The following is a 72,089-nucleotide window of genomic DNA, read 5'->3' on the forward strand; positions in this document are numbered from 1 at the left end:
CAAAATTTATCTAGACGTTCAAAAAGTATTTTACATAAAGTAATAACGTGTCATTTTGCCCCTATTCAAGTTGAAAAAGATTTTTTAAAATTATGATAGTCAATACTGGTGAGAAAAATAAGCATCCTGAGAGGGTAAATGAGTACATTTCTGGAGGGTAATTAGGCAATATATATCTTAAGTCTCAAATGAGTTTGATTCAGCATTTTTACTGCTAGGAATTTATTCTATGGAAATAGTCATGGACATATGCTTTGATTTATCATTACAGTCTAATTTGTGACTGAAAGAAAAAAAAAAACCCACCTACATTTCCATCAAAGGTGACTTGGTTAACTATAGTAAGATATAGCTATGCAATGGTATAGTAGGCAGTCATAAAAATGATGTGTAGGGATAATGGATGTATGGAGCAATGTCTATAATTTATTGATAAGTAAAAAAGCAAGTTATAAAGTAGTTTGCTCCCATTAAACAGTTTTACATAGAAAAGTAAGTCACCAAAATGTTTGTGGAGTCAGATTAGGTGATTTTCTTTTTTCTATGTGCTTGTCTCTATTTTTCAAATTTTCTAGAATAAGTTTATTTTGTAAATAGGTGAACACAAAGAAATATTATAACACTTGCCTTGAATTCCATTTTAAAAACTCAGAAACTGATTTTTTGGAAACTGTTATGGGAGAGAGGACATGTTTTGTCTTGGTAGTGAACTTCATTAGAAACTTAAAGCACCCAGAGTATTTTGTAACACTGTACTAGGAAACAAAGGGCATATGCAAAAGTGACTATTGTGGATAGAAGTTTAAAACTTTGTTAAATGTATTTTCACGTAAATTTATAGAAAATTTGTAAAACTAGATATGTCAATCTCATTATTCTCAGAGACCACTGTTACTGGTAACTTCTTGAAATGTCTTCCAGTCTTTTTTTTTTTTTAACAGTACGAAAGTTATAATGCAACTTTGTATCATGTCTCTTCACTTAATACTATATTGTGAGCCTTACCCCGTTGTCACTGGGTAATGGCTGCATAGTATTCCACCATGGGGACAGTTGCAGAGTATTAATTTGGTGTTGGGATTCTTTTATGGATCAGTGAGAAGATGATGAGACAACTTAACACATTCCTCAGCGATCTGGAAGAGGCCCTCACCTCTGGTCTCCACCAATGTGTAGGCTGTACAAAGAATAAACTAGAGATGACCCACTGAAGAGATGTCTGGCCGACTGGTGCTGTGTGCTTGGGTGGGAGCGGGATGAATGATCATCAGCATGGATGCGACACTGCTCATGACATGGGCTCTATGACTCAAGGGACTTTGTCATGATGGACATTCCAGGATGGACGCTGCTCATTTATTCACTCTGCTTGGATTTCCCTTTCTCCCAATTTCTGCCATGAATTCATCCTTTAACACCCAGATGCCTGTCCTAACATCCATCCCCTGTGCATCTAGGAATACAATTTCTTGTTACTCATTGTTAGGGCTGATCTGAGTCCCTTCCCCTCACTTTGTACGTTGAAGCCCTAAGCCCCAGAGCCTCAGAACGTGACTGTGTTTGGAGATGGGGCTTTTAAAGCAGTAATTAAGTTAAAATGGGGTCGTTAGGATGGGTCTTAATTCAATATGACTGATGTCTTTATAAGAAGGAGAGATTAGAATGCAGACCACACAGACAGAAGGCTGGCCATGAGGACACAGAGAGAAGGTAACCATCTGCAAGCCAGAAAGAGAGGCATTAGGAGAAGCAAATCTGTCAACCCCTTGATCCTGGACTTCTAGCCTCCAGAATTGTGAGAAAATAAATTTCTGTTGTTTAAGCCACCCCGTGTGTGGTGTTTTGTTATGGCATGCCTAGCAGACTAACACACTCATGGAAGAGAGGACTAATAAATGGGTCAGGCGAGGCAGTGCCACCCCTACTTCATCTCTAAAACAGCATTTGGACAAGATGATCCATTGGCAAAATCCTTTTCAGTGTTGGTCTTCTAAGACACAGTGCATCATTCAATAATTCTGTTGGTTATTTCTCACCTAGATGAAAGCAGCAGCCTCTCAATAGATTTAGCTCCTCTCTGATCCATCCTCCTTATGCAGCCAGAGTGTTTCCACAAATCCGATCATATTATACTAACTTCTCAGTGGTTACCCATCCCCTTCAGTATGAAGCCTCATCACCTCGGCACAGCACACAAGGCTCTGCCTTACCTGGCCCAGGCCCATCATCTCCCAGCGCCGTCCCATCCCACCCTGCCCTCTAGTCACACCAGACTTCGTAGAGTTCCCCAAAGTGCCATAAACTCTCACACTCTGTGCCTTTGCATGTGCCACGCCCTCTGCCTAGAACATCCTTCCCTCTCTGCCTTCTTGGCTGTTCATTTTTTTATGACTTTATATTGAAAACTGCTCTGAACGCTAAATGTCCACCTTTACAATAAACAAACACAGTAATGGTAACTCACACTAAAATAAAACATATTTCAGATATTGACTACTCATTTTTAAAGACTGGCCCAGCCACTGTTTCTTTCTTGGAAGCCTTCCCTGACCCATCTCACTTCTCCTCCACCCTCACTCCCTTTTGGGTTAAGCACCTGTGGGTCCCCTTTGCTCTGTCAAAGCCTTGATCATGGGACTTCCCTGGTGGCGCAGTGGATAAGAATCCGCCTGCCAATGCAGGGAACATGGGTTCGCTCCCTGGTCGGGGAAGATCCCACGTGCTGCGGAGCAGCTGAGCCCGTGCGCCACAACTGCTGGAGCCTGTGCTCTGCAGCAGGAGAGACCACCACAATGAGAAGTCCATGCACAACGAAGAGTAGCCCCAGCTCACTGCAACCAGAGAAAGCCCGTGCGCAGCAACGAATACCCAGCGCAACCAAAAATAAATAAATAAACTTATTAAAAAAAAAAAAAGCCTTGATCATATGCTTGAATAAAAGGGGCCTCTAGTATTTTGTGCACACACTAAGTACTCTTTGGAAAAAATGCTGACAGTCATAAGAAATAGGTCATATCAGGGTCTCTAAATTGAAAGGGCTGGAATTATTTGTTGGAAATTTCTAAAATCAAGTTTAAAGAGCATATGAGCCAGAAGGCAAAATAAGGGAGTGAGCTAGGAAACAAGCAAACAGCAGAATTCCTATCCATTTGCCAAACATTTTTTGAGCATTGTTGTGGGCACGGCTTAGTGTCAGGCAGAAACGTGGACTTGTGCTGAGATGTCACTATTCATAGCATCAGCAGCATTAGAAATGGTCTTGACCTCTTCTCCCCTCTTCTCTTGGGAAGCTGGAGACCAGAAGAGGCATGGGGAGGGTCAGTCTCTCAGCTGTGGTAATCACTTCCTCCGATGGAGGAAGCGATTCTCATCTGGAACTTCACGGGCTCCGAATGCAAGGTTTGCACCAAAATAAGGAGGCGATCTGAGGCAGATACTAGAAGCTGGAGTAAGTGGCCTTGGGGTTAAACAATGGGAATGGATGGGGCAGGACAGCTCTGGAGACTCAAGTTCAATTTCTGCCTCTGCCACTGATAGTTTGATGATGTGGGGCGATTAATTTAAACTTGTTGAACCTTTGTTTTCTTTTCTATAACATGCAGATGCTAGTGTCTACCTTGCCTACCTCTCAAGATTGTTATATCAAATGAGAAAATATCTGTGAAAGAGCCTTGCAAACGAAGGCACCTGAGCACGAGAGCGGCGTTATAGATGAGGGTTCCTTCCTGCAGGGCAGGCGCTGGCCATGCCTTCTTGGGCCTGCAGAGGCAAGCAAGGCAGGGACTGCTCCTGGCCGGGGGAGTATGTGGGCAGTTCTGGCAAAGGGTACTGGCAACAAAACTGAGGTTTCTATCATTTCTGACCACCCTTCTCAAGAATGACCTAATGGGGCTAGAAAAAATCCAGGGGAGGAGAACTAAGTGATGAAGGGAAGGGAGCAACTTTTGGGGGAAGATACATTGAGGAGATAAGGATTCTCCCACAGAGAGAGATAAAGCCTGAGAGACTAGAAGCGCTATTTAACCCCGCAGTGGTAGAATAGAATCAAGCAGTACATAGGTAAAGTTCAAGAAGGGATTTAGGTATTCATGGATGATAAAATTAACCTCAATGATTGAGCAACTTTGGGGATGTTTAGGGTAAATCACCACCATGAAGTCACTATCGTGAAGGCTCCCCTTAAAATTATCTTTAAAAAAAAAAAATCTCTCATGAGACTAGGGTTGGATAGCTTCTATATCTAACATCTATTTTTTTAAATTAAAAATTGTTTTTAAAATTTTTTAACCATTTAAAAAAATTGAAGTATAGTTAATTTACAATGTTGTGTTAGTTTCAGGTATACAGCAAAGCGATTCAGTTGCTTTTATCAGATTCTTTTCCACTATAGGTTATTATAAGATATTGAATATAGTTCCCTGTGCTATACAGTAGGTCCTTGTTGTTTATCTATTTTATATATAATAGTGTGTACATGTTAATCCCAAACTCCTAATTTGTCTCCATCCCCTGTGCTATCCCCTTGGGTAACCATAAGTTTGCTTTCTATCTGATATCTATTTTCAATTCTCTTCATTAAAGAACTGAGTACAGAAGTGATGAAAAACGTTTTCTCTTGCTAAGTGGACTTCTGTGCAATGCTCAGTGCATCTGTAACCACTAGTGCACTGTCTCCAATTCCTGCTATGTCCTCTGTGAGGACAGGAATAGGTCATCTCATTCCTGCTGTACCCCAGGGCCTGGCGCAGGTCCCAGCATGCACTGGTGATTCATCAGTGTTGTAAATTGAATGCCGTTTTCCCAAGAGTGACAGATGGGGTCCTTCTTCTCCAGAGGAGCTTCTCTTTTAGGACCTTGGTCTGAGCCAATGGAAGTGTTCTAGAATTTCACAGAGAGCTGTCAGAGCTGGAATCTGGGCTCTGTAAGGTTTGCCTTGAACCAGCCACACTACCCACTTGGGCCAGCCTGCCTCTGTCTGCTCCATGTCTGTCTCGAATTGTCAGGCTTCTGCTTTCTTCTGCCCTGTTTGTGGTTATGGAACCTCTGCTTTCTGCTTGTGAGCACAGGTAAATCTCTAAGTTGATGGCCTGTCTCCTTGGATTCCTTTCTTAGTCATCTTATTTCTCAGGCCTGGCCATTTGCAAATTTTCTCCTTGGGCAGCCCTACTGGTTTCAGCCCCACGCCCAGGTTTTGAGGTGCTGCCTTCTCTCTGGCCTTGAGGTGATTGGTCCCAGGGGTTCCAAAGTGTCCAGGAGAGGAGAATGAGCAGAACCCAAGTCAGTCCCTCCTCTTTGCCTGAAGAAGGAGTTGTCTTGAGGACAGATGATACTTGATAGGGCAGTGGGGGGCTTCGAGGAGAACTGATCCTTGTCCTGTATCATGCGCTGCCCTTCCCACAGCATAGCCACAGCCAAGAGCACAGCCTTCACCACCCATACACTCCCCAGCCCAGTGTGTCTAGATCCCAGCAAGAGCTAGAAATGTTGAAGGCCTTTGGGTCACCATTGTCCTGGGGAGACTGGAAGCAAACCTTCTTAGTGCTCTCATCAACAGAGCCAAGAGGCTGGCAATTGTTCAGTCCTACAGGGAGCCGCACATGGGAAAGCTGTGATGGGCTCCTGGCCCACATGCCCCCCTGAAAGCCTGCCCTTGGCAAGGAGTGTAGGAGGAGGTACAGACTGGGGCAGGGCCTCTCCCTGATCCGACTGCTTCACGGAAGCTGGGCCTGGCCCATGGCCTATGACTTGGCCTAGGGCAAGGCTGCTCCTTGCTTGGTTCCATGAAGGTCTGGCAGAGCCTCTCTGGGATGAGCTGGCCTGGGTCCCGGGGCTTTGGTTGGGAAAGGAGGTTGGCCACTGTCTGCACTTACTCACTGGTTCTCACACCAATGCTGCTCCCACTAGAGCCCTGAGCAGCCCTGTCTTAGTCAGTTTGGGCCGCTATCCCACTGATTGGCACTGACTGCTAAACAACAGACATTTATTTCTCACAGCTATGGAGGCCGGGAGGTCCAAGATCAAGGTGCTGGCAAGGTGAGGGCCCTCTTCCTGGTTTGCAGATGGCCACCTTCTTGTCGTGGCCTCACGTGGTGAAGAGCAGGGGGAGGAGCAGCCTCTCCTGTCTCTTCTTCTCAGGGCACTAATCCCATTCACAGGGGACTCCACCTTCATGACATAATTACCTCCCAAAGGCCCCACTTCCTAATACCATCACATTGGGGGTGGGTCAGGATTTCAACACAGGAATTTTGGGAGGGGGGGATACAAACATTCACTCCCTAATAAGCTCTCAGGCGAAGGTGGGGGCCCAGGTTGCTCACCAGGATTCCTGCAGCACTAGGAAAACGTCATGGCCCTGGGGCTCAAGAAACTGCATCTCTGAGGGGCTTGAAGGCAAGGAAATCACCTTGGAAACAACGTTGGTGGCAGCCCAGCAGTGCTCTCTGCCTCTGCGTCATGGCCGCACGTTTCATTGCCTGATGAGGAAGGGTCTTCCCAACCTCCAGAACCAGAAAGAGAACAATGATAATAAGCAGGTGAACATTTATCAAGCATTTCCTCTGTGCTGTAGCAGGGTTTCCTGGATTTAATACTTTGAGTAAGGTAGGCACTATTATCCTCCATTTTACAGCTGACAAAACTGAGGCACAGGTATCGTGGCCCAGGACAATTCCTGCCAACAAAGAGGAGATAGTATGAAGCCCGGGAGAGTGGGGTCTGGGTGGGGCCCCGGCTAGGATGTGTAGCCCAGTAGAGAAGAGCATGGGCTGACTCTGTTCAAATTCCAGCCGTGCCTCCTACTAGCGGTGTGACATCATCTCAGACCCCTAGTTCTCTGAAAGTTCCCGTCTTTCCTAATCCCAATGCAGAATACTCTCTTGACTTTGTTTTCAGTTCTCAGATCTGGCTGCGCATTCATGAATTAACTTGGGTCATGCTCTTCTAGACTTAGCCAGGCCCCTGGACCCATCCCATTTATATGCTTCCCCCTGGAAGTCCGTCGCTGGGTCCTGAACCTATGGGTAGTACAAGAATAGGGTCATCCAAAAGGGACAAAAAGGGAGTTATGCCCTTACCTGTTGGAGTAGACTTCTCTATCAATACCTGTATGTCCTCGCATCTCCAAGTAGTTGCAGATGTAGCCATAGTTTATCACTTAGCTCAGTGTGAAATTAAAACTCCTGACATAGGCCTGTGATGTATATGGATTAAGTCCTAGGCACCCGGACGTACACTGAGTCAGAAAACTCTCCCTATGTCATGCTCTAGTTCATTAACTAACTTTCCAGCTCCCTACTGACATTAGAGTCCAAAAGGAATGACAGAATGTTATCTATCTTTAGTAACATGTATCAAGCTCCAAATGTATAACAGGTGTCTCATGTCACAAGCGAGGCAATGATAGTGACTACTCTGTGAGATACAAAGACGATGAAGAGATTGTCCCTGCATACAAATAATTTACTGTTGATACAGAAGACAAGAAATTTCATAAATAACCATAAGGCAGAAAGAGAAAAGTCCTTTAAGAGAAATGAGTCCCATGGGGGTTTAGATTACTTCCGGTTGTGGTGATCTAGGACAGTTTCATGAGGGAGGCTGCAGGTGAGTTGAGCCTTAAGGGATGAGTATTCAGGAGGCAAGGATTCCGGAAAACACAAAGCTTGTAGGAGGAACAAGGCAAAGTTGGTTCTGATTAGCGTGAAGGAAAATGGGAAATAAGCCTGGAAAGATGGCAGGTTGACCACATAGGGCAAAGATCTAAACAAAAACATCAGGAGTCAGCTTAATTTTTGCCATGAATATCTGATATTACATGGATGTATTTGCTCTGGCCAGAAGTTCTCTGGAGGCCAGCACAGGGGATCAAATCTGTATCTTTCCAGAGGAGATGTCTCAGAGAGACTGGGATCTCCATCCTGTGTCAGAAGCAACCATAAAGAGCAAGGATGAGATCTATCATTTTAGCTATTGGAAAGCAAATAAGTAGAAAGCAGATTAAAAACTCCAGTCAACGTCACCAAATAAGAGATAAGTGTGTGTGCTGGGGGGCAGGGATTTAAACTGCAGTTTTCTGTAATTTGCCCATTAGCTTTGGGCTGGCCCAATTTGATGCAATTGAAGGGCTATGGAGTGGGGTGAGGATGGAGACCAGGGCCACTGGCCAACCATCAGCAACATCTTAATTAAATGTTATATTGAAAAACAGTGGCTAACGACAGTCAGTTACAGTGGCTTTGCCCGGATGGTTTCTGCTAACACAAACAACTCCAGTCTGTAGGGCAATTTAAATTATTTTTACACTTTTAGGTTTCAATTTGATTTTAAGTTCTCTGGGGTTGATAGACTGGGCAGAGACAATGCAAAAACTCATTAAAAATGTGTGATGAAAGTGGAGACTAGCCTAGACTTGCTTAGTAGGCTAGACTGCATACCTAAATGTTAATTAAAATGATTTATCAGATCAGGCGAGAGATGCTAGAAAGATAAGAAAGTGCCAGAAAGAGAAGAAAGACTTCCCAGTTTCTGTGCTCATGACAATTATTCAGGGCGCTTTAAAAACACAAATATATAAAATGATAAATTGTCCTCTATGATGCTAAACGCAATGTTACAAGAAGGAGCGGCTGATGAACAGGGGATTTTCACTTAGTCATCCATCTCCCCATGTCTTCCCTGGGAACTCCAGAAGGGAGCTAATGCTTCTTTATACAATTATTTGTTTTTGTTTTTGCTTTGACTAGCTGAAAAGTCAGAGAATATTAAAATTAGATCATTTGATATCATTCATTCATTAAATGAATATTTCTTCAGACTAAGGGCAAGTAAAAAGATAGAATAATTATAAGTTATGTTATGAAAGAGTCCAACAGTGGGTTGAAATAGAGAAGAACGAGGTAAACTTACATGGAGAAGGAGATCAGAAAGGGAACTGAGGGGCAGCAAGATGAAGGGACCTGTCCAGGGTCACCATCTAGTCAGATGGGGCCAGAGCCCCCGTCTCCTAACTCCTGGATCTTTGGACTATGCTACGCGTGCTGCCCGCTTTGACACAGAATCTGCCTCCTGCTCTTCAGCCTCTGTGTGGATATCGGATGATTTCTTGGCTAGTTGCTAAAAGTAGGTGGGAGGGGGCTTCCCTGGTGGCGCAGTGGTTGAGAGTCTGCCTGCCAATGCAGGGCACACGGGTTCGAGCCCTGGTCTGGGAAGATCCCACATGCCGCGAAGCAACTAGGCCCGTGAGCCACAACTACTGAGCCTGCGCGTCTGGAGCCTGTGCTCCGCAACAGGAGAGGCCGCGATAGTGAGAGGCCCGCGCACCGCGATGAAGAGTGGCCCCCGCTCGCCGCAACTAGAGAAAGCCCTCGCACAGAAACGAAGACCCAACACAGCCAAAAATAAATAAATAAATAAATTAAAAAAAAAAAAAAAAGTAGGTGGGAGGCTGAGTAGTGAGGAGAGGAGGGGGTCACGAACTAGAGGTGTGCTACGTGCTGCTACACGTTTCCAAAAAGCTCACAGAGGGGACACAGCAAACTTTTAGAGGTCATTGCCCTGTCCTGGAGAAGACCTATAGTGTGATGTAATTCTTAGCAACGGAACACGAGTGTGGGTGTGTAGAGGGTGGGGTAGGGGCTTGCTGCCTTTTCTCCCATCTCCATGGGAACTGCCTTATGGCCTCCTTCCACTGGTTTCCTTCTGCTGGTTTAGGCAGGGCTGCTTGTCAGCCTTTGTATTAAGTATTAGGTAAAATCATAGTGAATGAGGCCTCAGCTCAAGGAAAGTACCATTATGAAAAGATGAATTAGATCAAAAAAGAGAAATTTTAAACCCATAACATTTTGCAAAAGAAGAATGGAAATTGTGCTTTCAACACAAGCAGGCCAGTGCGGTATTTCTCTAACAATGGCAGTTTCCACTAATGACTATAATGACTTTGCATATGGTAACTAAAAAAAATGCAGTGGCTCAGTCTAGCCCTTCTGGGGTTTCCGGACCAGGCCTATGGTTGACAGAAGTTCAAGGCTGAAGCAGTGAGGCAAGAATAAGTTGACTGGCTCCAGTTACCACCCTGGGAAGTCAGTAGGTCTGTCCTGACCTACCAGCAGAGAGCAGGTCACAATGACCTCTGTCTCAAATCTCCAGAGCTCTATAAAAAAATATTCTTATTTTCAGAGCACAAGCACTATATATAGTACAGTAACAGGAGAGTTTCTTCCCACCTGGCTCTGGGAAGAACACTCGTTTGTCTGAAGCCTTTGATCTCTTAGTTCTCTGCCATCTTAAAGGACCCTTCCAGCTGGGCTTGCCTACACAACAGTTTGTAAACCACCAGACCACCCAGAGCATAGTCCTTAAACCACAACATGGCACATTTTTGAGGATAGTCTATTATTTTAGATGACTTTCTAAGTATCAATACTTGAACAACTGCAAGCACGGCCGAAGTTCAAGTGAGATTTTGAAGTAACTAGCTACATCTTAAATATGATGTAGTATAGACACAAATCAAAAAAAAAGAAGAAAAAGAAAAACTAGTGTAACCAGTGGCAATGCTTTTCTTAAGAGAGGGAATAGAAATATGGAAATATCTGAGGGGCAACTTTTCTATTTCTTATCAAAAGGCTGACTACCACCAAGGTTTTCTGGGCCTTTGCTTGGCTCTGTCCATTTTATGGATGCAGCAATTGAAGTCCAGAGATAGCCCAGCTAATGTCCAGGGTTGGCAATGGAGATTCACTGGGTGTCTGGGTTTCTATTGTGTCATCTGAACAGAAAAAACAAAGATGATTGAGGCCCCTAAGATGGGAAAATATATTTGATAGGTTGGATTGTTATTCTTCCAATACTTCCTTCCCAATTCCCAATTGGCTTCTTATAGAATTATACCTCCATACACTTTGCCATGTGGTTTTTTTGGCACCATGGCAGACAGAGTGGCACCATGGCACTCTGTTAATGTTGGTTTTGGCCCTATGACTTGTTTTGGCCAACAGAATATTAGCAGATGTGATGTGAGCAGAGTCTGTAAACATGCTTGCATGTTTTGGCTAGACCTCTTGTGCTTATGTGATCCACCATGAGAAGAACATGTCTTGCAGAGCTCTGGGTCCCAGAATGAGAAAATGTGTACAGCAAGCCTGAACCCAACTTGCAGCCTGTGGCCCAGCTCAGCCAAATCTCTGCCTGAAGCAGAGCTGCCCTAGCTGAGTGAGAAAAACAGTTGTTGTTGGAGACTGTGTGTATGTGTATGTGTCTGTTATGCAGCATTATTACACCAATAGCTGATTAATACAGTAAACATCTGTGGAGCAGGCTAGGTATCAGCTAGGGCAATTGTAGCCTGGAACTCACTTATTTATCACATAGGCACTAAACTGCTCCTTTTGGCAAGCGTGCTGGGCTTTGAGCATCAAATAGGAATAACACGTGGTCATGGCTGGAGGGGCAGACAGTCAAGTAACATAACAGGCACCTAAAAGACAACGTGCAAGGGCGATAGTAGGGCCACGTACAGTGTGCTGAGGCCACACCGTATATCCACAGGAGCTCACAGAAAGTGACACAGAGGCTGACAATTGAATCAGGTCTTCAAGGATGAGCAGGAGTTTGTTAGCATAACTGAGAAAGGCATTCCAGGCAGAGGGAACCGTGCAAAGGCAGCGCCATGGAATGTTCACAAAATACAGAGTAGCTCAGTGAGGCTAGAGAATGAGGGGTGTGGCAGGAAACAAGGCCAGAATGTTGGACTGGAGCTAAGCTGGAGGGGCCCAAGACTGAGGAGTGTGGACCTTATTTAGTAGCTTTAGTTTGTGGACTTTTAAAGGGAACTCTCCGAGATTTTTTCAAGCAGTGGGTGATGCAGTCAAATCCAGGGTTTAGAATAATGTTTCCTAAGGTGAGGTCCCAGGAGCAGCAGCCTCAGCGTCACTTAGAAGTTGTTAGAAATGCAAATTTCAACCTAGAAACCACTAAATTATTACACATGCACATTTCTAACCAGACCTACCGAAGCAGAAATTCTGGGGGTGGGCCCAGCAATCTGTATTTTAAAAAGCACTCCAAGTGATTCTGATACATGCTACAACTCGATATGCAACTGCTTAGGACAATCGCCTTTCAGTCATCAGAGGCTGGAGTGAGGGACTCATGCTGGGAAGAGTTTCTGAAGAGCCCCAGTAGATTCAAGGTAAGGAGAGATGAGAGATCCTTACCACTCAACTGGCCCCAGAGCAACCAGATCACGGTGGCCAGAGCATAGGCAGAGTAGGCATGCATGCATTCATTCATGCATTCCTTCACTCATTTGCTCAACAAGCCTTTCTTGGCAATGACTATGAACAGGGACTGAACTGGGTGGGTCCTAGAGGCAGAAATCTGGAAACAAGGGTGTTGCTGTCCTGTAAGGGACGCACCCCTAGTGGCATCAGCCTTGTTCTGGCTGGAGCAAGATTCCAAATGTTTACTAACCTCTTTCTCTTTAGAAGTTAATGAGCAGAACTTTGATTAATCTCAAGGTCTCTGATGAGTAAGTTGATGACATTGGCCCTCATTGACTGAACATTTGCTATGTACCAGATCCTGTTCTAAGCTCTATGCGGCTGTTGAGAGAATAAACATCCTGTCTAATTTTTTTTCTTAATTAATTTATTTTTGGTTGTGTGTGTCCTCGTTGCTGTGCGTGGGCTTTCTCTAGTTGCAGAGAGTGGGGGCTACTCCTCGTTGTGGTGCACGGGCCTCTCATTGCAGTGTATTCTCTTGTTGCGGAGCACGGGCTCTAGGCGCACGGGCTTCAGTAGCTGTGGCACCCGGGCTTAGTTGCTTCACTGCATGTGGGATCTTCCCGAACCAGGGCTTGAACCAGTGTCCCTTGCACTGGCAGGCGGATTCTTAACCACTGTGCCACCAGGGAAGCCCGATCCTGCCTAATTTTATGCAAACCTGTAAGTGTAGAAATGGGATTTGAACCCAGCCAGCCACTGTGTTGATGACATTTTTCAACCTGCTGGGCTAGCAGAATATTGAGAATTCCTGGTGAAAGTAGGTAAACATCACATTTTAAGAACAGAACTTTGGAGAGTACAAAGAGAAACCGACTTAATTCTTTCCCACCACCTGCTTGAACCTGTTCTGTGGAGCTAGTTCCCTTCTGCTCTTGGGTATGTGTACGGCAGGTCCCCTGACTTTTCTGGTCATCTGTAGATAATGAAAGGTTTTCCAGTTACTTGTTGTCACAAATGTGATAACACTTCAAGAATAAAAGTATTCATAAAAATAGAGTTGCCATATGATCCAGCAATCCCACTCCTGGGATTATGTCCAGACAAAACTATAATTCAAAAAGATACATGTACCCCTATGTTCATAGCAGCACTATTCGCAGCAGCCAAGACACGGAAACTTAAATGTCCATCGACAGAGGAATGGATAAAGAAGACGTGGTACATATATACAATGGACTACTACTCAGCCATAAAAAAGAATGAAATAATGCCATTCGCAGCAACATGGATGGACCTAGAGATTATCATATTAAGTGAAGGGAGTCAGAAAGACAAATACCACATGATATCACTTACATGTGGAATCTAAAATATGACACAAGTGAACTTACCTATGAAACAGAAACAGACTCACAGACATAGAGAAGAGACTTGTGGTTGCCAAGGCGGAGGGATGGATTGGGAGTTTGGGATGAGCAGATGCAAACTATTATATATAGAATGGATAAACAACAAGGTCCTACTGTATAGCACAGGGAACCATATTCAATATCCTGTGATAAACCATAATGGAAAAGAATATGGAAAAGAATGTATATATACACATAACTGAATCACTTTGCTGTACAGCTGAAATTAACACAATATTATAAATCAACTATACTTCAATAAAAGAAATTTTAAAAAAGGATAAAAGTATCCAGCCATAGGTGTTAGTTAAAACTCTAAATTTCATTCAAAGTTCTTTCTGGCAGCTCTAGCCTGTGCCAGGCCTGGAAGCTTAGTGTGGGGTAGGGCACGGTTGGCTTCTTCTTGGAAGCAGATTTTTTTCTACAGTATTTGAGGGCAATAAAGGGATAGAGAACTAAGCGTCAGCTTGGCCCCAGAAATCCCTAAAGAAGGCATGACAGCCTCACTGTGCTTGTTCATGCAGGCCTCTGTCTCTGATGATAGCCACCCTGATGGGGGACAGGCTTGTCTCAAGGCCCTGCTGGGAGTGTGATCTGTTGCTAACAGTCCCCGAAAAAGGATGTCAACCCATCAGATATAATCTAAGAAGTCAGAGTAAGAAGGGAATCAAGCGTGAAGGTGAAAATGCTCTAAACCCCTCGACAGTCTCCATCCTCACAAGAAGGTGTGGGTGGGGTGTGTGTGTGTGCGTGTGTGCGTGTGTGTGTGCACATGCACTTGTGCAATTCTGCGTTTGTCCTATGGCTCCTGCTGACTTTAGTTTCTGAAGATAAACATGCATCAGAGTTAGTTCAGAAACACCTAGTTCTTTTTCAAACATTGATTAAGAATTCCAGGTGGTGCCCCCAAATTTTCAAGCATTATGAGTCCCACTGCAGGTGCTCAGTAAATATTCATTAAGTCGACTAATTAACAGGAAGTTTGCTCAAAGGCAGGAAGATGATAAGAGGTTGGATGGCACTTAGGGGCCCTGCCTTTACTCCTGTGTCCCCGCTGCCTCCCTTTGTCCTTCACTTAGCTTTCTCGGCTTGGCTAAGTCAACACCTGGTCATCCTTAGAGGCTGCCTGAGAATGTCAGCTCCTGTAATGGAGACTTCCACAGATTCCCTCTGCAGAATGAAAACTGCCCTCTTCTGGGTTCGCCCAGCATGCGTACACGCCGTGGTCTGCTTCATGAACCACACTGTAATAGTGATTTTTTGTGTGTTCATGGTTCCAGGCTCTCATGTCTCATTCATCTCCATTCCTACATTGCCCAGCACAGGGCCCTCCCAGGGAGGGCTAGTAATGGGTTTGAGTGAATAAATCCTAATGTCCATTCATCAAATAATAATTGTACACAGTGGTCCCCTCCAGCAGACTCGGGACTCTGTTGCTGAGAGATTTCCCAATTCAACTGCCACCTTTTCATTTTGTAGGTCAGTTAGAGCTCACATTGGGCAATGCGTCCCAGCACCTTGGCTGGGTGCCTGGCACGGCTCCCTGATGCTGTCACTCCATCGGGGAGGCTGGAACGGAATTGGAGCTCTCAGGGGCCTCGGCGTCACCAGTTATTAGGTACAGAGAAGCTCTCTTGATCCCTAATTTGAGAGCATTGAGTTGAAGAACTGACATGACCACATAAATGCGGTTCTGTAGCCTAGAGAAAGGCCCACTCACGGGGCCTTCAACATCCTCGTCCAGAACTTGTGTCACTTCTCTCTCAAGTAGGAGCAATTCTCATGAAGAAGACAGGCTGTTGCTGGCCTGACCTGAGGCCTTTTAGAGAGTCTGGGGTGCTTCCATTTTTAGAGACTCTTGGGATATTAAAAAACGGTGAAATGCCAAGTGTTTCCATGCTAAGAAGTGGGTGCTTTTAACCCACAGAATGGCAATGTGATTGTGCTATTACCAAGGATTTATTTTTAAAAACAATTACATCATAGTATAGTAGTGAAGCATAGGGACCCTGGAGCTCAGATAGCCTGAGTTCAAATCCTGGCACTTATTAGCCGTGTTATCTCATCAGCTGTGTGACCTTGGGCATGTTATTTGGTCTTTCTATACCTCAGTTTCTAGTCTATAAAAGGGACATAGTATTAACTCGTTTTCGGGTTTTTGTGAGGATTACATGTAAGTCTTATACAAGTACCTAGACTCTTAGAACAGTATGCTTTGTTTACATGTCAGTCATTATTATTATTATTATCATTACCTTATTGCACTCCATGCAGTGTCATCTAGTAAGAGGATGCTAATTTAAAGTTTCATCTTGAATATTATTTTCTTTCACTCTTGTCAGGGGATCTCACTGACTGTATATATAATTTCTTTTGCAGGTCATTTCAAAATTCTAAGTTTGAGGACCTTTGTGAACAGAGGCCTGTGCTAGCTGGTCTCTTGATGCCCCTTGTGAAATGGGATGCCTGCCCCTACTTCTGAGAGTGGTACCCCACTGAAAACCTTCCCTCCCCGTCCCCAGTGGCACACATCCAGTCTCAGGACTAGGGCTGTCGCTGGGCTTCCGCAATGACAATATAGTGACAGAGGGTGGGGCGGTGGAACAACTTCCAAAAAAAGACGCAGACGCATAGGTCTTCGGATTCAATTAACCAATTGTTCGTCGGACCACAAGGGTGTGGCTCTTCAAACGGCAGATGCTGTTCTCTCCCTGGCTCAAGTTAAAGTGATCGTTTTCCCAGTTGGCACGGAACAAGTTCTACACTACTAATAAGCTGGCTGGCACAACGCGAAGAGCCCCGGTGCCAGTACTGGCAGTACCCACGGAAGGCTGTGCTGATCCCCTTCCCTAATTATAGCTGCGACTGTCACGATCCAACTAGCGGGTGATGTGCAGTCACTACCTGCGTGCCATATAGGATTTAATGTCACCTAACACCTTCTTGTTGCTACCCTAGCAGGAGGCTGGTATGTGGGAAGAGTGGCATCCACGTAGCATGGCAGCTGAGTGAGTGGGGGCCTGGGCACAGGCAGGGTGCCCTGACCTCTGAGGTCACACTGAGCTGTGTGGTGACCTTGGCCCCTAAGCCACCACTGTCAGGGCTCAAATGCTGGCACCAAAGCCCTGTGTTTAGATGCCTGTTCTGCATCCTTCTGAACCTTGGCCATGTCTCAGCAGCACCGATGATCTCTTGCCTAGCAGCAGTGAGACGGCAGTCACTACGCAGAGGTGAGGGGCGGCTGCTCGGCGCTCCCACGCCTGTGCTGCCGGGAAGAGTGGCTACAAAACCCCTGCCACTCTCCCCGCAGCAGCAGGGGAAGCGGCACCTTGGGAGCCTGAAGGCATGAAGTGCAAATGAGAGGAAGGAGTTTATTTGCAGCTAAACATTCCAAATCATTCTGATGGCTGTGAGCAGACTCTTTACCAAAGCCTTCTGGGATGCTGGCTTGCACCATTAGCTGCCAGCCAGCATGCCATCACCCTGCGCCTAGGAGGAGTGGGCACCTGGTGGGGTTTGGGCGAGGGATGCCCATTGACTGAATTATTTCTAGGGCAATTATTTTCCAGGTTTCTCTTCCCGCAGGAAAAATTACCCACATCAGTAGCACGTTTGCAGGCCCCGTATTTCTAATGTGCTTTGCCTGGAGCGGGCAATGAGCATTACCCACCACCTGGGGAGGAGCGAAGGATGGATGGAGGGGTGAAGGTATTCAACTCCCTGGGCCTGCAGGCGGGGTGCTTGGCCTTGAAATTTTTAAATTCCTACCTCTGAAGTACAACATTTAAACTATTTATTCTGAATATTGAGAAAGACTTCAGTAAAAAAAAAAATAATAATTTTTTCCTCTAGCACTTTCACTCTGTCCCCAGTGAAGAGAAATTCTCTAAAGAAATAGTTTCCAAAAGAAATAGAAACAGATTCACAGATACAGAGAACTAGTGGTTACCAGTGGGGAGAGGGAAGTGGGGAGGGGCAAGATAGGGGTATGGGGTTAAGACAGTGGTCCTCATTCTTTTTGGCACCAGGGACCGGTTTCGTGGAAGACAATTTTTCCACGGATGGGGTGAGGGGGAATGGTTGCGGATGATTTGAGCGCATTACATTTATCGTGCACTTTATTTCTATTATTATTACACTGTAATATAGAATGAAATAATTATAGAACTCTCCATAATGCAGAATCAGTGGGAGCCCTGAGCTTGTTTTCCTGCAACTAGGTGGTCCCATCTGGGGGTGATGGGAGACAGTGACACCTGAAGTGTGTTGCTTATGTCCAGTCTGCTCCGTAAGATGCGGCTTAATTGTCACTTGCCACTCACAGATAGGGTTTTGATATGTCTGCAAACAGTTGATTTATTATGGTCTCTGTGCAGTCAAACCTCTCTGCTAATGATAATCTGTATTTGCAGCCACTGCCCAGGGCTAGCTCCACCTCAGATCATCAGGCATTAGATTCTCATAAGGAGCGTGCAACCTAGATCCTTTGCATGCACAGTTCACAGTAGGGCTCGTGCTCCTATGAGAATCTAATGCAGCTGCTGATCTGACAGGAGGCGGAGCTCATGCGGTAATGCGAGCGATGGGGAGCGGCTGTAAATACAGATGGCGCTTTGCTCACTCACCCGCCCCTCACCTCCTGCTGTGCGGCCCGGTTCCTAACAGGCCACGGACTGCTGCTGGTCTGTGGCCCAGGGGTTGGAGACCCCTGGATTAAGAGATACAAACACTATGTACACAATAATAAGCAACAAGGATATACTGAACAGCACAGGGAAATATAGCCATTATTTTGTAATAACTTTAAATGGAGTATAATCTATAAAAATATTGAATCACTCTGTTGTGTACTTGAAACTAATATAATACTATAAACCAACTATACTTAAAAAAAAGTGGGTTCTAAACTATGCTTTTTTTAAATCAAAGGAATTTTTTTCTTTCATGTGAAATCTTATGCTACTCTCAGTATATAAAACTGGAACAACAACTCTCCCTGCTGATACCTAGAGGTGGTACCAACTCTTTTTCTCCCCAGGAACCTTGGAAGCAGCCCCACAGATTTCCAGCATCCTTGGTGCTACTAAACCTCTTGGTTTGATTTTACAGTCATCTGCCTCATGCTCAAAGTTCCCAATTTGACCTCTTATATTTGCAAGGGGGGGCCTTCACGAGTCTTTAGGGACAACTGGGTATTGTCAGTGAGCCTTAGATGTGGAAGCCTCAGGGTCTGGGTATTTCATCCTACATGATTCAGGTGCATAGATATGGGTGCACAGAAATCTGAGGTTCCTCTTCTCATATGATTTGTATTGGTCAGTGCTTGGCAAAGATTTGTAATTTGTGGAATCACTTGGCATTCAATAAGTATGAATTGCACTCTTCTGTGTGGACAATGTCCCTGATCTATCTCATGGATTTTACGGTCTCAAGTGGGAAGATGGCAGTAGGACACAAGCAAACATAAATGATTATTTCTGCGAGTGATAAGTGTTATGAAGAAAACAAACCTCATGGGAAAATAAAGGTTCATGGGATAGAGAGAGAATGACTGGACAGAGGGAGGGGGGGCTGGGGGCCAGCGGTAGTTCTTTAGACTGGGAGCTCCAGGAAGGCCTCAACAGGGAGTGACCTGGACGCCAGAAGCTACCCAGCCAGGAGAAAACCTGGGGGAGAGTACGTGTGGCAGTGGGAATAGCAGATGCATCGTCCGTGAGGAGGGCACACACTTGGCTTGTTTGAAGAGCAGAAAGCTGGCCCACGTGACAGAGACCTTAGTGACCAGGGAAACCAGATTTGGGGCCTGATCAGAGAGGTCAGGGCTGGGCATTTGGGTCTTATTTTAAGAGTTATGGGATTGTGGTGGAGGATTTTAAGGTTTTCTCCCACTTGAGTCTTTTTCCCTTCTTCCAGTGCTTGAATTGCAATTCATATCCAGAAGAAGAGCAAGTTTTTCTGTTAATAATGCTACCTTATCAACAACCCAAACCTACGAGTACCCCAAATTGAAAAAATGAATGGGGTCTCAAAGGAACCAGAAATACTAATTCATTTAACAAATACTGTTTTCTTTTTATTGCTACAGAGTCTATACTTATAGCTGTGTGATCTTAGCCAAGTCACTTAACCTCCCCGTGCCTAATTTTTCTCATCTGTAAAAAGGGGATAATAGTATATCCCTTATAATGTTTCAAAGATAAAATACTTGTAAAATGCTTAGAACACATGGTTAACAATATGTTTGCTATTATTATATATGCAAAAGCACAATTAACTGACATTTGTTTATTTCACACATATTTCTTGAGACCCTACCATGTGCTGAGTGAATGCTATACTAGGTGCTGAGGATACAGTTGTGAACAAAGCAGGTTCAGTCCCTGCCTGGCACCTGGCTTCCTGCTCTTTACTCAGTAAAAGGAGGCATGGGATTGCTGAGGAGGGACCCACCACCTTTGGCCAATGCATGTGGAAGTGGTGAGGGAAGGTGCCCTCACCTTCCCTCACCCAGGTTAGGGTTTATTAGCCCAGGAGCCACTGGGGGTCCAAGCCTGGTTCCATGCCCTGGAAACCCCCTGAACTCTGCAGATAATGTTCAAATATGAAGAGAGTTCCCTCAGAGGAATCTGATGCGGTGAGTGTAGCACTTGCTGGGTTCTCGGTCCCTGCAGCCATCTAGCTGATAACATGCTATCACTGAGCCCTAATCCCCAATCCTGAGACTTCACCTCTTCTCAGCTCCAGTCCTTGCTCCTGCTTGAATCGGCACCCCCAAAGGATTCGCCTGCATCTCTTTTCCCAACTTAGGAATGTGCGCCAGGCACGTCCCAAGAGGACAGAATCAGGCCCGCATGTTCAGTGAGCCAAGTTAGCTTCCCAAATGAGGGCAAGTGTTACTGGCAGGTTCCTATCAGTCTAGATTCAGACAAGTTATTGTGATTTAAAAAAAAAAAATCACACCAGTTATTTGAAGCATAGTGTTAGAGCAGGAAGTGTCAGAGAGCTCACCCAGGGAACAGCATTTTAGAGATCTTTCTAAACTACAACCATTCACATGGTATTCCCCAACTAAAACGCTTCCACACTTCGCGGGGCTTTCCAGGTGATCCAGACATCGTGGTGCCAGGCCTTCGTGATGTGGCTCCCATATGCTGCAGTGGTCTTGTCTCCTCCCCGTGTTTCCGCCACAGTGTGCTGCTTCAAGTTCTCCCAGCGTGCCCTGGCGTCTCTCCCTGCACCCTCTGCCAACCCCTACCCAGATCTACCCACGGATACCTCTCAGCTTTTAGGACTCACTTGGGCATCACCTCCCCCAGGAAGCCTCCCACCCTCACTCAACACTGGATCGTGTGCCCTGGGCTCCGCTGGGCTACAGCACTCCCACACTGGCCCGCCTGGGCCGTTTCCTTGTACGCTTAACTTGGTAGACCCGGGGCCTCCTAGAGGGTAGGGCCCACCTTTTTATCTGTATAGCTTCCCTGAACTTAATAAATGGCTTTTAAATGAATAAATGAATGAAATAACTTTTCCCTATGGTCCTATTGAAAATCTCTAAGCACATTCATGTTTATCATTTCGTAGGGGTCAATTTTGGGGTCAGGGAAAAATACAGTCCTTATACCTATAAAAGTCCTTGGAACACTGGGATTTTTTTCCCTGTGATATAGCTTTTGTATTGTCAGATAGTTATTGATTTTTTTGTTTTAATGCACACTGGGAAGAGTACATTATGATTACAGCTGTTTAGAATGTCTGCTAGGGTGTTTGAATTCGGGCTTGAAGAACCACAAGTGGTATCAGAAATCCCTTGTAATTGGGTAAATGTAACAGCTATAATTAATTTCAGCTGCATATAACAGAAAGCACCTTATACAGATATTTATTCCTTAAACTGTCCTAGAGGTATTTATTTATTCCTCTCTCATATAAAAGAGGCCTGGAAGTTGTCTGGCACCTTCCAACTCCGAGCAGTGAGACCATGGGTAATTAATACCTTCTAAACCCAATATTATTTTTAATTTACAGAGATTAAATTAAAAATAATATTAAATTTAAAATCTGTAAATTAAAAATAATATTATCGGACTCCCCTGGTGGTGCAGTGGCTAAGAATACGCCTGCCAGCGCAGGGCACACGTGTTCGAGCCCTGGTCCAGGAAGATCCCACATGCTGCGGAGCAACTGGGCCCGTGAGCCACAACTACTGAAGCCCGCGCGCCTAGAGCCCGTGCTCCACAACAAGAGGAGCCACCGCGATGAGAAGCCCGCGCACCCGCTCACCGCAACTCTAGAGAGCCCACGCGCAGCAACGAAGACCCAACGCAGCCAAAAATGAATAGATAAAATAAATTAATTAAAAAAAAATAAAAATATTATCTGTAAATTAAAAACAATATTATCATAGGGCTTTTGTGAAGCTCTCATGTGATGAACCCTGGCCCGGCACAGAGTAAATATTCCATAAATGTTAGGAAAAAAGAAATCTATTATTTCCGCTAGCTGTTTGCTCTATCAGTGCCTCTTTAGGTTTGCTGCTTTTTAGTAGGATTGATAAACTTCCAGAGATATGTATAATTTCAGACATTAGCTGCAAGCATCCCTGTGCTACCATTTACTGTAAACATTTGTTTTAAACATTGTGGTGAGCGCTGACACAGCAATATTCTCCTATCCTCAGAGACTGCTGTAGAGGGAGTGCGTCTTATGGAGAAATAAGTCTATTGCAGGAGCCAGAATGCCGCCCAGCTGCCTTCGGGCCGAACTCCCAGAAATATGCTTCTTATAAATTTAGGTAGTAAAGAAAAAAATTGAAAGTGAATCATGCAGAAGAAAATCATGCTTTCTAACTTTAACCTACTTGGAGTTCAGAAAGTTAACTAACAATTTGCATGCAATGAATATAGTCCCCTAAATACAATAGCTGATGAATTATTTTATACACACATTTTAAATACAACATATTGTTTAGTTATGATTGGGAAGCAGCCTTAAACTTTTTTTTAAGCAGCTGAAATATACAAAACAGTTACAAGTGGAAATACTATTGCAAAGTGCCCTGCATTTTTAGCCCAGAGCTGAACCACAGAAGTCTCAGGTTACATAGAAAAATACAAAACAACATTTTCCAAGTTAAGAATTATGTGTTTTCAGGAGGGAAGAAGGGAATAACAGCTTTGGCTTAAAATGCTCAACTGTTCAAAGTCATCACACTTACAATTAGAAGAGAGCAGCTCCTAAGGTGGTCTGTATCCGAAGAGGGAAATCCAGCCTGGAAGCAAATTATCGCTGATTCCTCACTAGACATCTTCACAATGCTCAGCTGAAGACACTCCCATTAGAGGCTGTTGAGGCCGTTTCTACCATTTCAGAAGGGCAAACATTTGGTAATACGAACGACGTTTTCATCTTCTTAACTGGAATGAATGGTAACTAATGAAATGTTTTTCCCTTTTTATACGTGTGTCTCTGTATCCCAACCCAAAGCAGACATGTTTGTGTATCATCTGCAACCCACCAGTCCAGAGCCCTGGAAGCAGGAAAGGTGGAGGGTGTAGAGCAACCTTTCCACCATGACTACAATCACCGATGTGCCCTTTTTCCTGGTATCCTAGTCTCACTTGAGGCTTTTCATTAACACATCATCCCTCTGAACACATGGAGCACAACATACTGGAAAACTGCAGGCAGGGGGCAAGAAGGAGGCGCTCACTCTCCCTGGTTTCTCAGGAACCCAGGCTTATCCAGCATGAAATTACAAGTGTACCCCTTCATCTGTGTCTGCAGGGAGACTTCTCTCATGGACCACACCCCACCGGACACCCTAAGTCTCTTGTGGCGATTCTGTTACCTCCATCATCCTGGACTTGCCTGCAGTTCTGGTCCAGGAGGCCAGCATAGCCTTGGGGCTGAAGTTGTTACTACCACAGTATTAGCTCCCTCAGTGAGAGCGGGAGATTCTTCTAGTGCAGGCTCCCCTCCTCAGGCCAGAGGATCAGTCCCCTCAGAGCACGTCTTTTTCTTAGACCTTTCTAGATACGTTTCCCCTTAGTCCACCTTTGATTTTCTTTATGAGTGTCTGGATCTTGGCCTCCTTTGCTGTGATAGGAATATTCTTTTGATTTGGGGAAGCGCATTCGGAGAGTCGCTTATAACGTGTCCGACCTCTGCTCAGCTGTCACTGATGCCAAGCCCACACCAGGTCTCGGGGAAGCAGGCTGACTGGTGGCAGTTTAGAGGGTAATGGAGGACGAGGTATCTTCTTCGGAGGTTTTAGGCTCTCGCTGCATGTAGCATTCTATTGTGGACAGCAGACTTGTCATTCTTCACAGATGATTCTCATTTGGTCCCCTTCGAGGAGGGAGGAGATTCTTGGTGAAGCTGAGGCACTGGCTTGCTTGAAGCCAGGTGTTTCTCTCCCGCTTTTGCTGACAACAGGTTTGAATTTGAGAGTCACGTATTCTTCCCCCCAACTTCTCTGTGGGGTTTCACTGCTTGCCTTTTGCGTTCTCCATCGTCTGAAAAAGAGTTGAGGTTGATAAAAAGAAAATTCTTCTGACTTCTGGCTCAAGGTTGTTTTTCTGAAAGTCTCCTCCCACTCCCTGCCACCCAAAGGCATTCCCAAACCCACCATTCTTAAAAATGTTTATTTAATATAGACTTAGTAGAAATGCAATAAATCAGACGTTTTACTCTGGGTAGATCCATTTTTAAATCCTTAGAGTGCTAAAGTGATGACGAAAAGAATAGCTGGACAGGTGCAAGAACCCCAAAGGGAGTTGAATTTTGGGGGAAATCTGCTTAAATGGATGTTCCTCATTCACCTGAAGTGCTTTACAAAGTGCTAAGAACAGCTGGCTCACATTTTTACTGATTGAATCTTGCTGGGATAAGGGTATGAATTCAAGTTTAAATTTAGTACTTCTGCTGACATTGAAAAACTGGACTTATGTCCCATTCTCTCTCCTGTTGTGTGGATCAGACTCTACCAATGAGGATACATCTAGCAAAGAACATGGTTTATGAAGCCATCCAGACCTGGATTCAGATCCTGGCTTCACCATTTCCTAGCAGTGTGATCCTGGACAAGTCACTTAACATCTTTTAGATTTCCTTATTTATACATGGGGATTGTTATAAGCATTAAAAGGAATAAAAACATAAGGCCTGTTAAAGTAAGCACTCGGTTTATTAGTTTTATTTTGTGCTAAAAATGCACACTGCATCTGTTAGTTCCTCTTTCCCAGGGATCTCCACCTGGGACATGTTTACAAGCCAGGGATGAATGGGTGGGCACGTGAGTTAGGTATGACGAGTTAAGTTCAACTGTAAAAACTGGATAAACAACATTGGCTTAAACATGGTAGAAGTTCATCTCTCTCTCACTTTAAAGTCAGAACATAGGCTCTGCTCTACGAAATCCCCAGGAAATGGGCTCCTAGACTACTGTGTACCCTCCATTTCCAAGGTCACCTCATGGTATGAGGTGGTGGCAGTAATTCCAGACATCTGGTTTTCATTCCAGCCACTAGGAAGAAGGAGGTTGAGATGGGAAAAGGGTGATGCCAGCTCTTTCTTCAAGAAGGTTCTTGGAAGTTGCTGCATGAATTTATGTTTACATTTCATTGACTAAAAAGTAGTTTCACGGCTTCACCTACCTGCAAGGGAAAATGCAGTGTTTATTCTGGGTAGCCACATGTCCAGCTAAAATTGCCATCTCTATGGAAGGGGGGGAATGGACATGGCACCAATTATTCTCCGGACAGAGAGCCACTCTCAGGGGCAGCCAGAGGGGGGAGAGTCTTGGGAGTCTGTTGGAGCTTGATGGCACAAGGGAAAATAATTATAAAAAGTAGTTGGTGCTACTAAGATCAAAGGCAAATCCAATTTATCAAGAAAATATCATCTGGAATTGCTGTGTCCAACAAGGTAGCCACTAGCCATATGTGACTATTGAGCTTTTGAGATGCGGCTAATCCAAATTGAGATGTGCTATAATATACACACTGGACTTCCAAGATAGTATAAGAAAAGAATGTAAAAATATATCTTTTTTTTTAACAGGGCCTACATGTTGAGGTGATATTTGTGTATTAAATATATTATGAAAATTACCTTCACCTGCTTAGTTTTACTTTCAAAATTTAAAGTTATATACGTGGCTTGTGTTATTTTTCGATTGGGAGCAAGGATCTGGAATGTCCCAAATCTTAGAGTCTGTCTCCTCAGAAAGGAGATTCTATATAGTACTGAGAGGGATTGTTTTCCTGAATGATGAATTCTCTAACATGGGGTTCAGAGAGCAAGATTTTGGTAACATACTGGGAAGTATCGTCCAAGCGAGGGGGTCCTGTGTTCCCTGCCCTTGACAGGCCTGTCCCCACAGGGGATAGATCTTAATGTCGCCAGCCCCTAAGAGCATTCAAGTGACCTCCACCTCATGCTATGGTTCTAGTTCAGTGAACCACTATGATTCCATTTTCAGATGACCCTTAGAGTTTCTATGACTATTTCCACAAAGTGAGAAACTGACTAGTTAGCCAAGTGATGTGCTTGGGAGGGGTGACATTTCTGAACTTCAACTTAAAGACTGGAAGGCAAATAATGATGAGGGAATGCATTTGCCAATAGAGATGCTTTGCGTTTTTATTTCTCTCCCTGTCAAAGATCCCCAGTTAACTGGGGCCGTAGCTCTCAAAGCATGGTCTTTGGACCTGCAGCCTCGGCATCACCTATGAACTTGTTAGGGATGTAAATTCTCAGGCCTCATCCCAGACCTAATGAATCAGAAACTGGGGGGTGTGGCTTAGCACTCGGTGTTTTAACAAGCCCTCCAGATGATTCTGATGTTTGCTAAAGTTTGAGAATGATTAATTTAAAGCGATAGTTTTCTTGACAAACAGATCTTCATCCTCCTAAGATGTACCCAGTAGTTGTTTTTTTTTTTTCTTTTTTTAAGGCTCATCCTGTTTAATGTAATATGTCATGAAAGGGAGAGTATGTAGGAATTGTTCCCTTTAGGTTTGTAAATAAGTGTGATACCGCATTTCTTGCTGGTTTCTAACTGAGTAAGATTTGGTAGGAAAAAGAGAGCTTTGAAAAAAATCTGAAAAATATGAGCATCTGGAGGCTGCTCTTTGGGGCTATGAGTCTCCATAGCTTACCTCTTCCAAACCTCACTGCTGAGCCCAGCTCCTTGGTTCTCTAGAATTCCTCTCTGGACGTGGTCATGGCTGGAAGCAGCTGATCTGTCCACGCTCCACTTACTAGCGCTGGTGCTCGTCTGGTCTTCCTGTCTGCTCACGGCCTCTGCTCGCCATCTCTTGCCCCCTACATCCCGACTTCCATCTCTGAGTGGCGTTCTTTATCTTCCCAGACAGCTGTCCTCACTTCCCCACTTTTAATCACTGTGAGCAGTTTTACCTTGTCAGGCTTTTTCCCACTTCGAGTCCCGTAATAAGTCTGTGCTCGGCTCTACATGTATCCGACCCCGTTCTTCTTCCCAGGCACAGATTCTACGGTTCCACTCTTGAAATCTGAGGCGTAATGACGGTTTCAGCCAGCAGCGCTGAGGAGAACGTGTGGCCCCTTCCGTCGTCACTGAACTCTTGGGAACCTGCAAAGAGGCCAGGCACGTGGGCAGTGGGTCAACCTGTTCCTTTGCTGAGCAGCAGCCCCTCAACTCCACCCCAGGGGACTGACCTCTGCCCCAGGAACTCTGAATACTCTTGGTGTTCCTTGAACCGCTGATGGAAAATCGTGGCTCAGATGCAGGCCCTCCTGTCTGCAGATCTTCTTGCCCCGCGGGGCAGGGATTAGGTGGGGTAGGGCAGGGGTATTACTGGATCTGACAACTGATGCTTTGCCCTTTCCAGCTCCTGCACAGGCAGGCATCAGACAATGTGTATGGAGTTTTAGAGTTTATAAGACACCTCCAGATTTCATCATTTACAAAGCATTCCACATCTTTGAGAGGGGAGCAAAGAGTTAATCATCCTCACGTTTTACAGTTGAGATAACAGTACTGGAAGGTTGCCATCTTTCCCTGAGTGGCTCAAACAAGGAAAGGCAAAGTTGGGTTTTTAGCCAGGTTTTATTTCAGCTTGACATTTTGTTTACGGACTCCTCCTTGCTAAGGGTATAAAATCCCACACTAAAATCCTCAAGGAACAATTTTTTTTTTAACAACTTTATTGGAGTATAATTGCTTTACAGTGGTGTGTTAGTTTCTGCTTTATAACAAAGTGAATCAGGGCTTCCCTGGTGGCGCAGTGGTTGAGAATCTGCCTGCCAATGCAGGGGACACGGGTTCGAGCCCTGGTCTGGGAAGATCCCACATGCCGCCGAGCAACTAGGCCCGTGAGCCACAATTACTGAGCCTGCGCATCTGGAGCCTGTGCTCCTCAACAAGAGAGGCCGCGATAATGAGAGGCCAGCGCACCGTGATGAAGAGTGGTCCCCACTTGCCGCAATTAGAGAAAGCCCTCGCACAGAAACGAAGACCCAACACAGCCATAAATAAATAAATAAATAGATAGATAAATAAATAAATAACCCCCCCCCAAAAAAAAGTCAAAGTGAATCAGCTATACATATACATATATCCCCATATCTCCTCCCTCTTGCGTCTTCCTCCCACCCTCCCTATCCCACCCCTCTAGGTGGTCACAAAGCACCGAGCTGATCTCCCTGTGCTATGCGGCTGCTTCCCACTAGCTATCTGTTTTACATTTGGTAGTGTATATATGTCCATGCCACTCTCTCACTTCGTCCCAGCTTACCCTTCCCCCTTCCCGTGTCCTCAAGTCCATTCTCTACGTGTGTCTTTATTCCTGTCCTGCCCCTAGGTTCGTCAGAACCAGTTTTTTGTTTTTTTTTTTTAGATTTCAAGGAACAATCTTAATGGCTTGGTTCAGTGAAGATTTGACACAATGCATGCATTTATGGAAATCACACTTGCGTTCAGTTTACAGGTGGCTGTCACATCCATTACTTTATCTGGTCTCTATAATGACCTTATGTAGAGGACTTCACTATTTTTGTTTTACAGATGAGAAAAAACTCAGACCCAAGGAGGATGGGTAAATTGCTCAAGGTTATGCGGTGACTGAGTGTCGTCCAGTTCTTTTCACAGCAGAACCTTTGTTCACTATGTTCAGTTAACTCCTCTTTGGTATAAATTCTAAACTGCAAAGAAAGGAGATGGATGCAGTAAGGCAGGGGTTGCCAAACCATTTCTGTCTAGAAATATAGATGCTTGGGGTTCTTCCCCCCTTCCCATGAACTCTCTGAGGTGCTAAGAGTGGGAGCAAATGCCCCAGGTGATGTTCCTGATTGGCTGAGGCTGGAAAACACTGCATCATGGAAAGATGCATGCAGAGTACTGCAATTTATTTCCTCTAAAGGCCGCAATTTTTTTTTGTTGTTGTTGTTATTTCCTTTTGATGGATGTTTTCAGTGGGCCTTTGAGAAGGAGGTCATTGAGAGAATTTGACCACTAGATCTTTTACTTAATTCTTTATGCACACTTTTCTATCCATCTGAGGTTTGGCTTCCCTGGACAGCAACAGAGACTGTAATTAAATTTCATCTGGTGAAACATTGACCTGGTTGGGATAAGTTTAGATTCCAGTTTCATCCTCTAAGGGATAGCTTTCTCTTCTATCTTGCAAATTCTGTGTAATTCTAGGAGTCACAATTCTTGTGAAAATAGACATCAGTTGTTAAATTGGTTCTTAAATATTCCCCATCAGGGATTCCCATTGTTGGAAGACTCTAGAACCTTCAACCAGCCTCAGCATCATCTGGGAGCTTGTTACAAATGCAGACCCTCAGGCTCTGCCTCAGGTGTACTGAATCAGAATCTGCATTCAACAAGATGCCCTGTGATTCATAGGGACATTGACATTTGAGAAGCACCAGTTTGGGACACCTTCCCTTTTAGTAATAGTTACAACTTATTGGGTACCCACTATCTCTCAAGGGAGGTACTTTAAATTTTAAAAATCTAGTCCTCACAGCAACTTTGCCGGAAAAGGATTATTCTCCTCAATCTGTAAAAGAGGAAACTGGTTCTGAGAGATTTACACTTGTCCAGTTATACTGAGATGGAATTAAGATCAGGTCTGTCTACTCCTTCTTGAAACACTTGACAATACTTTTTTCCCTTCCCTTCCTCAGGCCTCTTCAGTCAAGTTAGGGTTTTTTTTTTTTCCTCACAATCTCCCCAGGCCTTTCTTTAAGGAATCATGGTAGAGAAACAAACAGTAGATAAAAATGCAAAAAGTTGTATATCAAACTTTTGTGGGTAAAAATTTTATTAACAAAATTAAAAATCTGGAGCAAATATATATTTTGGGAAATATATTTGTAACATATGACAAAAATGTTAATAACCCTAATACATAAAAAGCTTTTATAAATCAATGAAGTACTTTGGTAGAAAAGATAGAAGAAAAAATAATAGAAAAAGGATTAATTAACATGAAAAAGTTCAACTTCACTAGTAAAGTGTAAAAATGGAAATATCTTTTCATCCTCCAAATTAGCAAAGGGTTAAATGAAAAGGTAAAAGCCAATGTAGGTGAGAATGGGAGACAATAGATCCTCAAATATTTCTATTATTAAAAATGATGTTTTAGAAGAATATTTAATGAAAAGGAATCATGAGTACCATATATTAGTAAGTAAGAAAGACATGTGGAAAATGTATATGATAATCCTAATATTTTAAGTTGAAAAAAAGTTCTACACTATGTACAGGAAAAAAAACCCCTCAGAATAAGGAACACCAAAATGTTAACAAGGTTTAGCTTTGAATAGAAAATAGCCCCTACACTCTTTAAAATGGAAGTTTCTCATCTTCAAAGAGGAAAAAAGATCAGACTAGTGTAACTTAAGCCTTAATTTCTCTGTAAAAAACTTAGTAGAAGAGGGGAAAATTGAGTGGTGGCTGGCTGATTTTTCTCTTAGGGCCAATTTACTTCCAGTTAAAATTTTAATTACTGGCTCATTATTATCAATAAACAATCATGCCTGAAAGGACAGGGCTCCTCTATTAATAAAACATGTCAATTTATTCCTAGTTCAAAATAAATAAATAAAATTAATCATCAGACAAATGTGTCTGAAAAGTATCAATCTGCAGCTCAATCCTGAAAATTAACAGTATGATAGTTTCTTTTACTATCAGGCCAAGTTCTATGATATTCTGATATTCTCCCTAAGAGAATGCTCTACGACATGCTCTTCCCCCCACCCCCCACTCCATTTCATTCAGCTGTCTTCAACCATCACCCCTCAGAGAGGCCTTCACTAACCACTTATAAAATGAACAAAGAGAAACTTTCTTCCAAATTCTTTAAATCTCCTTATTCTACTTCACTTTTCTTCATAGCACTCATCTTCAGCTTTGCCTAATTGTTATAATTGAAAAAAAATTTTTTTTTGGCCCTCGCAGTGCAGCTTGTGGAATTTTAGTTCCCTGACCAGGGATCAAACCTGGGCCCTTCACAGTGAGAGCGCCGAGTCCTAACCACTGGACCACCAGGGAATTCCCTGAAAAATTATATTTAACTGTTTGTCCTTCCTCCTCCCCACTAGAATGCAAGCTCCTTGAGGACAGGGACATTGTCCACTTTATTCTCCACTCTACCTCCAGAACCTAGCATGGTGACCCGCACCGTAGATACTCGTGAAATATGTGTTGAATGAATGAATATGAAAAGAGCTGAGCCAGATGTGAATGTCACTCAATCTAAGAAGAATTCCATAACCGTGGTTATGCTGGGGAGGCTTTGGAAACCCAGCACTGAAGACAATGAGGTGCTTTATTTAGACAACTCACCTCTACCTGGAAGACAGCCCCAAACTTCGTTGCCAAGCAACCACTAATTGCGTGTAATCAGCAAATATAAAAGCACATATAATAAAAAAAATTGGTAACAAGGAGGTTTTTCTATACCTGACCAGGCATTTTATTGTTATTGTTCAGTAGACTTGGGGCCAAAAGGGAGATGCAGCTGAAGATTTCTTGCCATAAAAGGATAAAAGGCCATTAGTTGTTTGCTGCCAGGAATAGTAATGCAATTGCAATTTAGTATTTGGAAAGTGTTCACCTAAGCAAACCAGAGCTTTCATTAGTTTTTCTATTTCTTTTCTTCTCTTTTTTAGAGACTTTTTGTTTTTAACTAATAGACTTTATTTTGGGGGCAGTTTTAAGTTTACAGAAAAATTGTGCAGAAAGTACGGTGTTCCCATATCCTCCCCTTCTCAGTTTCCTTTATTGTTAACATCTTGCATTGATGTGGTACATTTGTAAAAATTGATGAACCAATATTGATGTATTATTAGTAACTAAAATCCACAGTTTACATTAAGGTTCACTCTTTGTGTTGTACATTCTATAGGTTTTGCCAAATGATAATATAATTCACTGCCCTAAAAATCCTCTGTGCTCCAGCAACTCATCCCCCTCCTCCTTCTCCCCCTATCCCTGGCAACCTTTATATTTTTATTGGCTTTACAGTTTGGTTTTTCTTCTGTAATTAAAAAGTGATTCTTGTACATGGGAGAGAATATGGAAAGAAGTAAATCACAAAAAATTGAGGGCAGTATTTTGTTCATCTAATTCTTCATTGTCTCTCCAGTATCTAGAATAGTGACTGGGGGATAACTAGGGAAACCTCTTTACATTTTGATATATATCCGTCCATATATGTAAATATATGTGTATAAACGATTAAATATATACTTATATATATAGTCTCCTGTATATGAAAGGATAATCCATTTATGCTAAGATTTATTAAATGTTTAATATGCTTCAGACATCTTGCTAGGGACTTCATATCTACCCTCTCTTAATCTTCAACCCCCCCAAAACTGAGAAATTACAGATAAGCTCAAAGTGCTTCTTAGCTTAATGTTGGGATTTATAATCGAATAACAATAATACGTACTTAATAATGGACATTTGTAGTTTGCAAAAAAATTTCGTGTGAATGACCTCACCCTCAAAACAATCTTTTAGATTATTATTGGCTTTATTTTGCTGTGAGTTTAAGTGACTTACCCTACCTTAAGATCTAGTCTTAAGTTTTCTGATGCCAAATCTGCACCATCACACTATTGATTTATACTGAACTCATGACAAACCAAAACTTGTATTTTCCACTTGTCTCAATGTTTCATCATGTCATCTTCAGTCTAAACTTGTGCAGTTGTTGAAGATCAGTAATGTATATATTTTTCTTCCAATAAATGTTAAAAAATATTTACTAAGCAGCTACAATTCTGCTGGGAGCTCTGTTTACATAGATGAATAAAACACATTTGGCCTTTGCTCTTGTGGGGCCTATAATCTGTTCAGTTGACACTTGTTTGATTGACTAGGTTGCAGTGGGGAAGATTTTCTGAGTATTTTTTTTTAATATTAATTTAATTTATTTATTTTTATTTTTGTCTGTGTTGGCTTTTAGTTGCAGCATGCAGGATGTTTGTTGTGGCACATGGGCTTCTCTCTAGTTGTGGCACGGGCTCAGAAGTTGCAGCGTGCAGGCTTAGTTGCCCTGCGGCATGTGGGATCTTAGTTCCCCGACCAGGGATTGAACTTGCGTCCCCTGCAGTGGAAGGCAGATTCTTAACCACTGGACCACCAGAGAAGTCCCTTGAGTTCTGTTTTTCCATTAAGCTATCAGATGTACTTTTGCATCATTTGCAAGTTCAGGAATTACATTTTATGTTCTCATCCATGTCTTTGGATCTCTATGTTAAGCCCTTTATTATTTTCTTTCTTGATGGGTTTAAAGAAGAGAGCTAATGATGGACTCTCTTTGGGTAATGTTGGTCAGCAGGTTTTGTAACTCAGGTTTCTTCATCTTGTTCACGAGGGTATCATGAAAGACTTTATCAAATTATTTCCTGAATTTAAAGGTCACTATGTATCAGTATTTCCTGATATCTAGTGGTTGATGCAGGGACTCTGGAGCCTGACATCTTAGGTTCAAACCCTGGCTCTGCTATAATTAGCTGTTTGATCTTGGACATGTAACAATATGAATAATTTTCTGGCAAAATATAAATGAGCAAAATTGGTGCAAGAAGAGATAGAAAACCAAAAATAATAGAAGTGGAAAAGATTGTTAAGCTTTCCCTTTAAGAAAAAAAAACCTACTTAATTGTTTTATAACTGAATTCCTTTGAGCTTCAAAGAGGAGTTAATTTGTATGTTAATCAAATTATTTCAGACCCTAGATAAGTATGGAAAGTTCCTCAATTAATATTATGAAAGAAACATAACTTTAATACTAAAATCTGCAAAATGTAGCACAAAATGCTTCTGTAGTTCAATTTATGAATATACATGAAAAAATTTAAATAAAACTTTAGCACATACATTTGAAAGATAGGCACAAAGTTGATGACTCACACTACCTGATATCAGACTTAACATAAAGTCATAATAATCAAGAAAGTGTGATAATGGCAGGAGAATAGTCTTATTGAATAATGGAACAGAATAGAAACTCTGGAAATAGACCCAAATGATCAACTGAATTTTGACAAAGTTGCAAAGGAAATTCAATGGAGAAAGAGTGCTTTTTAAATAAATGGGGCTGGAGGAATTGGAAGTCTGTATGTGAAAACAAAAACAAAAGAGTAACAAGAATAACGACAACAACAACTTGACTCTCACCTCACATCTACAAATATATCAAACTGAAATGGATTATAGACACAAAAATTTAAGAGCTAAAGCTACAAAACTTCTGGAAGAAAACATAGAAACATCGGAGGAAATCTTTATAATCTTGGGTTAAGTAAAGATTTCTTAAACAGGACATAAAAAACATGAACCATAAAAGAAAAAAATTGATAAAATGGGTTTTGTCAAAATAAAAAAACTTCTGCCCTTTGAAAGACAACATGAAGAAAACGAAAAGCAAGGTGCACACTGGGAGGAAGAATATTTGCAAACTATATATCTAATAAAGTAGTTGTGTCCAGAATATATAAATAACTCTTTCAGTTCAATAACAAGAAGTCAAAGAACACACTGACAATACCAAATGCTGGCAAAGATGTGGAGCAGCCGGAGCTCTCAAATCTTCCTGGTGGGAATAAAAAATAGTACAGCAACTTTGGAAAACAGTTTGGCAGTTTTATAGACTTAAACATACGTTTATCAGATGATTCAGCAATTTCACACTTAGAAATTTACTCAAGGGACTGAAAGCATTTGTCCATACAAAGGCCTATACCTAAATTTTTATAGCATATTTATTTGTAATAGCACAAAACTGGAAATAAAAAGTCTAAAAATCCATCCACTGGTGAGTGGATAAACAGATTGTGGTACACCCATACAGTGGAATACTATTCTGCAATAAGAAAAACCAAACTACGGATACATGCAACAATATGGATGAATTTCAAAAGCGCTATGTAGAGTGATAAGACAATTCACAAAAGCCTACAAACTGTATGACTTTAGAACATGATAATCTGCTTACCAGAACAAAGTCTGACACTTTAAAAGAAGACAGTGAAATCTAGTCACTTGAAACTTAAAATTATAGCATTCAGCACCCAGTAAAAAACCACTAGGCATGCCAAGAAGAAGGAAACTGTGACCTGTAACCAGGAAAAAAAAAAGGTCAATAGAAATAGGTCCAGAAATGATAGGGATGATAAAATTAGCAGACTAGGATGTTAAAACAGCTACTATAATTATGTTCAGGTATTTAAAGGAAAACATGAAGACAGTGAGGAGAGAAATTGAAGATACAAAGAAAACAAACAAACCAAACCCCAACAAATGGAACTTCTAGAGATGAAAAATATGACATCTGAAATGAAAAATTCACTAGATGGATTAACAACAGGTTAAACATTGCAGAAGAAAAGATAATCACTTAAGTGATTAGGTGTTGGTGAGAATGTGGAGAAAAGAGAACACTTGTGCACTGTTGGTGGAATATAAATTAGTGCAGCCAGTATGGAAAACAGTATAGAGGTTCCTTGAAAAATTAAAAATAGAACTATCATATCATACAATCCAGCAGTTCCACTTCTGGGTGTTTTTCCAAAGAAAACAAAAACACGAATTCAAAAAGATATATACACCCCTATGTTCATTGCAACATTATTTATTTATTTATTTAAACATCTTTATTGGAGTATAATTGCTTTACAGTGGTGTGTTAGTTTTTGCTTTATAACAAAGTGAATCAGCTATACATATACATATATCCCCATATCCCCTCCCTCTTGCGTCTCCCTCCCACCCTCCCTATCCCACCTCTCTAGGTGGTCACAAAGCACTGAGCTGATCTCCCTGTGCTATGTGGCTGCTTCCCAAGAGCTATCTATTTTACATTTGGTAGTATATATATGTCCATGCCACTCTCTCACTTTGTCCCAGCTTACCCTTCCCCCTCCCCATGTCCTCAAGACTCAGATAAGGTTAGATCTTGGCACTGAAGCCTGACTCCATCACTTGACAGCTGCGAACCCTACTGTAGTCATTCAGTCTTCCTGAGTCTCAGTTTCCCCATCTGTTAGATGGAATAATAAGATTGGCTTCACAGGGTTTTAATGAAGATTAAATGAAATAAAGGATGTGAAGCCATTTAAAAAGTTGAAAGGATTACTCACATGCAGAATGTTACTGCTCATATGCTGCCCCTGTGATCTTTACCAATCAAATCTTGCATTTCTGTGTGTAGTTTGCAAAATAAGTACCTCTTCCAAAATCAACCATAGAGAAGACTAATTCCATAAATAGTGTCAAAACTTTGGATATGGGGCTGGGGCAGGAGGGAAGCAATCATCTTTTGTCCTCTTTTAAGCCATAGTCCTCTGTTTTTCTCTTTAATAGCACTTAATTTAAAAGATGCATTATAGGGAATTCCCTGGAGGTCCAGTGGTTAGGACTCTGTGCAGGGGACACGGGTTTGAGCCCTGGTCAGGGAACTAAGATCCTGCAAGCTGTGTGGCATGGCCAAATAAATAAATAAATAAATCAAGTGCTTATTCTTAAAAAAAAAAAAAGCATTATATTGTATCAATACTGTAGCCAGTGATTATATCATAAAATATATGAAAGGACCTAAAAGAGTGTTGAATATGTAGTTTGTTCTTAATAATCTTAATTTTCTTTTTTTCTGTCACTTCTTCTGAAAGAAAAAACTTCCCTTTTAATCACTAATTGAATTGTCTGGGCTCCAAAAACTCTGTGACAACCAGAGCTCAATTCTGTATGCAGGAAAGCAAGACCTAATGCTTTTTTGCCCAACATTATTACTTTCAACTACAGGAGGTGGTTTTTTGACAGGAGAAATGAAGGAATTTTTAAGTGCTTTGTCCTCCTATTGGTGATCTCAAATAATTGCCGATTTTACTGAGTGACTTAAAAGTTTCACTGTTGTTCATTTAAAAAATATTAATACCTTACTAATAGAGAGTAAAACAAGGATTGGAGAAAGTTGGCTTTGAAATGAGTTTTTAAAGCTGTGGTTGGTATTCTAGAGGATTTATTATACTTCAGACAAATATTAAAGCCCTAGTGAAATGAGTTGTCTCAGTAGGATGTGGAAAATTATTCACCTTCTCCAACTTCCCCCATCTGGAACTTTCCACCAAGTCAGAGAGGGCATGTAGCAACTAAACAGAAAGAGTTCTCTGATAGACACAAAGCTGTCCATGTCTTAGACCGAATTTGCTTTTTCTCTCCATGGTTCAGGGAGACACTATAGCATAGCTTAAAAGAGGGGTCTAAAGAGTTTTAAACATCTATTGGAACAGGTAGTTATGAATAGTTATGTCCAGAGCTGGGGGTGGGGTGATGTGATGTGTTTGTGTGTGTGCGTGGGGAGTGGATGGGTAGAGAAGTTTAATTTTGTCACATAAGAAAGGAAGTGTGGTACCTTATAAATGAGGGATCTGTATTCAGTTTGGATTCCTTCTGCCAAAACTCCTCTAATAGTCATAGTTGGCAGCGGAGTCCAAAAGCCAGTTTACACAGCAGAAAAATACCTGTCTTTAGACAAATTAGCCTGGTGAGTAGAGTGGTTAGAGAGTACCTGCGTCTCACAGGCTTTAAGTTTGCAACAAAGAATCAGAATGCAAATTCACAATGATTCAGAATGCTAAGATTTAGTAAAATATGGGACTGAAACTAAAGGAGGGTATCTTGGCCCAGACAGAGCCATGAGAACAAGCACAGAGCATCAGACCCACCTGGCATGACAAACCCAGTCAGCCATGCCCAGGAAGGGTCTTCTCCAGGGAGGAGGAACTAGAGATGGAGAAGGACAGGATTTTAGGGTGTTCATTGTGTCATTTCTCTCTTACTGACTGGATTCACTGATTGTCCCAATACTTTTTCTCTTTCCCATAGCCCCGAGTTAAAAAGAAAACTCTCCAAGTCACAAAAATTACAGTGCCTAGAGCATGTTGAACCAGCAGCACCCTTGCAGAATTCCCTATGGAGGTGCCTATTGGTGTACGTTGCCATGTCATCAAAGCACCTTCACCCCTCTCCACAGAGGCATGAATTGAAAACAGTTTCCTGTACACATCTGTCCATTCCACCCCTCCCAATGGACAGCCAGTTGCCCATTTATTGAATAATCCATTTTTTCCTCTTCCATTATTAGACATGCCCACCTGTATCATAAATTAAATTCTCTTATGTAAGAAGGTCTATGCATGGACTCTAATCTCACTGATCTCTTTATTCATACACCAATACTAATTTTTTAAAACACTCTAAAGTTATAATAAATTTTACGCTGATAGGGCTAGTACATCCTCATTATTCTTTTTCAAAATATTCCTTCTTCCCAATTTGATTTTTCCTATGCTGATGTTTCATATGAACTTTAGTACATTTTGGGTAGTTCCTGTTTATCCCCTCTCCCATCCTGCATAATATTCACATTAAAACCTTTTAAAAAGCCCTTCTATAGTGGTTTAAGGTTTTCTTCATAGGTCCTTACTAACTTCTACTTTTCTTCACCCTAATCCTTCAATGAATATGGAGAAACTGAAGAAACTTGAAGATGTAACTAGCAATGTTAGAGAATGGTTTCACCCCTCCAGTCAGATTATTATTTAATTCTTTGCTAATTTCCTTTTGTATCACTCAGATCTCTAATTTTGTTCAAGATAGTCCAGGGAATTTAAAAAAAATACAAACTTAAAGGGTCTCTCTCCCTTGATCCTTCCCTGCTATACCCCCAGCCTGAATCCTCACCTCTAGCAAACTGCTCTCCTTGCTGTTACCCTGCATGTCCTGGTCCTCGTTGGCCATCCTGGCCCCTGGAGGCCTCTCCTTTCTCTAACGTCCTGAAGCACATATAGCAACGGTGCATTATGTTCACACGACCCATTTGCCACTCAGCCAACCTGGTATGGTTACTGGTCTTTTAACCTCTGTGTCCATCTTCCCAGTAGATTATTAGAGAGTTTAAGTGTATCACCCTTTTTTGTTCCCCCTCCCCTCTCCTTCCTCTTCACCTCACCTGAGATACTCTACATGCCTCAGGTAGTGTCTTGCACTTTTTTCAACCACTTACTCTTGGTAGCAACAACCGTGTATTCACAACTGCATCCAGATTGTTCTCTTACAGGGATGTTTTAAAAGTAGAGATTTTTTTAAACTAAAAAAATCCAGGCAGTGAAAATGATACTGAAAATTCTTTCAGTGCAACCAGAATGGCCAATAGTATAGTCTACTCAGCAACACTTTAAATTCCTTCTCTTATCCTCTGGGAATATGTTCTTTGAAGAGAATGGTGGGCTGCTGGTACCATTTCAATTGTGATCTCATTTTCTCTCTAGTTGGTTGAGCCACACAGCTGGATTCTTATCATCTAAATGCCCTAAAGATGATACTCCGCCATAGGTAAATTCTTGCCAATTCCCAAGTCTCACTTCCTCCTTAAAGCTTCCATATGTATTCCTCAGGGAGCCCTCCCCTTTCTGAAGCTCCCTGGCCTTCTACAGACCATCTTTTTGGTCTTGGTGGGTACCAGTGTGGTGCTTGTTCTTTTCAGAGCAACTCATACACTTGGAGCATGGACTCTAGAGGGTTTTGAAACCTGGTCTTGCCATCTACTAGCTACATGATCTTGGACAAGTTACTTAAACTCCCAGACCTCCTCAGTTTCCTCATCTTGAAACGTGGATAAACATCATGGTTTCGACCTACCTGGATTCTTATAAATATTACATGAGTTAATATTTATTTGTAAAGTGTTTAAAACAGCGCCTGACCCAAAGTAAGCTTATGTAAGTGTCTTTGTTTTTTTAAAAAATTACACTCCTTCACCTAATATTGGTGTTCTCATCCAATGTGGCTAAAGAAGGCAGAAGGAGTTAGTGTAAGAGAGAGCTTACTATTCCTGGAGACATGTGAACTGGCTCCTTTCTTAATTTCAGAAATAGAAATCTCAGTTCTTTTCATCAAAATGAGCAGTTCTCAACCTCACTATTTCTACAGGGCAGGGCTTAAAGATCAGTTATAAGGTTCATCCTGTTACTACTGAGTACTGACATTTTAATACTAATAACTATAGAGTTGAATATTCAAGCACTTTCTTGATCGGGCACTGAAAGAAAGGGCTAGGTTGGAGAAAATGAGTTGATAACCTGGGACTCCCTGCCCCCAGGGTGTTTTTCCCACAAGGGCATGTCTGGTAATGTGTTGGACAGATGCTGGAAGAGACCCATTTGTATAAGCCACACATCATCAGCCCCTTGCTTTGTAGCACCTTAAAATGTTCCCTGGGTATTTCATGAGTTTAAATTTGGTTTTCTATAATAAAGATTGTAGCATTCTCAAGGTCAAGGGGCTCTGGCTTAGGAGTCCTCGCAACCCCTGGCATGGCTAGAAACACTGCACAGATCAAGAAGTTCTCATCAGTAGATCTATTATTAAGATGGGTAGGACAAAGCAATGTTTGGATGCTGTTAAACCACAGTTGGAGAAAACCTACAAATAATAAGAAAACTCCCCACAATTCCTAATCCACCGTGTCTTCACTGGGGCAACTCATGACTAAGAACGCTGATTCCATTCCAGTCCCTCTCATCCCATGAGGAAGGGCAGTAAAAGCCAGGAAGGACATAGAAATGAGAGGCCTGATTCTGCTAGGTGAAATAAGTCAGGCAGAGGAAAACAAATCCCATATGATCTCACATATATATGGAATCTAAAAAAGCTGAACTCATAGAAACAGAGAGTAGAATGGTGGTTACCAGGGGTTGGGGGTGTGGGGAAAATGGGGAGATGGTCAGAGTATAAACTTCTAGGGATCTAATGTACAACATGGGTAATAATACTGTATTATTATACACTTGAAAGTTGCTAAGAGAATATATCTTAAATGTTCTTACCATAAAAAAGAAACGGTAATTATGTGACTTGATGGAGGCTTTAGCTAGTGTTATGGTGGTAATCATTTTGCAATATATCAAATCAATACCTTGTACACTCTAAACATACATAATGTTATATGTCAATTACATCTCAATAAATCTGGTGGGGGGAAAGAAAGAAGTGGGAGGCCTGGATCATGCAGTTTAGAATTTTATTGAGTGTTGACTCTTCTTTGGAGAGAGCCCTGTATCCCTGATTTCTATTTTAAGGAGTTTGGAGAGGTGGCTTTTATGGCATCAGTCAGCACCAGGGGGCAGAAGAGAAAGTAGCTTGAATGGAAAGAAACCCAAACTCAAAAGGACTGTGAGTAGATGGTGTAAGCATGTCAAAGCTTCCAACACAGTTCTTGGCACCTAGTAGGTAGGCTATACATGTTCGTTGAATCTGAAGGTCTTAAGTCATTTAAAGACGATTTCTCCGTTACAGAAAAAGTCCATGTTCTTTGCAGAAAAAGTAAAAAATACAGAGAAGCCAAATGACAAAGAAAATTTTAATTACTCATAATATCACTGTCCAAAATTAAGCACTGTTAACATTTTGGTTGAGCATATTCTCTTTTCTATGCGTGCACATCTTACCCCTAAAATGGGATCACCATTTATTATTCTTTTATGTTTCTCCATAACTTTCATTAGTAATATACACTCCTTAGCTCAACATAGGATCGTTGAACGCATACTGAGAAACTGCTGAGTTTTCTCATCTGTACAATATCATTTAATCCTAAGAACAACTTCACTATTTCCATTTTACAGGTGAGGGAGTTGAGGCTAGAACTTACCTAGATTTGAAAGTGTCAACTCCAAAGACTGCCCCTTCAGCTAGTTTTGGTTGGGCTGAGAGACTAGAAGATCTGCTCTTAGTTGGATGTTTCCTTTAAAAAAAATCAAGCCCAAGCGTTAAGTACCTTCCCCAGGGATATTCAGCGTGAGTTTCTTTTTCTTTAATCACACCATTTTAACAATTCCACTGTTTGACAGTGATTTAAAAGACACAGGGATTTTTGTACATTTTACGTTGTACATTTTGTACATTTTAATGGACTACTGGATAACTAAGTTGAGAGCAGAACGAGGACATGGGTTTTATAAAAATAATTTATACTAGACTTAGAAATTTAATTTTATGGTTGTAACTGATGGTCTAAAACCTCTCCAACCTGAACAAAATTCCAAAACCTCAGCGAGAGTAACTGGCCGGGGAGAATCATGAAACTTACAATGTGATATTTTAACATTTTGGTTTTCACATCACTGCCAGAGGACGTCAGAACCGAGTCGAGGGATTTGGGTTGACCACTGGCTCTGTGGCTGACCTGCCACACAAGCAAAAAAGGCCATTTCATTTCTGGCTTTAGTTTTCTCTTCCAGGGAGAAAAACTGAAGAATAGATCGAAATACAAAGTGCCTTTTAAGTGAATGCCTTCTCACTGTCTTATAACAGGGCTAACGTGGTTTATTAACAACATTAGTTAGAGAAGCAGTCTACTGTGTGGTGCATTTGTGGGTTCACCCTAACCCCAAAATATACAGCCAACTTCTGCTTGCTCAGGGCAAGGAAAGGGACAGCATGAGCCGATGCACCAAGCAGTGAACAAGATAAACATTTCAAATATATATGTTTGAAATATATTTGTGTCTATCTATATCATCTATATCTATATCTATACTATATATCTATATCTATATCCACACACACACATTTGGAACAAGCCACAACGTTGTGCGCTCAGATTAACTGTATACAGAAGCCTCCAGAAGTGAAAGGCATCTCCTTCCCCGCAGCCCCGCTGTGCTGGCGCCCGGCCTGGGGCAGGTTTGCTGCGTTCCCTCCTGGCCTGCACCCGCTACTTGCGCTACGGTGCTGCCTCCACGGCGCCTCGCCCGGGGTTCCTGTTACGCGACTCAGGCCAGCTGGCCGGGGGTCTCCGAGTGCCCCCAGCGCCCCGCGAGCACTGCGTTACCGCCGTCACGTCCCGGGCGAGGGCTCGCGCCCCAGCTGAGAGCTGGTTGGTCGCGCCGTCGAGCTCGCGGCCCGGCGATTGGTCCCAGCCGTCGGCTCACGTGGTCCCGAGCAGATAAGCGGCCTCTCGGGCGCTGCACCCGCAATCCGCCAGAGCTGCAGCCAAGCCGGGGCTGCCGGGAGCCGGGTGCGAACTCGCGCAGGCAGCGGAGTCCCGCCGCCCCTCTGCCTAATGAGCTGCACCAGGTAGGTTCCCTGCAGATTCCCCGCCCCGGAGCACAGGGAGCGCGCAGCTGCAGGGAGGTTGGGCTGCGTTTTCCTTCTGTCATCACCGCACGTGAAGACCCTAGAGGAGGGCGGGTTGACTGGCTGCTGACTGGAATCTGGCACCGGGGAGGCCTTGGAGGTGTGGAGATTTGCTCTGTGCTTTTTAGGCAGAGCTGATTTGGGTAAACGGCCTCTTAAACCAGAAACTGTCTTAACGTGAGTCAGCTTGAGTTCTGATTCCCTCATGGATTCCGACCGTATCTCTTGGTCCTGCACAAATGTCTCAAGGACTCGGGCCGCTTAACTCGTGGGAATAACACTCTGAGATTGCTGGTTGGGTAGTTTAGCTTTGGGAATAACTACAGGACGATGTTCACATTCCTTGGTCCTCTTCCGTTCTTCTTAGGACGGTTTGCCGTAGAAAACTCAGTCTCAGAGTTTGAGCAAATGATTATTTTTAAACTCTGGGGCAGGACTTAAAATTCCGGGGAAATCTCCGTATCCTTAAATTGTCTTTCTATAAGTGCAAAATATGAAAATACAAAACAAACCTCCCAAACACCCCCGCCCCCAGCAAAACTACTTAAATAGCTCCTCTAGACATAACTTAGCAGAAGACCTCTCTAAAAATCCTGCCTGTTCACTATTATTAGACCCACAAATATAGCTTTCTCTTTCATTTGTTTGTTCTAAGTTTGTAGGTCTCCCAGAAAAATCCCAAGGCTAATAAAGTAAATTCTCTGAATGTTCTTTTATTATCCATCTTATGATAATGACCATTTGCCTTTGTGCTTAGAGCTGCTGGGAAGACAGTTACTAAAGCCAGACTGAGAAATGTCACATACAGTATACACACACCTCTTATCTGAAGGCTAGGATAGGGGAAAAATGTCCATAAACTTGGCAATATACTCAGGGCTAAAGGCCAGAAAAAATATCCTTCCTGATGGATACTTCTTGATTTAGTATTGCAGAGCATAGTTATGTTTAAATTTTAAATAGCTTTATTATCTTTCTGGTTATAAATATCCATTGCCAAAACATTAGAAAATACCAAAAAAGTACAAAGGCAAAATTAGATCACCTATCACCCAGAGATAACTGTTATCTTTTTGTTGTGCTTCCTATTACACTTTTCAACATTTATAAGTTCATATATATAGCATATGTTGAAAACAGCCTCATTTTCAGGTCATCAAATTTTTCCACTTAAATGTGGACTTGACATGGATGTCTTTCTTTGTGAAATACAGATTATGTAAAGTTTTTTTTTAAGTTCACCAATTGCTGACTTGCACTTCAGTGGATTATTTGTGTAAAATGAGGAAGAGCATGATAATGAAAGTGCAAAGATAATCCTCTGATTCACTCTTTCTAGCCCCTCACTCTCAAAACCATTCCATGAGAATTTTTATGGCTGTTTTTTTTCTTTTCAAGTGGATTACTATTCCAGAGAAGTGTAATCAATTCAATAGCAAAATCATCAAATCAGTTGAGGGAGTGCAGTTGAGGGAGAACTTTGGTTCTAGAACCTATCTGGTCATTAGATCACCTGGGAAGCTTTAAGAATATATTTACCTCCTTGTCCCCATTCGCAGAGGTTCTGCATTAGTGGCTCTAAGTCCTAGGATTCGGCATTAAAGAGAAAGGAAGAAAACCAACTCCCTATGCCATTGTGAACAGACAGGTTTGAGAACCCCTGGTCCAGAACAGACCAAATGGTTTTAGAGCTGTATTAGAGATGATCCCATCCAAATCTTTTATGTCTCAGATGGAGAAACTGAGACCCCAAGTGTTTTAACCCATGGGCTACAGCCAGTCAAGGGTAGAGCCAAACATAAGATGCAGCTGTCATCACCTAATACTGTATTCCTTCACTACGTGTGAGAGCACCTCCTTGAAACTTACTGTGCTGGCTATAACTTAGTCAACAAAAATAGTACAGATATATTTGGGACCAGGCGAAGTGCATTCCAGGTGCAGATGATAACCCCTCTTCTTTTTGTATTCCAGAATGATCCAGGTTTTAGATCCACGGCCTTTGACAAGTTCGGTCATGCCCGTGGATGTAGCTATGAGGCTTTGCTTGGCTCATTCCCCACCTCTGAAGAGCTTCCTGGGCCCTTACGATGACTTCCAACGAAGAAATTTTGTGAACAAATTAAAGCCTCTGAAGCCGTGTCTCAACATAAAACAGGAAGCCAAAACCCAGAACGACTGGAAGCCTTCACACAACCAAGCCAAGAAGCGGGTGGTGTTTGCGGACTCCAAGGGCCTCTCCCTCACCGCCATCCACGTCTTCTCGGACCTTCCGGAAGAGCCAGTGTGGGATCTCCAGTTTGACCTCTTGGACCTGAACGATATCTCCTCAGGCTTAAAACTCCACGAGGAGAAAAACTTGATTTTAGATTTCCCTCAGCCTTCAGCTGATTACTTAAGTTTTCGGAACCACTTCCAGAAGAACTCTGTGTGCCTGGAGAACTGCTCTTTGCAGGAGCGAACTGTGATGGGGACTGTGAAGGTGAAAAACATGAGCTTTGAGAAGAAGGTTCAGATCCGGATCACTTTTGATACCTGGCAGAGCTACACAGATGTGGACTGTGTCTACATGAGAAACGTGTATGGTGGCTCGGAGAGTGACACCTTCTCGTTTGCCATTGACCTACCCTCCGTCATCCCAACGAAGGAGAAAATCGAGTTCTGCATCTCGTACCATGCTAACGGGCGGGTCTTCTGGGACAACAATGAGGGTCAGAATTACAGAATTGTCCACGCGCAGTGGAAACCTGATGGAGTGCAGACGCAGAGGGCAGCCCAGGACTGCGCCTTCCACCAGGCGTCCCCCAAGGCTGAGCTGGAGTCGACAGTCTTCGGCAGCCCGAGGCTGGCCAGCGGGCTCTTCCCAGAATGGCAGAGCTGGGGGAGGATGGAGAACTTGTCCTCCTACCGATGAATGAAGCACCTAGTGGCTGGTCTTGACCTTATTCCCCATGTAATTCTAGGTCTGTGTTGCCAATATTAGGAAGGCATTGCTACTTTCCTTCAGTAGGTTTAGCTTGGAACTTTTGAGACCTGGCTACAAAAAAGGTAGCCCCTTGAGAATTTAGTGTGGGGTTCTATATGGACGATGCTGCCCCATTTTGCTGTGGAGGATCAAGGAACAGCCTGGAAACCCTATTTTTATAAAAGTAATACATTGTCGGTGCCCTTTTCTCCTTCCCTCTCAATTCACTGGCTTTCACGTTGGGCAAGAAAAGGTTGAGGAAGGACAGTGGATGGTGACAGAAAGCTGTGTTAATGGTATGAGGAATGTCTGAAAAGTATACTCGAAGGGCTCTGCAGCTCAGGTCAGAGTAGGAGCGAGAGGTCTGATACTTAACTGTTGGTGAGAAAAATGTAAGGTTATTTTGTGTTTTTAAGTTGGTTTTACAGTTCTCTCCCAGGGAAGTAATTTGTAGAGGGGAGAATAACATCCATTCTATGTATTCTTGTGGAGAAAAACCCAGACAAACTTTAGGAGTGTTGGGTGGTACTGGGGAAAAGGAATTATAATTCTGGGGAATCAAGATCGTGCGCAAAGCCTTTCTGTTCAAACGTGACTTAACAAAAATCATGATTTGGGGAAAGCTTAAGCAAATCTGGCTTTGCAGTCCTAATGGGATAAGTGACCTTGCTTGTGATCAAGGTACCATGCTTGGGTTCTCAGTATAGATGCTGCCTGACCAAACATAAGATGCAGCTGTCATCACCTAATACTGTATTAGGTGATGCCATCATCATTGGCCAACAACTCGTAGGGACTCTATGTCATGTCAAGGATCGCTCTTTGCCAGTGCCTTGATTAAACCAGAATGTTGTAGTTGCTTAACCCGAGTATGTGAAGGGTCATCGGATAACCTGTGAGCGTTTGGCCTCATAAGAAGGCCCACTCTGTATGCTGGCATTCCTCCTGCAAAACTGTTGTATCTTCAAGAGTGTTGTCAGTGTACACAACTCGCATCCTTCATATTGAAGGTGACTCATTTTTCTGCCACACTTTTTCGATGTGATGTTGGAAGTGAGGATTGACACTGATTCTCAATTTAAGAATCCAGTACCTTGCACATAAAAGTAGCCATTTCTGTTTCTTGCCTATATTCTTCTTGTTATTTTAAGTCTTCCTACCAATATCTTTAAAGTCAACATTTTTTTTTTAATGGATGTGAATTGTTTTGGGTGTGTTGTAATATACTTGTTTTGGAGTGTGCATAAATCCATTCTGTAAAATCTTCAGAACCGGAGCCTCTGAATGTTTGCTTCTATCATTGTGCACGTCCACTGAGGTGTTCTGAGAATGCAGTTAATTTTAACACGTGACCTGCCATGCTGGAAGCGTGCTAGTGGAATAACTCTGCTATGACAATATTTGAAGTTTGGCTAGCACCCACAATTTTTCTGCTCTAAATATTTCACTCTCCTATAGCTATCCTCTGTGAACTTCTCACTTTAAAAATAAAAATGTTTGGTATAAGATCTGAGTATGTTTTCTTTCTCAAAGCCACAGTTAGTTAAATAAGAAACCATCAACTGATATTCTCCTGTTTTGTTTAAGAACAACTGAGCAAGGTTAGTTTGGACCAGGAATTGGATCCACCTGAAGGTATTCACGTGGTCCCAGTCTCATTAGTGAGAATTTCCACCTCCTGACCATTGGGGCTGGGGTCCAGGGGCAGTGACTTGAGCTGCTGGGACTGTCGCCCTGACTGTCCCCATCTGTGCTGACTGCTCATCACGTGTACTCTCTGCTGGGTCAGGTTTATCTTGGGGACCACTTCTCGAGAGGCCTTGAAATGGGGGAAGGGATGGTGTGGGAAGGGCTGGAGTGGCTTCTACCTCCGGAGATCCGGCCCCCTCCTGAAGGGGCAAAGCTTGGAGCTGCATGGAGGGTGTGGGGGGGGCAGTGGGCATCAGTCCCAGACTGAGGGGGAGCTCAGCTCCTTGGGGTATGAGGCAGCAGGTCTAGGAACCAAAGTTGTAGTTTCAGTTCTTGCCTAAAATGCCAAAAATGGCTTCTGCACAGTGTAACTTAAGGGGGAATAAATGACCAACCTAGAAAGGCCCAATTATGAAAAACAAATTTAATCATATCATAACAGCCTCTTGATCAGAAGTTGTAAACTATAGGCCTATAGGCTGTATCTGGCTGCAGATTTTTTTTTTTGGATACTTTTTTTTTGGTTTCTTTCTCTTTCTCTGTTTTTTTTTTTTTTAAAGAGAATTTATTTCCAAGAGCAGACCATCAGCAGGCTACATTAAAAAAAAAAAATCTAGATTTCCTTTTTTTCTCAAAAAGTTGCAAGGTCCTTCCTCATGGTGACAGTTACCTGGAGTTGAGTAGCAGCTGCCTCCTTTATAGATGGGCTATACTTGCTTTTAATTGAAGTCTAATTGCTTTACATTGTTGTGTTAGTTTCTGCTGTATAGTGAAGTGAATCAGCTATATGTATACCTATATGCCCTCCCTCTTGGACCTCCCTCCCCTCCTCCCCCCATCCCACCTAGGTCTTCATAGAGCACTGAGCTGAGCTTCCTGTGCTTTATAGCATGTTCCTGCTAGTTACCTGTTTTACACATGGTAGTGTATATATGTCAATTCTAATCTCCCAGTTCGTCCCCCTTCCCCTTCTCCCCTCCCCCAGTGTCCACAAGTCCGTTCTCTATGTCTACGTCTCTATTCCTGCCCTGCAGATAGGTATATTAACGCATACACGTGGAATCTAGAAAAATGGTACAGAGGTACTTGCTTGTTTTGTCACCCCTGCTACATTCTCTTGTGCTGTCTGCCTGACTTCTGTAGGCGCTGGAGTTCATGACCCTTATTTTATTTCCTCTGGCTCTCTGTTCATGCTGATGGTTGGGCGAAGAGAGCCCTCTTCCCACAGGATGGAGAAAAATTAAATATGGGTCTGACAGGGACCTTGAAGACCATGGGATGCAAATGTCTGCCTTTATTAAAGAAACTCAGATTCAGAGAGGGAAAGTGACTTGTTCAAGGTCCCGTGGCAGGTTGAGTCGGCCTGGAACAGTGACTTCCAGGCTGGGCAGGGACTGTTTTTTTCTTTTTAAAAATATTTTTTATTCTTTTGCTTTTTTTAAATAAAAGTTTTTGTTTTTGTAGACAGTGACTTTTTGCCTAGTGTTTTCCTTTCCACTTCTTCCTTGAAGTCTCCCCTGAAGGCCTTCCTTTCCTAGCTGCCCCCTTCCTTTTTTTTTAAATTAAAAATATTTTTTATTGGAGTATAGTTGATTCACAATGTTGTGTTAGTTTCTGCTGTGCAGCAAAGTGAATCAGTTATACATATACATATATCCACTCTTTTTTTTAGATTCTATTCCCATATCGGTCATTACAGAGTATTGAGTAGAGTTCCCTGTGCTATACAGTAGGTCCTTATTAGTTATCTATTATATATATTGTAGTGTGTATATGTCAATGTCAATGTCCCAATTTATCCCTCCCTACCCCTTTCCCCTCTGGTAACCCTAAGTTTGTTTTCTACATCCCTGACTCTACTTCTGTTTTGTAAATAAGTTCATTTGTACAATTATTTTAGATTCCACATGTAAGTGATATCAGATGATATTTGTCTTTCTTAAAGAGGGAGTGATTGCCAGGCAGGCATGACTCTGGTCAGCTCTTGCTGGTCACCTATGCCAGCTCCACCCAACACTGGCTTGTCCCTGGGCTGCACGTGAACTGAAGGAGGAGAGCCTGGTCAAAGAGCAAGCTGTTCCTGAGTGTTTCCTATCGAGCAGAATCATCCGTATTTCACATCCTGATACCTCATCTCATAGCAGAAGCAACACTGCTTTTAAAATTTCACATGGAGAATGGCTTGAATTTGGGGGGCATGATATTCTGTTCCAGAGAAATAAGGCTTAATTTAGTTATTTAAGGAAGGACTTGGTTCTCTTCTAGATTTATGTCTTTCCTTTTAGTTTATCCCCACACTGAAGGGCTGGAAATCCCTAGTGCAGTTAGCAGACCGTGCGTCTTCATCATTGTGAGTCCCAAAGAGCTGCCCAAGTCTGGGTGATCCTCCAGGCCCCAAAGAGAGAGCCTCCTTTTCAGCTTTCATCGCCAGGTTCCCCACAGAGGTTTTTTGTTTTTTTGTTTTGTTTTAGCAGCTTCTGGGAGTTGTGGCCTAAACAAACCCTCTAGATCGTTGGCAAGGATCCCAAAGTCAGAGCAGTACCTTGTATGCAGTTTTGCTGATTCCCTGCCTCTGGACCCGTCCCTCTTTCTGCCAGTGAGTGGGCACCCACTACTGGGTTTATAGGATCCCTCTAAGCCAGTGGTCCTCAACCTTGGCTACATATCAGAATTACCTAGAGAGCTTTACAAGGACTGATGCCTGCCTCCCTCCACCCCTGTCAGATTCTTTTGTAATCATTCTGGGTTGTGGCCTGGGTATTGGATATTTTTGAGAGCTTCCCAGCTGTTTCCAATATGCATCAAGGTTGAGGACCCCTGCTCATCAAAGTAGAGGACCCTCTACTCTCTTTTCTTTGATCTTTTTATATGGTGGTATGTTAACGAGGAGGCCTTTGGTTGCAAGGGACATGATCCTCTGACTCAACTAGCTTAAACAATAAAGAAAATTTATGATCTCACAATACGAGTCCCAAGGTAGGGTGTTTTCAGAGTTGGTTAATTTAGTAGCTTTTTTTTTTTTTTTTTTTTTAAATGGTGGAAGTTTTTTTTTTTTTTTAATTTTTTATTTATTATTATTTATTTATTATTTATTTTTGGCTGTGTTGGGTCTTCGTTTCTGTGCGAGGGCTTTCTCTAGTTGCGGCAAGCGGGGGCCACTCTTCATCGCGATGCACGGGCCTCTCACTATCGCGGCCTCTCTTGTTGCGGAGCACAAGCTCCAGACGCGCAGGCTCAGTAGTTGTGGCCTGCGGACTCCAGACGCGCAGGCTCAGTAGTTGTGGCTCACGGGCCCAGCCGCTCCGCGGCATGCGGGATCCTCCCAGACCAGAGCTCGAACCCATGTCCCCTGCATTGGCAGGCAGACTCTCAACCACTGCACCACCAGGGAAGCCCAATTTAGTAGCTTTAAACTCAGGTTATTTTCATTTTTTTGTCCTCCCATCCTCATTACTTTTGATTGTGCCTGTGCTGACTTGCTTCCTAATTATAAGAAGGCTGCCACAATTTCCAGGCATCATATGCAGACACAACGCCACTGAGTAGAAGCAGCAGCCCATCTCTTTCTTGTGTCATTTTTTATGAGTGAATAGACATTTCCCAGGAGTTCATCCTACCCTCCACCAAAGGCTCCCCTCCCCTCACTATGTTTCACTGACTAGAATTAAGGCACATGCCTGTGCATAAGCCAATCCCTGGACAGGTGAATGGGACTCTATGATTGGCTCAGAGAAGTAAGGAATCCTCCCCACACTTCACCCCACCCCGCCAATTCCAACCAGGAGCTGGAGGAGGTGCAACTTCTGAAACTCAAAGCTGTACAGAGGAAGGAAATACTGGCACTACATCATATAGGTCCCCTTGGTACAGCTTTTCCTAAATGGTTGAGGCCCAGTGTTTCAGTGGCAACTTATCTCCAGGTGTCATTGTTCCCATCTTTAAAATGGGGATAACATTCAAACCTCACGAAGTGGTTGTGAGAATAAAATGAGGTCATACGGATGAAGTACTTAACAATGATAGGTGGTAAATAAGTGTAAGTTGTTACTAAGATTAATACCCAGTGGTAAAAAGTTTCCTCACAAATATTCATTCTCACAGTGTGTTTCTTATTGAAGATGAATATCAATTTTTGAGATTCTTTTCTCAAATAAGGACTGCTAGTACTAATATTAATATTCTGTGTTCCTGGCTGAGAATATCTGAAAGAGCTTGGTATAGTAAGTAGTAAGAGTCACTCCCCATCCAAAAAATATTTCTAGAACACTGACTATGTTCTTGGCATTGAGTGTATAGTGATGAACAAAACAAACATGATTGCTGCTTTCATGGAGCGTGAGTATTGGAGACATTTACACATCTCTATAATTTTGTAGTAACACCCCTGCTGGGTAATTTTGGGCAAGTTGCACTATCATCCTAGCCTCAATTGAATTCTGTGTGAAATGAGTTAATTATTTACAGGGTTGCTGTGAGGCTTAAATAATAATAACAATGGCTAACACTTATATAGCAGTTACTATATGCCAAACATTGTTCTAGGTACTTTACACATATATTAACTCATTTAATTTTCACAACTGCTCTATCAGGTGGTTTTCTCCTTAGTTTCATTTTACAGATGAGGAAACTGAGGCACAGGCAAGATTTGTGACTTGCCCAATGTCAAATATTTAGTTAGTAAGTATTGAAGCTAAGATTGGAGCCCAGACTTAAAGAGTCCATGGTCATCACTTCTACACTATATTGGTTCTCAAAACTCTTTATTCACAATATGCCTTTTAGTTATTTTGTCCATTTCTATTTAATACAATTTTAGATAAAGTTGAGTTTATGTCTACCATTTTATTATTTGTTTTCTATTAGACCCCCTTGTTTTATGTTCTTTTTCATTTATTTCTCGTCTTCTTTTGGATTAATCTATCATTTATTTATTTATTTATAATGGCTATAATTTATTTTATTTATTTATTTTTTGGCTGCGCCAAGTGGCTTGCAGGATCTTAGTTCTGCAACCAGGGATCGAACCTGTGCCCCCTGCAGTGGAAGCACAGAGTCCTAACCACTGGACCACCAGGGAACTCCCTAATCTATTTTTTTTTTCTCCTAATCTATTTTTTAATGATTCTATTTTTTTCCAGTTTATTAACTTGTTTACTGTTCTTTTGTTGGTTACCCTAGTAATTACAACACACACTATTATTTTTACCACTTTTTTTTTTTTTAAATAAAGCTAGGACCTTAAAATACTTTGCCATCTGAATACCTTTTGCATTGCTATTTTGCATTTTAATTCTAAATATATTTTAAACCCCATGAGATGTTGTCATCATTGCTTTCTTCAGTTATTTTATATTTATCCATATCCATTTACTTACCTTTTCTGTTTTCCTTCTCTTCTTGTATTTCTGTGTTTCCATCTTGGATCACTTTTCCTTCAGCCTTAGGGAAAAGCCCTTTTAGTATTTCTTTTAGTATAGTTATTGGTGAAGAATTCCCTCTTTTTGTTTGTTGAAGACATCTTTAGCTTTCATTTTTTTTTTTTTTTTTTTTAATTTTATGTATTTATTTATTTATTTATGGCTGTGCTGGGTCTTCGTTTCTGTGCGAGGGCTTTCTCCAGTTGCGGCAAGCGGGGACCACTCTTCACGGCTGTGCGCGGGCCTCTCACTATCGTGGCCTCTCTTGTTGCAGAGCACAGGCTCCAGACGCGCAGGCTCAGTAATTGTGGCTCACGGGCCTAGTTGCTCCGCGGCATGTGGGATCTTCCCAGACCAGGGCTCGAACCCGTGTCCCCTGCATTAGCAGGCAGACTCTCAACCACTGCGCCACCAGGGAAGCCCAAGCTTTCATTTTTGAAAGATAGCTTCGCTAGGTGTAGATTTCTAGACAGGAGTCTAGGTAGGGGTTAGAAAATCATCTGCTAATTATTTCTTTAAATATTTCTTCTGTCTCGTTTGCTATCTCTTCTCTTTCTGGGACTCCAACTGCACTTATGTTATACCCTTTCACTCTGCCCCATGTGTTTCATCCTCTTTTCTCTATTTCCCATTATTTTTCTCTCTGGGCTTTACTCACATATTTTCTATTCACTAGTTCACTTAAGCCTCTCTTTTGCTGTGTTGAACCCTGCTTTTAAATCCATTCTTGTGCTTTTAATTTCAGTTATTATCTTTTCTAGTTCTAAAATTTCCACTTAATTATTTTTGATAGTTTCCAATTCCCTATGAACTTCTCCATATTTTCATCTATTTTTCTACCCTTTCCTCTATTTTTCTTGAAAATATTGATAGTTACTTTAAAATACTTGTCTGCTAATTCTAATATCTAAGTCTCCTTTGGGTCTGATTATATTATCTATTTTCTTCTTGGTTTTTATTCATGTGGTCTTGTCTTTTGGCATCCTAGTAACTTTGGATTGAATTACAAGTATTGAGTGCAAAAAGAAAATAGATATTATTAGTAGTTTTTTAAAAATAGAGGAAAAGATGGAGAAAATAGATGAAAGAGAATTTCACCGGATGTACAATTTTCCTCCAGAGAGTATTCACCCTTTCCTCTGCTAGACATATAAGGTTAGGACCAATCATCCTAATCCATTCAGGAATTGAGCTGAATGAAGGCAGGATTGCAGTCGTGTTAAAGATTTTTTATCTTTCATTCACCTCTACACTTAAGTTGTGGCCCTCTGAGGCTGAGAGTTTGGTGAATACACCAGGATTCTTCCTCCTGACAGGTTTTAAACTCTAATCTTTGTTTTCTCTGCAGCCCTTGACTGTCAAAATCTCCACTCTGCTTTTGCGGTAAGCTGTTTAGCCTCCTGCCCTTTGTAGCTTTGAAATTTGGCAAATATCTTGAGTGGAAAATGAACTGAGTGTCAGGTTCAGTTTTATGCACACCCTCTCACCAGGATATTGACGTCTGAACTCTTAAATTTTCTTTTTTTCCAGCTCCTTGAGGCCATCAATACCTCTGTCAATGCCACTGGTTTTCTTCCAAGGCAAAGTTCAGATTTTCAGCTTCTTGCCCTTGTCCAGAATCAGCAAACACATCCAGGTACAAACAGCTGCAGTGTGTTAGCTCACCTTAGCCATAAAATCTAGTTGTTTTAGTAACTTTCCAATGCTTTTAAACAATTTGTTGGTATTTTCCCCTAGATTTTCTTGTTGATTTTCATGTTAGTAATGGTCTGCCTCAAGTTACTCTATCATATTCAGAAGTGGTGGATAGTTACTCTGTCCGATCTTTAATTCTCTCTGTACAGGTTCTCCTTATTTCAAGTCCCTGGTTGTCTCAACAACAGCTCAATGCTTTCAGACTTTTTTTTGTTGTCATATTTTATATGGCTTTTCTAGTTGTTCTCATTAGGAACGTTGGTTTACTGCAAGCTCTTCTCTCATAACTTTATACAGTTCATTGCCTCATCCTATGTGAATTTCTTCTAGAAATCTAAGGAGAGGGCGTAAGCATACTTTGTTATTGTAAAAATTGAAGAGTATAACCAGGATCCTAACCCGGATAGAAAGCTATTTCACCTTTGTCTTCTAGAAGCATTTCAGGGATTGTTCTAATACCTAAATAAGTGCTTCATAGCAACCCCAAAGTTATACCCTGTAAAACATGACCAAGATGAGAATGGCCTTGAAAATGTAAAAATAAATAAAAAGTCTAGATTATTCCCCACCAAAACTCTCCCACTACAAAACACCTAAAAGTGATAGATAAAATATTTTCTACTTATATTTATAAAAGCATTGCTAAGCTGGGAAGAAAGTAAGGCTGGCCTTAAAGGCTTCCTCTGCTCCCTAAACAAAAAGCAAAAGCAGAACTCTAGAGAGGTAAATGGCTGGCACCTGTCCTGAAGTCACCTGTTAATCCCCAGGTGACCAACATTGTTTTCTTTTCTTTTTTTTTTTTTATAATTACCTGGTGGTATTGATAAAGGTGTGTATTCTTTTTTTTTTTAAATTAATTAATTTTTTGGCTATGTTGGGTCTTCGTTTCTGTGCGAGGGCTTTCTCGAGTTGCGGCAAGCGGGGGCCACTCTTCATCGCGGTGCGCGGGCCTCTCACTATCGCGGCCTCTCTTGTTGTGGAGCACAGGCTCCAGGCGTGCAGGCTCAGTAGTTGTGGCTCACGGGCCCAGTTGCTCTGCGGCATGTGGGATCTTCCCAGACCAGGGCTCGAACCCGTGTCTCCTGCATTAGCAGGCAGATTCTCAACCACTGCACCACCAGGGAAGCCCCTAACGTTGTTTTTTAACATCTACAGCTGCTATGAGGAAAGACTCTGCATTAAGGTATGGGTGGGGTCACAGTGAATATCTAGTATAGCCAGAACCAAGAAAAGATACACCCTTGGTAAGAAGAGGATAAAACCCTCTTACAAAGAAATTCAACTAAGAAAGATGCCTCTACCTCTGGGTAGAGGGAAAAAAAACCTCCTCCTAAAATTCATAACCACAATCTGGCCCTCATCGGGATTTGCAATCTGAATTCACATTCCCGTGTCCTGAAAAACCTCAAGCAGAAGATGTATTTAAAAATGGCTCCTGGGGCTTCCCTGGTGGCGCAGTGGTTGAGAGTCTGCCTGCTAATGCAGGGGACACGGGTTCGAGCCCTGGTCTGGGAAGATCCCACATGCCGCGGAGCAGCTGGACCCGTGAGCCACAATTACTGAGCCTGCGCGTCTGGAGCCTGTGCTCCACAACAAGAGAGGCCGCGATAGTGAGAGGCCCGCGCACCGCGATGAGGAGTGGCCCCCGCTTGCCGCAGCTAGAGAAAGCCCTCGCACAGAAACGAAGACCCAGCACAGCCATAAATAAATAAAAATTAAAAAAAAAAAAAAAAGAAAGGCTCCTGGTTGCAGTACCCACAGGTTTTTGGTAGAAGCAAATATAAGTGCTCTGTGTAAGAGTGTACCTTCAATATAAAGCCTCAAAGAATTTTCATCAAACATGAATTCACACCCAGTGAAATAAAAAGACAAATCTTTGACAAGAGGCATGAAGACGAAAGTGAGAAAACTAAAAAAAATTGGGACTTAAGAAAATGTCATAAGCGTAGGTAATTCATAATTAAAAAGTTAATATAAGGGCATTATGAACAACTTTATACTAATAAATCTTAAAACAGATAAAATAGATGCATTTCTAGAAAAACGTATTGTTTCAAAATGATCTCAAGAAGAAATAGAAAACCTGGGTAGTCTATAAACATTTAAGATTTGTAGTTTAAAATTGGTAGTTTAAAATCTATTCATAAGCAAAATACCTGGCTCAGATATTTTTTACAGGTAAGTTGTATCAAACATTCAAGGATCAAATATTCTAATCTTATATAAAATATTCTGCAGTATATAAAAAGAGAAGGAACGTTTCCTGACTCATATATAAGTTAGCATAACCTTGACACTGAAACCTTACAAAGACAGTATGGGAAAGGATACCAATTTCACTTATAAATATTGAATAGATGCAAACATTTATAAACAATAAATTATTAAAATGAATCCAAAATATATAAAAAGGTAATGTATTATAATCAAGTTGGGGATATTTTAAGAATGCAAGATTGGTTCAACATAGACCAAAAATTACTATAATTTACCACATAAACAAATTAAAGGAATAAAAACATGATCAGCTCAATAGATACTAAGAAGTGTTTATAAAATTTTATACCATTAATGAAAAGAAAAAAACAGTACTCAAACTAGGAATAAAGGGAAACTTCCTTAATTTGAAAAAGAGGATATTGACTAAAAATAAAAACAATTAAAACCTACCACAAACAACATACTATGGTAAATGTTGACACTACTTTTAAGATAAGATCCTCTGTCACCACCTCTTTCAAACATTGTGCCAGAAATCTGAGCCAGTGAAGTAAAGCAAGAAAGAAATAAACATGGGATTGGAAGGAAAGAAAGAAAATTGTCATTATTTGCCTGTACAGAAAATCCAAAAGAATCTACTAGTAAATTATTAGAGTAAGTGTGAGAATTTAGCAGTTGCTGGATATAAGATTGTGGTAGTTCGCCTACAAGACACCCCCAATGATCCCCACCTTCTGAGATTCACTCTCTGGTAGTCTCCTCCCATATTATACCAGAGTTGCTCTGTGCAACCAATAGAACATAGCAGAAATTATGGTATGTCACTTCCAAGATTAGGTTATAAAAGACACTGTGGCTTTCATCTTAGTTGTCCTCTCTCTCTCTCTCTCTCTCCCCTCTTCTCCTTCTCCCCTCTCTCTTCCTTCCTCTTCCCCTCTCTCTCCTCTTTCTCTCCCTCCCTCTTCCCCTCCCTCTCCCCGTCCCTCTTCCCGTCTTCTCTCTCTCTCTCTCTCTCTCTCTCTCTCTCTCTCTCGACCTCTGATTCACTCGTGCTGGAAGAAGCCAGTTGCCTTGGTATGAACATCCTTCCTGGGTAGGCCCACATGATGAGGAAAAGAGGTCTCTGAACAACAGCCCTGTGAGTGACCTTGGAAATGGATCCTCCAGTCCCAGTCAAGTTTTCAGAAGACTGCACTCCTGGATGACATCTTGATTATGACCTTAGAGACCCTGAGCCAAAACTGCCCAACTAAGTTCCTCCTAAATTATTGACTTAAAGAAACTATGAGATAATAAATGTTTGTGGTTTTAAGCCACTAAGTGTGGGGTAATTTGTTACTCAGCAATGATCAACATCCAAAAGTGAACTGAATATCTACAGATAAAGCAATAAAAAGAACATGTAATTTTTAAAAAAAGGAATATTTTACAATAGCAGCAATAATATAAAAAATTCCTTGGAATTCCTTGGAGTAAACATAACAAAAGTTTCTACATGTTTATGGTGAAAATTAGAAATATACTTTGAAAGGCAATAAAGAGACATACAAATGAATAACTATTCCATATTCATTGTTAGGAATGCTTAATATCACGAAGATATTTGTCAACTATTTTAAGCAATGCCAATCGAAACCAAGATACCAATAGTTTTTTGTTTTTGTTTTTAAGGAACTACACAAATTGCTTTTAAAATTTGTGTGGAAGTTAAAGAGCCCCGACGAGAGTCAAGAATGTCCTGAAGAAAAAGAACATGATGGGGGAGCAAGAGGGGGACTTGCTGTAGCAAATACCAAGATTTCTTATAAAATTATAGCAACTAACAGTGTGGGGTGTAAGCTCAGGGATGGACAGATTTCCAGTGGAACGAAATAGAGCACCTAGAAACCAGCCCACACATATATGAAGACTTAGGACAGAGCTGGGAATGATGCTAAGTGGGAAGAGAATGGTCTTCACAATAACTGATGCTGGAACAAATGGTTAATCTCGTGGAAAAACATGAAACTAGGACCCGTCCTCATGCCTTGCACCAAAAGCAGTTCCAGGGGGTTAAATAATTAAAGGGGAAAGGAAAAGCTTTTAAAATTTTTTGAAGAAAATATAGAAGGCTTTTAGGACCTTGGAGCTGGAAAAGATTTCTAAGATAAAGAAGAAACACAAATCCAAAGGAAACAACTGATAAATTTAACCGCATTAAAATTTAGAATTTTTTAAAATCAGAAAACAACATAATGAAAATGAGAAGATGGGCTACCAAGTGGGAGAAGCTATAACTGACAACGGATTAGTATCTAGAATATGTACAGAACTCCGATATCTAATAAGGAAAAAAACCCATAGAAAAACAGGCAAAAAGACCTGAATAGGCATTTCCCAGAAGAGGAAACATGAATGGCCAATAAACATATGAAAAGATTATCAACTTCATTAATGATCAGGAAAATGCAAATTAAAACCGAGATATTATTTCATATCCACCTGAATGGCAAAAGTGAAAACATTGTAAACAGCAAATTTTGGTGAGCTTGTGGACGGTGGGCCTCATACCCTGCTGGTGAGATTATAAACTGGTGTGTCCACTTTGGAAACAAGTTAGCATTGTAAAGTCAGTGATGCACAGCAATTCCACTTCTATATGTATATATCCTACAGAGAAACTCTTGAGTGTGTGTATCAGGAGATAGTTAATTATGTTTATAACAGTATTATTTGTAAAAGCAAAAATTGAAACCAACACAAATATCCACTGAGGGTACATTGGATAAATAAATTCTATTTAAGTGAAAATGTATGGCAGCTACTCCTACCAACACAAATGAATCCCACAAACATGATATTGAGCAAAAAAGCAGGTTACAGAAAATACCTACAGTATGATTCATTTACATAAGGTTTAAGACCACACACAGCTGAATATATGGATTTTTTACAAATCCATAGCAAATTGATATGTATATCTAATAAGGGAAATATAGGAATAATAAGTAGAATTTGACATAGTGGTTACTTCTTGGGGAGGACGTAAATGGGAATGGGGTGGTGTACAAAAAAGGATTCAAAAAGGTTGTTAAGGGGACTTAGCTGGTGGCGCAGTGGTTAGGAATCCGCCTACCAATGCAGGGGACACGGGTTCGAGCCCTGGTCTGGGAAGATCCCACATGCCGCGGAGCAACTAACCCCGTGCGCCACAACCACTGAAGCCCATGTGCCTAGAGGCCGTGCTCTGTAACAAGAGAAGCCACCGCAATGAGAAGCCTGTGCACCACAGCGAAGGGTAGCCCCCGCTCACCGCAACTAGAGAAAGCCCGCGCAGCAACGAAGATCCAACGCAGCCCAAAAAAACAAAGTTAACATTTATTTCTTAAGCAAAAATTTCTTGTATACACATTATATATTTCATATGTAAATAATACTTTATTATAAACACTGTAAACAAGTTTTGTTAGTACCTATAAGCACACTAGGAACTTTCCCATTTGCATGCTAAATAGAACTTTTATTTTCTTTTCAATTTTTTTGGGGGGGTTAGTGATGACTCTTCCCTATGTAACCCTTGAGAATAATAAATTGTTTGGGAACGTCTGGGTTTTGAAAGCATTGTTCTGCCAGCCTTTAGGATGTGGTTTGAATTCATGACAAAGGACCATTTTTATATGTTTTTTTCCTAAACTTTTGAGATGTCAGATTGTGTCAAGTTGAGTAGAAGTTTTCTTTGCGTTCTCATTGCTGCTGCAGAAGTGAAAATAAAAGCTAAATCCTTAGGTGTTTCTGTTAAGGACCAGCCATTCTCTAGGTTATTGGTGCTTACACCTGGGGTTCTAGGTGACAGAAAGACCAATCCTATGTAATATGGTAACCACCCTCCCTTAACATTCTAAATGCCACCCTTGCTGGTCCCACCACCTGCAACTATAGGCACCTACACCACTTTGCCTTTCTGATTTCTAGCAGAGTCTCCCAGCCCTCATCTACATTAAGAGCGTGTCAAACCCTGGTAGAGAGAGGCACCTCCCATCTTGGGATCAGTTCCGACTGTACTATATCATCATCTAGTTTCAGTGTGCTTGGAAGCAATGATCAGGCCATGCCTATACCCCAAATTTGCCATTATAGCAACAAAAGATATAGGTGCTACATACCACCGAAGGATACAGTCATAAAGACAGCCACAGGGGCTCCTAGCTATTTGCTGTTAAAACTTCTTATAGCCCCTTTGCCCCGCTCAGGCTTTGTTATTGGATCTAGGTATTAACAGCTCCTGACTGGTATGGGTCCACTGAGTCAGAGGAGCTGGTGAGTCACGTGCTTATAACTGCTCCTCCAGCAGATATTTTATCCCGGCCATTTATAATACTGACCAGATTCACAGTAACTAAAAATGGTTATAACCAGAGACATGCAAAGACTTAAATGTTCAGTATGTACACTGTTGGATGCTGTAACTTTGAAATTTAATCTTTGGATATACCCTAGTTAATAGTCTATAAACTACTTGTTTACACATCTGCTTTGGGATTTATGATACACTCCCTTCCCTGTGGAGGCTGATACGCTGGGCTCTGACCATTTAGGTCACGTGGAATCAACCCTAGCATATAGCTGGAGTTGTCATTTTGTTGCTACCAAAGTCTTGGCTGGCAACTGAAAAAAATGGACACAGATCCCAAAAGCAACCATGTTGGTAGCAGACAACAAATATTCTACACGCACATTTAAACTCTTTTCATGACAACTGCCATTATCATAAAATTGCTTTCCTTTAGAGCTTTATATTGAAAGTACGTTATTTAAATGCCATTTGAGCTGTCATTATGTTTAAGAGGCCACTGCAGGTGAATGCAGTCACTGGATGCCTGTGATTTAAGATATGATAGGAAGGTAGATTCTCTTATTTCTCAAATGCTCTTTTTGTTTTTCCAATTTCCAAAGTCTGACCTCTCATCACAAACAGGTTTCATTTTTACATGTATATAATTATTATTATTAAATTTTAGCTAAAGGGCCCCAGACAGAGATGAACCAGGTACTGAGGAAGGCAGGGCAGAGAAGATGATTCTGTATTTTAGCTCACTAGGACATGAGAAAATGATGGTACCACTGGCTCAGTGGGGAATTTTGTGAAGTATGAGAGGAAGATTGTATTTTTGCATATACTGAGTTGGAGGTGACGGTGAATCCACAGACAATTATTTTATGGATAATTGGTAATGCAGATGAGTTTAGAGCTGGACATACTAATTTGTGGAGAAGGGAAGCAAGTTCCCTAGGGAATATTTTTCCTTCTAACTCCTATCCACTTGTTCCAGTTTTGCCTTCTGGTGCTCCAATAACAAGTGCATGATACCACCTTCGGCCCCTCTGCCCTCAGTCCCCGCACCTTAGAAAGTCCTTCTCTGACCCTCTTCTAGCTATACCTCTTCCCACAGAGTGAGCGATCCATGAGGCCAAGGGGATGTGCCCACCTGAGCCTCTGCACATCCCCCTTCTAGACTATGCTCATGGCACCCCTGGACCCTGGAATGGCTTCCCCAACTGAGCCCACCTCCAGGGCCCGTGCTGGCCTCTGCTCTGAGTGTGTCTTCCTGAGGGTGGTCTACACCACCAGTGGCTGCACCCTTGATCCTGGGAGGTGGCTGTTTGGAAGATGGGGTGGGGGGAGTTCACGTGGACAAGGCTTGTGGGTTGGAGTGTCCACTGCATAAGGATGAGGTCCCCAGTGCTGCAGGACGAAGTCAGGGTGGGAAGAGAAGGGGCCTCCAATTGCATCCTTGCCCCGGGGCCCCGTGAATCTTGAAAGCCTTTAACTCCACTTACTCTTTCACATCTCAGCCCTTTAATTCCTTGAGGATCGTCAGCATCCTCCGTCCGATGTTTACTCACTGCTCTTTTACTGCACGCCTGGTGTGGAGAGAGCTCTCAGCTATGTGCTCTGTGACAGGGCAAACCCAGCCATACCTTTTCCACCTGTCTTTGCTCCCACGCCCTTCCTCACCCTGGTTCTTTGTTCCAGCTGCCCTCCAACTCGTCCCTTAGGAGGGGGGGTGGGGCAGGATGTTGTCAGTTATGGGGGGCACAGAGAGGAGGTCACGGGGCAGTGGATCAAGGCCAACCTCCAGAGAGTTTTACAGGTTTGCCTTGGGTGGGGAGCAGGGACCCTGTCCTTGGCTGATATTGCAGAGAAAGTGGAGAGCTTTGGTCTCAGAGTCCTTTGCAGATGAGCAGTGTGTCCTGGAGAAGCTGGGGGCTCCTCAAAGACTTCTGACCAGACACCAGCAGAGGAGAGGGTGGCATTGCTGACCGCACTGTTAGAGCTGCTGTGATGGGGACGGAGTGCCTGGAGGGCTTTAGCTCCTGGGAGTTAAGGACAACTTCCGATTTTGAGGGAATTAGCATCTTATAACTCTGTATGTATGCAATGCATTAAATGTCTAAGGCAAATTTTCTAGGTCTGTTATGTAATGTGATACAATTACAATCTGCCTAAATTGGACTTGGGAGAAATTTTACCATAAGGAAGATAAAGTAACTAATCCCATTGTTCCTCTTGCCTTCTTCTGGCTCCTTGGCTGAGGGTCCCCTCATCCTTCATGTCAAAGCTTAAGTGTCAGGCTTCCCTGGTGGCACAGTGGTTGAGAATCTGCCTGCCAATGCAGGGGACACGGGTTCGAGCCCTGGTCTGGGAGGATCCCACATGCCGCGGAGCAACTGGGCTCGTGAGCCGCAACTACTGAGCCTGCGCGTCTGGAGCCTGTGCTCCGCAACAAGAGAGGCCACGATAGTGAGAGGCCCGCGCACCGCGATGAAGAGTGGCCCCCGCTCGCCACAACTAGAGAAAGCCCTCGCACAGAAACGAAGACCCAACACAGCCAAAAATAAAAATAAATTAATTTAAAAAAATAAAAAAGCTTAAAAGTGTCCCCTCCTCAAAGTGGTCTCTCTGACTACCCCATCTCAGATAGGTATTCCTGGATATTCTCCCACATTCATTATTTCATCAGCTGTTGTTGAGTGTCTGTGAAGTGTTTGCATCCCTCAATCCACGTCCTCATGGAATTTATATTTACCGAGCATTTATTAATGTGCCAGGCACTGTTAAGAATGTTACTTATATTTTCGTATCTAATCCTATGAGGTGGGTACTATTATCATCACCATTTTGCATGTAAAGAAGCTGAGACACAGAGAGGTTAAGTAAGCTGCCCAAGGGCACATAGTTAGTAAGGGGCAGAGCTGGGATTTGAACCCAAGAAGTCTGATTCCAGCATATGGACATTTCCTCTCATGGAACCCTCTTCTTTTCCTTCATCTCATGTCTCACAATTATAATTTTATCTGAAACAGGATGTTGAGAGAGACCTTTCTGTTGACTTGGAATGGCTGCCAAGACCCACAGGTGACATGAAAGGTCCTCAGCTCTCTCTCTTTCTAAAGACAGCTCCCAGTTCAGCAACTGAGGTGGCAGAACTGGCCCCAGTACCACCCACTCTGCCCCTGTCCCAGGTCTGTGAGGAGAAGGCCGAGCTGGAGGAGGGGGTGTGGATCCTCAAAGTCAGCTTGAGGGAGAGCACAGCTCCTGGTGAGAAAATGCCTCCCTGGGACAGGGAAAGGGGTGCCTCCTCCCTGCTTTAAGCCGAGAGAGAGATGGGGGTGCGCTTCGGGAGTCACTAGTGTCATATTTCCCGGCTGGACATCTGCCTGGGCAGCAAGCAGCACTGCTATCTGTGTCTGTCTGTGTCCCAGCAGAAAACACACTGAAGAGACAAGGCGGGGCTGAAAGAAAGGATGGCAGCGGGGCAGGGTCTCTCCCGTGGCTTGGCAGGATGCTTGACCTTTCCATGGGTCAGAAGGACACTAGGAAGGCACTGGCCCCTAGCCAAGATGGCCACCCTCTGGATGAGGGCGCCTCCAGCAACAAGGGTCTGTGAGGTGGGCTATAGGTGGCGAGGGTCAGGGAGTGGGGAGGAAGAGCTCAAGGCCCCTTGCCCCTCCATGCCAAGCCCCTCCAGCAGCAAGTCAGGTCACTCAGGGTCACTTGAGGGCTTTTGATCAGATATGATATGGGAGTTTAAATGCTCCCGGACTAAATTTCAATAACTGAAAGACAGGAAGTAGTGGAATCTGTCTGTGATTTTTTTTTTTTTTAGTTCTTTACTGGAGTATAAGTGGCATGGACATATATACACTACCAAATGTCTGTGATATTTTAAGGGAAGCAAAGATGGAGGGAGAACATTTGACACAGTTGAGAACAGTGTTTGGAAAAAATTAAAACTACATCGTGTTTCTTCTCTGTTGATTTGGAACTTCTTGGTGAACTGGTATATGTATTTAACTGTGTGCTCGTTTATGGACTGTCTCCCCTAACTAGACTGTAAGCTCTACGAGGGCAGGACCTGTCTGTCTTAATTACTGCTCTATTCACAATACCTAGTGCAGAGTCTGGCAAAAGAAATGTGTATTGAAATGAAGAGTAAAAGACGTCACTGGAGGCCTGGGGAAGTTTAATTGGTTATTGATCCTGGCATTCCAGATGCCTAACTAGACCCGCCCCAGTAGATGCTCTGGAATCTTAGATGCTAAAGGATTCTTAGTAAGAGGACCTCAGGGCAGGCACTGAGAACATATGTGTTATAGTCATAGAGATCTGGGTTCAGAACTCAGCACCCACACTCTCCAGTTAGGATCTCAGTCAAGTAACATAACATCAGAGCTCCCCTTCCCTCATCGACAAAATGCCCCTGTCATACTGACAACTCAGGATCGTTACAGAATTTAAATGAGATCATGCATGTCAACCACTTAGTGCAGTGTCTGCAACAGAGCAAATGTTTAATAGATCGTGGCTCTGATTATTTGGGGTGTGCAAATAATGGTTTAAGAAATACGTGTCCTGAACCACAGGGGATTCTTCTGAGTAGCACAACCTGAAGCTTGTTGTATTAAGGCTCAGAACTTGGAGAGTGCAGGTGTGGGGTGCCCATGATTCTGTGCACGGGACTTATAGGACCCTTTAAGGTGTGTGATGCAGGAATCAGGTGAAGATTACGTGTGGGAAAGGGCTTTGCAAACCCTGAAGTGGGGAACAGTGTGAGGATTTATACACTTACAGTCTGAACACTGCAAGAGTTAATAATGGGCTGCAGGCAGGCTCAGGGGCTTATTGTTTATTTATAGAAATGCCTTGGGGAGGTAGAGGAGGGGAGGGAAAGCAAAGAATGTGTTTCTGTGCGGGAGTGTGTGTGTGTGTGTGTGTGTGAGAGAGAGAGAGCGAGAGAGAGAGAGAGAGAGAGAGAGAGAGAAAGAGAGAGAGAGAGAGAAGGGAAACTTCTGGGCTTTCATTTAACACATGCACTCTGCCTTCTCCCTCGTCCCCTCTGCAATCCCTTTTCTCCCAGCTGTCTCAGTGTCACCTCCTCCAGCCAGTCCTGTCTGGACACCCTGTCTGACCTTGAGCTATATCACTCTGTCCTTCTGGGTATTGCCTCAGCCAGCCAGGGAGAGCCTGGTCCTGGCAGAGGCTGCGTTGAAAATAATTCGCTCTGAGAGCTAGGCTTGTTCTCTTCAAAGGGTGAAGCAGGCAAAAGAGAAGGGCTGAGGGAGTTCCCCCACCACACTCCTCCACAAGCCCTCTCTTGGAAACTACCCTTCCCCTCCCTGGGATGACCTCTGTCCTTAATGAAATGGGAGAAACAGAATATCAAGACTTGTTTCCTTTCCAAATGAAAAGATGGACACCCTGAAGTGCATTTTAAATGCTGTCTGGCAACTGTGGGGTGGTTGGCAGAGGGGAGGAGGCTGACTTGCCCTTTCTTTGCCAGCTATCTGGGAACCTAGCCCATCGGTACTTTCTCCATGAAACTTGAAGGGCAGTGCATCATTGTGGGAGAGAGACTGCAGTTTCTCCAAAGAGAAACTTACCCCTTCTTAGGGTCTTCATTTATAAGGTCAGTTGTGTTCATTGAACATGTTAGTATTTAGAGAGATGGAAATTGATCAGGACCCACCAAAGAAGTTTCCTGTTAGGACCTCTGCTCTGTGCCAGGGCTTATGCCCAGGACAGTGGGAAAAACAGAGGAGAGCTTAAACTGTTGAGAGTTGTATGGAGTTGAATGAAAGTTGAATGAAACCCTGAAGGAGTGAAGTGGTTGGGAATGGCTTCTTGACTAGAGGTATGAGATCTGGCTGGAATTTGGACAGACAGAGGGGAATAGAGATGGTGTTCCAGAAGGGCACCAAGAGCAAAGGCAGGAAGTGGCAATAACCATGCAGTGGTGGGAAAGCAAAGAGGTACACATGCTTGGGCTGGGGCCTGCAGAAAGGTAAGGTGCAGTGAATGATGGAGATTGAGGAAAGTCATCTTTTTTTCTCCAGGTAAGAGGGAGATAGACTGAAGTTTGTCTTTACCTGGAAGCAATGCAATGAGAACAGAGGGTTAGAAAGTCTGATGAGGATGACTCAGGCAGAAAGAGATGGGAAGTGGAAGTTCAGCTAGGGGAGTCATTGTAATAGCCCAGGTGAGGAGGGACAAAAACCTAGGCTGGGGTGGGCAGTGCGCCTGACTGGATGTGAGGGGAGCAAGGCAGCCCCAGCCCCTCTGAGGGAGCTGCTTCTGTGGCCTCTGAGTACGGAATGAGTAGAGGCTCTTGGCTGGGCTGGCTTGTCCATCGTTGTCTAGTTAATGACAAGTGGCTTTCTGCTTACACAAGTGGCTCATGCTATAGTGCTCGGTGCACAAATGCTCTTGGTGCCACTAATCAACCCAAGGAAGGGCATAACATCTGTGGCTGTTTGTTTCTAGTTGTTTATTTTATGGTTGGCAGTGAAGGTCAAGAATTGAAGGTCAGTGGGCATGCTTTCTATTTGGCTTAGTGAGTGAGTTTTTGATTCTTCATGGGAAATCCAGTGCTCAGAATTTCCATTGCAAACTCTTCTATTAGACAGGAGACATACTTATCAGCCTTCTTTAAAGAGCCTATAACTGAATGGTGATGATTCTGAACAGTCAAAACGAAGAACTTGCACTGAAGTTTATCTATTATAAAGAGGCACCTTCCTTAAAGACTTCCTGATTCAAGCCTATTTATTATTACTTTACACACAATTCCAATTAAATTATCTTCCTGGTTCTTAGCCCACAGAAGAGTAGAGGGTTAGAAAGGGTTTGTGTATGTCAAAAGAGTTTTGTGTGCTTGTGTATGTGTGTGGGTGGTGGAAGTGGTAGTAGTCACACACAAAAAGAATTTGTGAGTGGGTGTGGTGATGGATGTCGACTAAACAGTTTTCTGATCATTTCTCAATATATTCATGTATCAAATCACTATGTTGTACACCTAAAACGAATACAACATTGTACGTCAGTTACACCTCAATAAAAAAAATGTTTTCAGTGCAAATTAAAACACATATGCAAACTGAATTAGTCAGCCATCTATCACTGAGGGATTCCTGATCTAAATGGTTAAATTTCAGTTTTAGTGTTGGAAGTTTTTGGAAAGTCCTGAATGAGGAAGAGTTTGCTTCCTAGGTGCAGGTAAATGAGTTGTTAGTCTACATACATGTAAAATGCTTTTGTACTTCCCTTAAGTTCAGGTGGCATGTCTAGTGATGGTGACAAAACTAAGTCTGTTTATTGATTTAGGCTGGCAGATTGTATCAGTTTGCGACCGCCTTCAAGAATTTTTCCTTTACATAATTGATGAGAAAGTTGATAAGTTTTAGGAAATATAAAAATGGCTGAACTGTGTATAAGAACTCTAGAAGAAATGTAGGAGAACTTTCAGAAACAAGGAGATCAAAGACACTAAGACCAATGGGAAACTCGATGATGATGAAGGCAGAGACCATTGAAGAAAAAGAAAACGATTGAAAACAAGATTCAAATGTTGTCAGGTGATTCAATTAGAAGTACAGGCTATGATGGAAATAAACAAATGGACTTAATCAAATGTATAAGCTTTTGCACAACAAAGGAAACCATAAACAACATGAAAAGACAACCTATAGACTGGAAGAAAATATTTGCAAATGATGCAACCAACAGGGCTTAATTTCCAAAATATACAAACAGCTCATACAACTCAATAACAAAAAAACAAATAATCCAATCAAAAAATGGGCAGAAGACCTAAACAGACATTTCTCCCAAGAAGACATACAGGGCTTCCCTGGTGGCGCAGTGGTTGAGAATCTGCCTGCCAATGCAGGGGACACGGGTTCGAGCCCTGGTCTGGGAAGATCCCACATGCTGCGGAGCAACTAGGCCCGTGAGCCACAACTACTGAGCCTGCGCGTCTGGAGCCTGTGCTCCGCAACGAGAGGCCACGACAGTGAGAGGCCCGCGCACCGCGATGAAGAGTGGCCCCCGCTCGCCGCAACTAGAGAAAGCCCCTGCACAGAAACGAAGATCCAACACAGCCAAAAATAAATAAATATATTAAAAAAAAAAAGAAGACATACAGATGACCAATAGGCACATCTCAATAAAAAAATGTTGTCAGTGCAAATTAAAACACATCGCTAATTATTAGCTAAATGCAAATCAAAACTACAATGCGGTATCACCTCACACAAGTCAGACTGGCCACCATTAAAAAGTCTACAAATAATAAATGCTGGAGAGGGTGTGGAGAAAAGGGAATCCTCCTACATTATTGGTGGGAATGTAAACTGGTACAGCCACTATGGAGAACAGTACAGAGTTTCCTTAAAAAAACTAAAAATAGAGCTACAGTATGATCCAGCAATCCCACTCCTGGACATATAGCCGGAGAAAACTCTAATTCAACAAAGTACATGCACCCCAATATTCATTGCAGCACTATTTACGATAGCCGAGACATGGAAGCAACCTAAATGTCCATGGACAGATGAATGGATAAAGAAGATGTGGTACACATACATACAATGCACTATTACTCAGCCATAAAAAAGAATGAAATAATGCCATTTGCAGCAACATGGATGGACCTAGAGTTTGTCATACTAAGTGAAGTAAGTCTGAAAGAAAAAGATAAATATCATATGATATCACTTATATGTGGAATCTAAAATATGATACAAACGAACTTATTAACAAAACAGAAACAGACTCACAGACATAGAAAACAAACTTATGGTTACCAAAGGGGAAGAGGGGGGAAGGATAAATTAGGCGTTTGGAATTAGCAGATACAAACTACTATATACAAAAGAGATAAACAACAAGGTCCTACTGTAGAGCACAGGGAACTATACTCAGTATCTTGTAATAACCTATAATGGAAAATAATATGAAAAAGAATATATATATGTGTAACTGAATCACTTTGCTGTACATCAGAAATGAACACAACATTGTAAATCAACTATACTTCAATTTAAAAAAAGAAGTACAGGCTATGAATAATCAACTTGTGGGACTTGAAGTGGAAGGGCATGATGTAGGGGTTCAAGTTAAAGCCCCACACACCAGACCTGGAGCAGCGCTTCACACCAGGTAGGAATTCAACATATTTTTGTTGAAGAAATGCCTCTCATCACATCTGTGCAAAGATGCCTTTTAGTTTCAAAAGAAGAGAGATCCCTGCACCTTTTGCCTTTTTAATGACCTTTAGTGTGTCCCAGGGGTGGACTTTTGATAAAATTTGTTTAGATTTTCCCAAACTACTTTGTCACTAATTACATGTGAGAATCAAGAATTTGCTCAATTAGACTTATTGTATTGTATCTGAAAATAAAAATGAGTTATTTTTATAATGAAATATATGAATAAATAAAATGTGCCAGTATTTTCTTAATAACTACTAAAGGCTGCTCGAAAAAAAGTGTTATGCCACATGTAATTATTTTGTTTCCCTTAAAAGAAAATTATTTCCTATTGCTGTTTTTTTAAAAAAATTACCTTTGGGTAAGAGTAGTACACTGTCCTTGCTTTCCCCATGCCCCTTCCCCTCATCCCCAAGGAATATTCAGTTGTAATATATTAGGAACCTGGAAATACCAGCAGACAATGTAAGGCTGGAGGTCCAAAGGCGAAAATCTACAGAAGTGGGTTTCAACCCTGCTTATGTGTTAGAATCACCCTGGAAGCTTTACAAATACAGATGGCCAGGCCTTTCCAACAGGGCTTCTACATCAATAGGGTGGAGGCCCAAACACTAGCATTTTTTAAGCTCCCCAAACGATTCTTATTGGCAGCCAGGCTTGGGAACCACTGGTCTATAGGAACCAGGGGAGGGCTGCAAAAGTGGTTAAGGTGCCCTACAGGTGGGTGACCAAAGCACAAGAGACAAAGACCTAGAGCATCAAGAGAATCATTGTTTGCTCTCCCAGGAAGGCAGGGCCCAGGAGAGAAGCAACTTCTGATTGTCCCAGTCTATACTTTTCCTGGAGAGAGAGACAAAGCCCAGGCATGCTGGATACACTATTAAAAGTAGCTGGAAAGTGCAAAAGTGGAGAATAGAGACAGCATGGGGCAGAATTGATTTATAACCTGCAGTCAGCCAGGAGGACAGAGAGACCCCGAAACCCTGAGCTGAACCTTTGAAATGCTTCATTGGGCCTAGGAAGAGCTCACTTAGTGACATCAGCTGTTTCTACTCTGGTGTCATAATGATAACTATGTACTATTAATTTTACAGCTCTTATTCTAAGTCACCTCTTAACCTTTTTTGTAATGAGTAAGATTGGAGTGAGCTTAATTTTAAAAACCTGCGTATAGTTTGTATTTGAGGATTTCTTCATGTTGGAGTAGATAGGGCATCCAGATTGGGGACT

At 42.4% G+C, this 72,089-nt stretch overlaps 1 protein-coding gene and 1 pseudogene across 1 annotated transcript; one reads left to right on the forward strand and one right to left on the reverse strand.

Moving 5' to 3' along the window:
• Positions 1-23,246: 23,246 nt before the first annotated feature.
• Positions 23,247-38,945, reverse strand: LOC132350417 (developmental pluripotency-associated protein 4-like; annotated as a pseudogene).
• A 4,249-nt stretch (positions 38,946-43,194) lies between these two features.
• On the forward strand, positions 43,195-47,816 carry PPP1R3C (protein phosphatase 1 regulatory subunit 3C). Its single transcript, XM_059899541.1, has 2 exons — positions 43,195-43,283; positions 45,318-47,816. Exons 1-2 carry the CDS (start codon positions 43,270-43,272, stop codon positions 46,255-46,257), a joined length of 954 nt encoding a protein of 317 aa, XP_059755524.1. The 5' UTR covers positions 43,195-43,269; the 3' UTR covers positions 46,258-47,816.
• Positions 47,817-72,089: the final 24,273 nt, after the last annotated feature.

This window comes from Balaenoptera ricei, chromosome 16 (assembly GCF_028023285.1).
Source record: "Balaenoptera ricei isolate mBalRic1 chromosome 16, mBalRic1.hap2, whole genome shotgun sequence".
Classification (NCBI taxonomy): Eukaryota; Metazoa; Chordata; class Mammalia; order Artiodactyla; family Balaenopteridae; genus Balaenoptera; species Balaenoptera ricei.